The following is a 59,845-nucleotide window of genomic DNA, read 5'->3' on the forward strand; positions in this document are numbered from 1 at the left end:
AATACTTCTGTTGAAAATATAGCACTGTAACAACAAAACCAACTACAGTACATCTAAATGGAAGCCTACTGTGACAAAGTGGCCATATGTTGTGCAGGTTTTTCCCAATAAATTACTTGGAGACTTCAGTTAGTTTTCCAAAAGGGTGCATTTTATTTACAGTGCAGGGAGAAACCAAAACAAACAGCAAAAACAAAACAAAAGCCTAACTCCCTCAAGGAGTGCTAACTAAACACTTGGGTTCCCGGACTAAATGGTTGGGACGGTGTGGCAAAGTGGGTAAGTGTGTGCAGGTGAAGGTAATACAGCAGTTCAGAAGAAACAGACAGGCAACGATATCCAGGGGCAAGGGTGATTATTGATTATAATTGTCCAAAGCCTGGCGGCAAACAACTGGACTCTGCTCATTCTCAGGCTCACATAGGTGTTCTTTATTGCTTTCCCTTTTATTTTATCACACTACTTATTTTAAAACATAGTCCTTTCAGCTATGTATTTTTTACATTGTATCTTTTTTGTGTTCCCTGAAAAAATGGACAAGGATTGGAACTGGTCAAAATGAAATAATCAGATATGCATCACAGTCTCAAACTCATTTAACCATCACTGAAGTCAATATTCTATAGGGTTGGATATGCGAGTGCTGACTGTACTTCACTCACTGGCATTTGATGCACACAGAAAATAGTTCCCTGGCATTTAATATAAATAGTTCCCTTGCATTAATTATATATAGTTCCCTGGCATTTTATGCAGTTGGCTGAAATGTTATGGAGTTAGTTCTCTGGCACATCAGTTGTATATACCGATAGTTCTCCTCCCATAATTTAAAGATAATAAAAAAACACCCATTACATGAAAACAAAGCATGCAAAAGCAATGTGAGTGCAATATATACATGTCTCCTCATAGCGCCCCCATTTGAAAATGTTGACCACCATATAAGTTCACTTGGCCACCAGGTTTTCAATGCTAGTGGCCACCAGCATACAAAGTGATTTGTCTCACCCTGATTGCAATGCTGCGTAAATCAATACTTTTAAATAAATATTAAAATTAAATAAATATTAAAAGCAATGTATCACAGGATCTATCTATCTATCTATCTATCTGTCTATCTATCTATATATCTATCTATCTATCTATCTATATATATATATACACACATACATACACACACACTGTTGGTATTTGTCTACTTCACCACACAATATTGTAAAGGAGAAACAGACCCTGATAATTTTGCCTCTTCAACAAGCTTGCTATTTAAACCCCTAGTCAAGCCCCCTATCTTTTTCATGTGCACTTTCTGCCCCACCATTGCATCCCATCACCACCTCTGCAACTGCATGTCCCTCAGGTGAAGCTTAGAACCCTGCCACAAAGGCTCGGAGGCTCAGAAGCTCTCAGCAAGACAGAGGGGTACCCCCGAACAAATCCATGCTGACCGGTAAGTAGAAAACCACTCAAGCACAATCCTATCTGACTTTTTCTATTTTGTGATGTAACCCAAAGCCCAAAATATAACAGGTGTGTTATGTATTTCATTATTATGCAGTTTGTTATGGTTTGCTATACAACATCTGCTGAGCCACACAATTGTTTTGCTTTAAAAAATCACTTTATTTGTATCGGTATTCAGAAATATAGTGGGTCACAAAACATAAGAGGTTTTCTATGTATATCATTTGATTATATTTTATTATTACTATTATTATAAGAATTATTATTATGCAGTACAGTAATCATCTGCTATACAACCATACATCTGGGTTTGACTTGCATTTAAAGGTGATTTAATTTACTAGCATTTACAGGGAGTCATCATGATAGTTTTAAACAAAATTAGATGCATTACCAATAATAGGAGGCTGTGTGGTCCAGTGGTTAAAGAAAAAGGCCTGTACCCAGGAGGTCCCCGGTTCAAATCCCACCTCAGCCACTGACTCATTGTGTGACCCTGAGCAAGTCACTAAACCTCCTTGTGCTCCGTCTTTCGGTGAGACGTAATTGTAAGTGACTCTGCAGCTGATGCATAGTTCACACACCCTAGTCTCTGTAAGTTGCCTTGGATAAAGGCGTCTGCTAAAAATAACAATAATAACCATAGGCTAATTCGCAACGGCTCCCTATTGCGAATTAAGCTAATTTTGTGTATCACTGTCATAGGGACTTTTTACAATAACATATCTGGTAAACAGTATGCTTTGTCGAAATTACTGATACAGTGAGTATCATTGTTTTTCATCTCATGGGCATCAGGCCTCTCTCAGGGTTATTCTGTTGTCAAGAACAGCTAATAAAATAGAAAATCCACTGAATTTAAAACTGTGTGTTAAGCTGTAATCGAGAAAACAAAACGGGGTAAGTACTGTAGTTTGTTTTTAACTATACTTTATTCAGTTATTACATTTCTGGTGGAATGGTTAAACTGGATACACATCAGATTACAGGCACATTAACATTTGTTACATTATTTAGTACATGTCCTTATAATAAACTTATATGCTGAGAAATCTTTCTTAAATGAATGATGGCAATGTACATGGAGTTCCATCCTCAAATTACAGTGAGGATGCAACTCCATGTACAGTAACTACACTGTAAATACAGTGTGGTTAATGTACCTGCATTTTGAATCTGGTAAACTTACCTCAGGCCTCTTGTTTTGTACATCTGCTCTTTGACAAGTTTAAAATATATAAAAATGTTATAATGTTTGGGTACACAACGAAAACAGACTTCAAAATACCAAGCAGAGAACCGATAGCCTTATGAGTACTGAACAACAAGGAATGGGAGAATATTTTTAATATTATCCTTTAAGACTTTAAATCAATATGCTTTCAGAACTTTTTCTGACAAGGTGTAAGTTTCTACTAATGAGCTACAGGGGAAAGATAAGCAAGCACACATTACAGCAACAGTGGGGCAAACATGAACGGTTTTTCTAAAAGCCATGGGCCTTTTAGGCAGCTAGTGACAATTGAACCATGATAAACATCCACTCATCTTTAACAAGTACAGAACACTGCTAATAATATATGTTCATGATAATGGGCACTACTAAAGAATTTACTGTAACTTAATACAAATTCGAATGTATGTAGTACAGTGGACACTTTACTACACTATTTGCACACTTCAGCATTTATTCATAAACCTAGTCTATAGTCTGTCTTACAGATATTTGCAAACTGTTCTATGAAACATCACAGCTGTGCATTTTAACCTGTATATATGAACATATCTTTACCATACCACTCATATGTAACTTTATGACATGGCTCTGTGCCAAAGCTCAACTGCAATTTATACCACCACAGGAAGACTTACTTATTTTTATTTTGTTTTTAAAGATGTGTGATCTTTTTATTGGTTTAGTTTTTAATTCAAAGGTTTTATTGTGTGCTCAAACGTTATTTTGAAACTTTATGAACATTTTCAGAAAAATCTTTTTGAAAATTCTTAAATTTTGAAGTAGTGCTTTTAGATATTGTAAATTGGCTATGCAGTTTAGTAAAATACTATCAAACTGCCCTTCACAAATCCTTTACTTTAGTATTCTGCAGTATTCTACAGGGAATATTACAATTTACAGAAGCAGTTTGCTGTAAAACTGTATTATATTGTAGTTTGTGTTTGCCCATGCAGGAGTTATAGTAGTTGGCAGTACTTACTATATTTACTGAAATTTAATTTACTGAAAGTTTCGTAATACACTATGGTAAAATGCAGTTCTGTAAATACTGCAAAGTGGTTGTTTTTATGCATGGCTGTTTATTTCAATTTTCACTTCAGTATACCAGTTTACTGCTGTAATGTTTTTAATACTGTAAGTTTACTGGAAACATTTTAGTTTTGAGCATTTTAAGAGATCAAGTGCATTGGATTGGTGTATAGTTCTTATATGAAATGAAAGGCAAATCTCTCCTCCTTTTCCTTTTCAGTAAGACTGCCAAGAACACTAATTCTGGCAAAGGGATCAATGGAGAACCAGTCAGCCAACGTCACTTCAACATTAACACTGGGTGGCTTCAAGTTAATGCCCGCAGGCAGATATGCTGCATTTGTACTTGGAACGTTACTCTACTGCATTATTGTTTTTTGCAATCTAATGATCCTCATTGCAATAGCTCTAGAAAAACGACTACACGAGCCCATGTATGTGTTGCTTTTCAATCTACCAATCAATGACCTGATGGGAGCCACTGCTTTGCTTCCTAAATTATTGGCGGACACTTTGACAGATTCAGAAACTATAACACACCCAGGATGTGTCATGCAGGCTTTTTTCATACATTTTTATGCAGCAGGTTCATTGCTTATATTGACAGCCATGGCTTATGATAGATATGTTGCAATCTGTTGCCCTTTAAGATACAATGCGATCCTGACGAGCAGCAATGTAATCAAAATAATCATACTAGTTTGGGTTTTGGATTTCATTTTGATAGGTGTGTTAATTGTACTGGTTTTGAGGCTTCAAAGATGTAGATCCATTATTTCAAATGCTTACTGTGACAACCCATCGCTTATGAGACTGGTCTGTGCAGACACAAGTATAAATAATATATATGGCTTGTTTATAACAGGTTTAATTCAGGGATTATCTTTGCTGGCAATGATCTTTACATACTTTCAGATTCTTTTGACATGCTTAATGAACAAACAGTCTGATGCAAAGAGCAAAGCTATTCAAACCTGTGCTACACATTTAACTGTGTATATCATTCTATATACCTCTGCCCTTTTTCTAATACTTTCTTATCGATTTGAACAGATTTCTCCCTCTTTTAGGAAAGTAGTAGGAGTAGCTGTTATATTATATCCCCCAGTGTTTAACCCAATCATTTATGGACTGAAAACAAAAGAAATTAGGAATACAATAATAAAGATGTTCAAAAAGAAAACATCCTCCTTTTAGTAAACATAGAGGCATATAATCACAGCATTTACCCCAAAGTACAGGAAATGGAGCTAACGAAAAAACCTAATAGTCAATATAGATCTTTTCAGTCTCACATTTTCCTATTCACCATAAAAGAAGTAAACATTATGTCCAACATGTTTTGTATTTATCAAAGCTATTGATGTATCAAGTTTACTGATCCCTCCTTGCAGACATTTCAATACGCTTCCACTGCGTTCATGCATTCTACTTCAAAGGGTCCCACGAAGGAACTCAGTCACATTGATAAAATGTGAGTCATAGGAAACTCTTCAGTAACCAGTTGATGTGTTTTCATTGTCTGTGTGTTCCTTGTCACTTCTTAAAGTAGAATGCAGGGACTCATAATATCATTCAATAATCGAATACACATGTACCATAATGTGCCTTTTATATAGGAAAATGAGATCTACACACCTACTATAATAACATTTTTGAAGATTAATCTCCTTAGCAGTATAGACAGTGGAGCATATTCAAAAATAATTTGAACCAGGAAACCTTCGTGTCAGTCCATTTCAAATGACTACTTGTATAGCGGGGGGGGGGGGGGGGGGGGGTCTGAGAATATTATTATTATCCAGTACCAGTAGTAGCCCTTACTACTATTTTGAATCTGCCTCACGAACAGTGTAAAACAATAATAACCATTATATGATCTTGCTGTTGTATGACGATATTTTAGAAATATGGTACAGAAAAAAAGGAATAATGTGTTATACAAGCTTTTTTTATTTTCAATGAAACACCTGGTTGATCCAAGGGGGCCTACAGTGTATGTTACAGCTCTGTTTTTTGTGTTATTAAAAAAAAAAAAATATATATATATATATATTGCTACTGCTTGTCTTTCTTTTTAGCAAATGTCTTAACCTCTGCCCGACACCCATACATACAGAACACAATGCTGCTACTGTATACCATAACATACACTGTAAAATGGGTCTATTACAATTGGTCCCATGACAATTTCTCCCTGTTACTAGGTGGATGTATTTTAAGAGTCATAATACAAGAATAACTTGTGTATATGTAACAAAGGTATTTTGATTTGATTTGTTATTTGTACAGGGTGCTTGTACAAGAACATTGCTAGGTGATACAAGGCTAAACATGGGTGCTCTGTATAACTACTGGCAATCCCTGCATGTATGCAGTAGATAGAGCAGATTTTAAAGATCAGCAGAAAGAAAAGAATGTTTGGGAATCTATTGATGAATAAATCCATTCAAGCTGTGAGTATTTTACCCTCACAGCAAATGAAAGGATTCAAGATGGTGTCTCTTGACCGGTACATAATGTAATTGTGTGCAGTCTGGGATACTGGAGCTGCGCCGTTGTGGTCCCGTCTTGCCAGCAGCAACAGCCACCCTGCAGGGCATTGAGCTACTGTGTGCATGGAGCAGGGAGGTGGTGCAAGGTGGCTGCGGACAGGCCCCCACAGCCCAACACGGGTGCACCTCTGCACCAGCACCGACCCCTTGTCAAGGGATTTATGGTATTCAAGGGGTGCATCTGGACTAAAAGAAGGGACTGGGGGGCCGGGGTCTGCAAATTGTGACAGTCACACCCTTTTTTCCATCCTGACGGTGTAATTGTCTTCAAAATCCACAAAATCCAAAGCTTGAACAGTGGTTACCATTGCCTCAGTTTTGCCCCTTATTACATTCACTGCCTTACTTGATATTGTACTTAATTCACATTTATTGTTCCCAGATTGTTCATCTTGTCTCTTTATAAGTTTCTCAATGACATTGAATCCAAGCAGTGAACAATCTAAACTGGTCCAGCTCATGAGAACTGGCACTTCAACAGCTACACAGTTCTGTGTGCACACCATCAAATGGTATTAATGTAGCATTCTCAGCAATTACATTCAGTTGCCCGTCTAGTCTCAATAATTTCTCAAGAGTTTGGATCTGTACTGCAGGTAAGTTCTGTCCTTTCCAGCTACGGTCTGCAATCCTTACTTGAGCCCCTGTATGTCATAATATTTGGTGTAGTACGGCGATTGCCCTGCAGATGTGTAAATTAGTGTTGGTGTAATTTTATATGGGGAAATTGGCTTTTTGTGTGTCTTTTTGGAGTTGATTTGTGTGATTAAATTGTTGTTTACAGACGGGCGCTCTATTGAGACGTGCTGCCTGCCAGGCTTGGTTGAGGGGAAGGGCAGCAAGTGATTGGCTGTGCTGGTCCTCAATCAGCAGGGGGGCGGGTCTTGACCGAGTGTCCGTCAGTTTAAAAACATCCGGTGGAGATCGCTCTGGGTGACTGCAGCTAAAATTACTAAAAGATCATTAAAAGTCATTAAGCAAGTACATGCAACTGGTTTTGTATTATCTTCTGCTATGATTTTGTGGATTAACTTTGTCAGTAGGCACTTCTCTGAACCACCCTAACATTGTTTTCTCTGCTGTGCTACATCTTTTCTCTCTCTTGTCTGACACTTAGTTGTGAAACTTTAAAAAGCAATTCCACCCAGAGGCAAAGCAAAGAAATGTTTCACATTTGATGCACTTCACTTTTGTGAGTTTTAGGCAGCTAGCATTTTTGCATCTCCCAGCCTTGTGTTCATATGTAGGCCAATGATCAGTCTTGGCCTTCCCCTTCTTTTGGCTTTACACACAGAACATAGTGACTGTGCTATATCACACTCGAAATCAAACAGAGACAACTGCTGTTTGCTGTTGATGCCACAGTCGTCACCAGCGTGGCGGAACAAAAACCAGGCAACCACAAAACACAAATCCATCATGTGAAAGAAGAAACGCAAGTAATATTTCTTGGAGCGAAGTTATGTGCGATAGAGTGCAATGAGAGAATCCAACAAGTCCACTCCACCCATAAAATTGTTGTATACTTTGACAATAGATGGACACTTCACATCGATTCGCTTTTAGATTTTCTTGTCCCATCTTCTCATAGTTTCTTCTGGATATGCACCCAGAAATGTGCTCAACAAGTGTACAGATCTGTTGTCTTGCCATTTGGTCTTTAACACGACTGTGAAGGAGAGCAGGACTGTGCCACTGTTGCGGTATGAGGTTTAAAATAGATTAACTTTGGCCCTCCAATTAATAAATCTCACCTGTTATTCTTTACCACCAATCCCTGACCCACAACAACTTTGGGAACATTTGGAGCAAACTGTAAAACCTTAACACAGTGTAATCCTTTCCTCTTGTATATTAATTCACACACAGAGCTGACAGCAGCTGATTGCAGATAGATAAACTTTATTCCCCCATGGCTAATAGAAGACTGTAGGGAATGAGTCTAAACCCATGTCTGCTGAATATCTTAGTAAGTCAAGTCACTGTTAAAGTTACCCATTTAATGAGCCAACAAATCACCATCCTGAAAACAGGTATCCACACAGCATCCACCCTTTCCTTAAAGGATTGAATTACAGCAGGGGATATGGAGACAGAGCCCTCCCCCAGCACTACTCTTACAGTGACAGCATACATAGCCTTTCATACTGAATTTAGCATTGGATTACACCTGTGAGGAAGCGGTGGGAAACTGAGAAAAGTATATATTTCCACGTCAAATCAGACAAAATTTAGTGTACAACTATATATATATATATATATATATATATATATATATATATATATATATATATATATATATATATATATATATATACAGTACTGTGCAAAAGTTTTAGGCAGGTGTGAAAAAATGCTGTAAAGTAAGAATGCTTTCAAAAATAGACATGTTAATAGATTATATTTATCAATTAACTAAATGCAAAGTGAGTGAACAGAAGAAAAATCTAAATCAAATCCATATTTGGTGTGACCACCCTTTGCCTTCAAAACAGCATCTCAGCAACTGTAGGTTTTACTGAATTGCATTCATTTCATTTGTAAAGCTTTGTAATTTAGTATGCTTAATGTGATAGAATAGGTTACTATCTAAATATCCATAGGCACTTGTGTACCAAGTATAAATGAACCTGCTTTTTACATCATGATTGCTGTGCAGGCATAATTGGTGATATAAAGCGGGTCATGCTATAAACCATGTGACTATGATGGCACATTACAAGTGCCTGTTAGAGAGAACTAACAGTAAATTAGTGAAGTGTTAATACTGTATATTGTCATTCTTTACATTTAAACAAATGCATAGTTTACTACAGGACATTTGTTTGTATCATTAGTTGGAACTAAAGTGTCATTTTATAGAAGACATGAATTCTCAACTGCACCATCAATTAAGTGTTGCACTTTGTGTGTGTGTGCATTTGTGTAACTTGACGGATTTGGCGACATTAGTGTTTTGTAACTGAACTGTATCCGGCAGCATTTGACAGACTGCAGAAAATGTCATTTTTATCAGCCGAGATGATGATTTGTTGTAAGGTGTATTGGAAATGATGCACTCTTGAAGCATTTGACTGGCTGCACAAAATGTGACCGAAGCAGGTTTGTGAGTTGATATGAAGAGGTAACTTCTCAAAGAACACTGGTGTATGGCGAGTGGTGGGTTTAAATCCCGATAAGCGAGGTGATATGAAAAGGGTTCATCAATACTTGTGTATTAGCTTTATTCTATACATTAGTTACAGTAATTGTTAATACCTGTTTGATTATCCATACAAATAGATTATGCAAACTAGTATCGATCCCAATTAGCTTGGATAACTGGCTCTGTATTGTAAAGCAAATCTTCACAAACATAACCGTATTATCCCCTGTATCCTTCTCTCCAAGCAATACATTCAGCTCTTTAATCCCTCCCAGCGTTAAAAGCAATTTCACCTGCACTCGGACCTGTCGACTCCCCTTTTTACTGGGAGTCTCCCTTACTTTAGGCCCTTCTCCTTGGCTGATTTTTCTCCTGTATTTTAAACTTACATTTTTGCTAATGTTTCGGGTTCTAAAGTCTCAGTTACTGCAGCACAATTGCTGTCTGTCAATCTTTTAGGACCCGGGTTATGCCTGTGTGTGGCGGAGTGTCCCGTCCCTATGTATTATTATTTGTATTATTATTTGTATTTTTGTTTGCGGCGAGGATAAAAGCGCTGCATCTTTTATTACTTATATTTAAAAACCCTGTGAGGATGCATGACTGATCAGCTACTGATTATTTAACTAGCTGACAGTCATGCATCCTTACCAAACGCGTGCCAACTGTGGCCGAGGGGTAATAAGATAATTAACAGCTAGTTAACCCCTCGGCCAGAGTATAAGAACCTGCAGCTGCCCGTATTGCAGGGTGGAGTGTACAGAGGAGAGTACGGGGAGAGAGCAAGAGCGAGAGCGAGGAAAAATAACATTTTAAAAAACGACTGCTAAACAGTCTTTGTTTATTCATTTGGCCCTCATGCCCTTTGGTTTCTGTTTTGTTTGTTTAAATCTTTTGTTTTGTTTTGTTTATTAATAAATTCAGCTGAGTGCCATAGCATTCAGCTTCACCCGCCCATCCATTGTTTTGGTTTCAGTTACTTCCTGGTCCGTGACGTCACCACACCGCACCACTGCGAGCCAGCCTGCCACATATGGTGTCCTGCGTGGGATGCCTCCAACAGCCGGACCAGGAAAGGAAAGGACTTTTTTTGTTCTTTTTCAAATAGTGCTTTTTTTTTTTTTGAAAAAAAAAAAAAAAATGGATAAAGTTGATGCCTACATGAAGAGGTGGCATGCGCATCAGAGGGAGTTGAAGGAAGGAGGGGCTACGTGGTGCCTCGCCTGCCTGGAGTATGGGCACCTCCCTGAGGTGTGCCCATATGAAGACCCCCTCTTTGTGCAGGCCTTTGATTGAGGTGAGGTGGAGACTGCGGAGGAGTGGATCCACCTGAAGGCCATACTATCGCTGCAGGTGGATCAGGAAACCTGCCTCACCTGCCTCAAAGGGGAGGAGTGGTGCTTTGCCGTTGGCAAGGTCGGGCACAAACCACCTGACCAACCCCCTCCATGGCAGGAGGTGGAACTGCTGGTCCCGAAGAAGGGAAGGAGGGGCGGTGCCAAGAAGGCAAAGAAGCAGGCTCCAGCGCCTGAGGGGGAGTGCGAGCATCCAGCGCCCAGAAGGGGGGAGCGCGAGCATCCAGCGCCCAGAAGGGGGGAGCGCGTGCATCCAGTGCCCGGAGGGGGGGAGCGCGTGCATCCAACACCCGGAGGGGGGGAGCCCGTGCATCCAGCGACCAGAGGGGGGGAGCCCATGCATCCAGCGACCAGAGGGGGGGAGCCCGTGCATCCAGCGCCCGGAAGGGGGGAGCCTGTGCATCCTGCGCCCATGAAGGTAGAGCCTGAGCGTCAAGAGCCCAAGAGAGGGAAGCTCAAGAGTGCACGCTGGGATGACTACCTTCGCCTGGTCGAGGCCTCAAGTTGGTGCCCTTCCTGCGGGAAGGGGGGTCACTCCGTCGTCAACTGCCCCCGCCCTGGAGAGGAGGAGGAAGGACAACCGAAGGGCAGCTGGGAAGCATACCTCAGCACACTTGAGGCCATGAACTGGTGCACTGCCTGTGGGGAATGGGGCCACTTTGCCGTTGGTCGCTACCAGTCCTGCCATGCGGCAGGAAATACTGTGGCTGGAGCCCCATGAAGGGGAGCTGCCGACCACGGAAAAGGGGGGGGAGGTCAGGAGACCAGCTCCCCCAGCCGCACTTTCGCGGTAGGAAATATTGTGGCTGGAGCCCCATGAAGGGCAGCTGCCGGCCACGAAGAAGGGGGGGAGGTCAGAAGACCAGCTCCCCCAGCCGCACTTTCACGGCAGGAAATACTGTGGCTGGAGCCCCATGAAGGGCAGCTGCCAGCCATGAAGAAGGGGGGGAGGTCAGGAGACCAGCTCCCCCCGCAACAATTTCGCTGCAGGAGAGAGGGTGGCCGGAGCCCCACGGAGGGGAGCTGCTGGCCATGAAGAAGGGGGGGCAGGTCTGGAGACCACCCCCAAAAAATTTTTGGCCAGAGGAGCCGGCCTGTGCGTGGGCCATCGGAACAGCTACGGCTGTTTGGGTGAGAGGAGGACATCGCCACCTTTGGTCCGTTGCTGCCCCTGTTCCTGCGCCGGGACTTTGGGGACTAAGGGGGAGGTGGCCGAAAAGGCCATGTGTGCTGCGCACAAGGGGGGGCATGTGTGGCGGAGTGTCCCGCCTCTATGTATTATTATTTGTATTTTTGTTTGCGACGCCGATAAAAGCGCAGCGTCTTTTATTACTTATATTTAAAAACCCTGTGAGGATGCATGACTGATCAGCTACTGATTATTTAACTAGCTGACAGTCATGCATCCTTACCAAATGCGTGCAGACTGTGGCCGAGGGGTAATATGATAATAGCTAGTTAACCCCTCGGCCAGAGTATAAGAACCTGCAGCTGCCCGTGTTGCGGGGTGGAGTGTACAGAGGAGAGTACGGGGAGAGAGCGAGAGCGAGAGCGAGGAAAAATAACATTTAAAGAAACGACTGCTAAACATTCTTTATATATCAGTTTGGCCCTCGTGCCCTTTGGTTTCTGTTTTGTTTATTTAAATCTTTTGTTTTGTTTTGTTTATTAATACATTCAGCTGAGTGCCATAGCATTCAGCTTCACCTGCCCATCCATTGTTTTGGTTTCAGTTACTTCCTGGTCCGTGACGTCACCACACCTCACCACTGCGAGCCAGCCTGCCACACTGAGGCATGCATGCATTCAGGTTACCATATGACAGTGTTCACTGGGATAGTTTAACTCGTATCGCAATGCATTTTGATATGTTCACTGGTACCTTTCACAGCAAGACTACACTTGAAAGCATTGGAGTGAGAGTTGAAAAGCCTAAACTATCCCAGGGGTGCATATGTTCCATTATGGCACTAGAATGTAGTGCCAGGCTACCTAATCTGGCACCACAATTTAATGTTGCTGCCACTAAAGACATGTTTAAAATAAAGCGGGTAAGTATGAAAATAGGTGGGATTTATAGTGAGCATCAAAAGAAACTTATAACTATTTATACACATTTTTTGAAAAAAAAACGTACAAAAACAATATGCCACGTCTGGCAAGAGAGCAGCACCTTTGGCATGTTGGAGGCTGGGCTAGGGCAGCGTACTGTGGCTCACCGTCTTGGGTGCTCAAAACCAGCAATTTCAAACCTGCCAAGACGGTATAACTAAACACACTCTGTCAATGACAGGCCACGAACTCGGAGACCACCTGCCCAAGATCAACAGATCAAGATAATCAGCACAATAAAAAGTCACTGCACTGCATCATGTCTGACACTGTAGGGGGAGTCTTTATGGCAACTTTCCCTTTTCTTTGTAGATAAATCCAACCAGTGGGTAGCTGTCATTGATGCTCCCAAGTACTGCAACTACACCTCGTCTCAGGAAAGGGGAAGCAACTGCTTCATAACTCCATACATGGCCTGTGATGTCAGGATACTGGTAATCCTTTTGTCTAATTGTAGATGGTGAACCCTGTCCACCTTGTGTTTTTGCATGAAATGATAGACCATATGTCTTATGCCTTTGCATAGTTAATCAATTTGTTTTTCAAGACCCTGTCCATTCATCCATGAGATCACCTAGCTACTCAACACTGTTCTGTATGCTTTCTCTTCTCCCTCCCTCCAACCAATAAACTTCTGGGCTATGATGAAATGCCCCACTAGTGCTGGACAACCAACAAAAACCCCTACAACTATGACCACTACTTTGGAGCCAATGACTTGCATAATGCTCATTTGCAAATAGACATGCAACTTGCTTTTATTATTTAAGTTGTTTTGTCATATTTATTTTATAAATATATGTAAAACCATGAGACAAAACGTATGTGTTAATACTACAGTTTATTTTTTTTATTTTTTACATATCACGTAATTAATCTCAACTAGCACAGGGCATCTTAAATAGAGAAGCCAAATGCCAAACCAGTTGTCTACCTGTTCTGAGGATAAATAGCGAGGACCGCAGGTTTCAGTGCTGTCAAAAGAAAAAAAGAAAATGTATCTCCTTAGTCTATAGACATCCATATAAGGGATATATTGCCTGAGTCAATCGTGATGAATTTCCAAAATCTGTGAATATACTGCCCTCCGGTGGCAAACAACTGTGATGTGATATTAGCCTGCAGCTCAAACCAAACCCAATCCACTGCAGTCCCAGTATGTTTATGCCAGATAATGCTACACAGGGAAGAGATAGTTTGACAGGCGCTGGCTCACACACCCTAGTCTCTGTAAGTCGCCTTGGATAAAGGCGTCTGCTAAATAAACAAATAATTAATCTTGTGCACTAGTTTTTAAAAATGAACTGGTGTGTTTCACACATTTAAAAAAAAAAAGGAGAAAATGACTGAGGGGAAAGAATGCTATTTAACTTTAAATCCATATTTTAAGAATACAAATAATTACCATCTTTATTTGGGCGTTATTAAAAGTGTAGTGCATTCCTTTGTTCACATTATGTTAAACAAGCTATACATCTCTCTCTCTCTCTCTCTCTCTCTCTCTCTCTCTCTCTCTCTCTCTCTCTCTATATATATATATATATATATATAGTGCTTCAGCTAAAATGCTACTTCTTAGATTCTACAAAGGATAACATTCACCAAGTATGTTGGCAATATCACTGTTTAAATTTGTTTTTTCTTCAGTAGTACTACTTAAATTCAATTCCTAATTATACAACAGCTACTTAAGTAGGTAATGAATGATGACTACAGTATTGTCCAAGTTAGATAGGAAATAATATTTGTCTGTGTGTTTTTTGTAAATCTGTGTATATTTCAGTTGCCTGTTTGTTTTAAATCCTCAATCTACTCTTGCCTAAAGCCAAAATGTCAACAAGTATTTTTCATGGTTTCCTTAGCAATAGTATCCTTGGCGAACATGACAATTGGCCTCTATAGAAAGCAGAGCCAGATTTGCATTATGTTCAAAGCTGAATATAGAAAAATTATGCAGTGGCATACGTTTCAGGAACGTTATCCATAAACCAATACAAATGTATAATAAACAGCAGTATTCTTTAGAAGGGCCTTTAAACAAATGTAGCCATTTCAGTGTGATATGATTGATTTACAGCTAATAATTTCAAAGTAGGGATGTTACGTTTTCTAAACAGTTTTAGCTTGCTTTTTAAACATGTTTAATAACCAGTTACTATATTAACTAAAATGAACATTTGCTTGTAAGCTAGTTCATTAACTAAAAAATTACCTCTTTAGTGTCCCAAATTCACATACACACATTGCACACTGTTCTGCCAAAAAATGTTTTCAAGTAAAATATTGAACAAAACATCATAAGGTTATGAATAAATACAAAAAACAGTGTTTAAAAATACATAATTCGACTGTTTTTACATAATTACTGCCTAACATGTTATTGTGCTAAGAATATTTTAGGTCTTCCTTGCTTTTTTACATTCATTGAGGATATGCAAATATTCTGAATAGAAGGAATCCTGCTGTAGGTCAGGTGATTGCAGCAGGACCATTGGAGTGAGTTCCAGCTACTACACATGGAATGATTAGATACTAGGAAGCACAAACAGTATATAGGGTTGCCTTTGAAATATAAATTACAAGCAAAGACAAAAGACCTTCAAGACTGGTGATAATAATGCTAGTGCTAATACATGTTAATATTGGATTTGGTTAGCAACACTCTTTTAATTTAAGAATTAGCAGCATGCATGTGGTTCATTTACATGACCATTATTAACATATACACATTAATAATAGAATACATGTACATGCAATGTTAATATTACAGGTGTAGTTTGAGGTCCCTTTGTCCTGAGATTCTGACCATCTAAATCCTGGTTCGGGATTAATATCTGGCTGCTGGACAGACCCAGTCCTTGACTCCTCTAGTTCAATGGGGAAGAGCACTGTCAGCTTGATAGTACCCATCCCAGTCAGACACAGTGGCATCTGAAGTGATATGCAACACATGCACTTGAACATGTCCAATTGTAGACTTTAACCTACAAAACTACTCTGTTTGAGGCTTGGGTGGCAGACTCCAAGCTCGGCCTGGTCAAAATATATTGAAAGCAAGAAGACTTCAAGTACCTCAAATATAATATGATACCTTTCACACAGTAGAGCACACCGATTCAGAATATATATTAACATGTATATTTTAAACTAGGAAGTTATTCTACCTTTCTAACAAGAAAGAAATGTTCGTTCTTTTTGACAACACTAAAAATGATATCCAGAAAGATTCAACTTATTTATTTAATATGATTGCAGATGAAAAGATGTAGGCCCATATATTCAAAGCGATGCGCAGTCCCCTCGCAAAATTTGTGCAGTGCAAAAACTAATATTTTCCAACACGGCACAAAGTATTTGCGTGAAGTTGGAAAATAGCAGTTTTTTGCTCAATTCGCAAATGTGTTTGTGCCTCTCAAAACCACCTGTGCATTCATTACCAATATAGCAGAAGTGCACAACAGCTATCCGTGAATGTGCAGAATTGGAATACTACACGACAATGGACTGTTAACAATACCCTGCCAAGCAGCTATAACAGGTGTACAGTACATACCAATATTCCTCAGACGAATCTGCACTAAAATGTAACCTAAACATAGAAAGTAGAATCAAAGCTCACAGCGATAGCATTGGCACTCCCGAAGTTGCATGCCCACCCCCACAAATATATAAATAAGCTACTAAGGAGAAATGAAACAATGGACCAGATGATAGTGTAGGCTATTCAACATATAACTTAAATAAAAATATATTGTAGCGACTTGCTAACTGGATAAGTGTCAACATGAAGGAGACGGACAAAATATCTCTGTAGCATCAAACTCCACTCTTCATTTTACAAACACGCGCTTGTCAGTCGGTGTTCTGAGTACCTCCGACCCATGCTCCTTACACTATACAGTACGTAAGCATATTTACAGAAGTGTGGACTGTAAAACAAACCCACAATGCTGAAAACACTACTCTATTCGGAAGCCCCGAAGACGGGAATCACAGCATGGAGCAGGCCAAGAATGCTGCCTGTGGATGTAGTCTGCACATATGTATCCCTTACTCATACTCCTGCTGAAAGCCTCTTCCAACTGCCCCCCCCAACTCACCACGCACCCTGCTCCTAACACATCTGTATAGCATAGTCAATAGCATGGAATGCAGATCGTGAGTGTCAAAGTATGCTTCGGATATCAATGAGAAATAAATAACAATACAATAAATAAAAGTCAGTTGTGTCCTTATACCTGAGTGTGGAATTACTGGGTGAGTGGCATGAAAAGGAAAGGGAGCCTTGAGAATGCAACTACAGGGATATTTTACGGATTGAGCCCTTGGGCACTGCAGCCCTTTGCCAATGTTGCTGAGGATAGGGCACTTAGCTAAACGCATGTAATGGAAACATTCTGCGCATTGCAAGTCTGTCACGCTTATCGCAAAACGTAGCCATTTTCATTCAAATTTGGCCTTCAGAGCAATTCAAATAATTTTGTTCTCAAGAATATGAAATTTGCGCACATGCATACATTTGTATATAATGTTTATCGTTTTATATGAGTACATGTTACCTATTCTAAAAAAAAAGAAAGAAAGAAAAAAAACCTGTAGATTTTTACATTTTATGCTGGATAGTTTTTTTTTTTTTTATGAAAACAATTAATGTGATGCATATTTGCCATATTCCTTTAAGGTGCATTTCCAGCTCATACCACAAGGTGCATACTTTTAACACTTTCCATGTGTTCAAAGCATCGCCTGTTTGCATGAAATGTATAACTGTCTTCAGCATATTGTTTTTCCTTCCATTAATCCTGAAGGACCTGGCGTGTTGGGCGTGGACAATAATAAAGCATAAATAGGTATTTACTGGTTTCATAAACTGCTCGACTAAACGGAGGGAATATTGCATTGCCAAAGTGTAAGGGTAAGTACAGTGCAGCTAAGAAAAATCATATGAATAATACAGAGTCATTGTGTATCTACTTTTGGGATAGAGGTTTATCTGTGTTTCAACAGTACAACTTTATCTACAAATAACTATCTTGTGTGTTTTTTAAATTGTGTTATTTTGTTGTGGGAAATATGCATTTATTCATCCATTTGTTTGCATTACAGTACTCCCCATTCACAACACTTTTGGGAGCCATAGGTAAGAGACTGCAATTTATATTCCACATTATACATTAACAAGAACACAAGTGCGACTGTAAAGGCAATATGGGGCAAATGGGTATAAAGGGCCACCTTAAAGGAGGGACCATTGTATTTATTTATTTTTAATGATATTAGGTTCTACAAGACAGGTTTTATTTACTGCCTTGAAGACAGTTCTATCTCTGCCGGCTGGTTTTTACAGACCCAGTTCAGCATTAACCTTGCCTTAGGTTAGGTTACAGTATATACTTCAAGGCGCTAATTAGAGCCTGTGAAACCAGACATACCTGTATTTCTGGGTGAGGTTGTCTGTTAATCTGTATGAGGCGTTTTTCCATACAAAAAATCCTGTTGCTCTCACCTTAAAAGGAAACCACGACCGCCTGACAATTGTGAGTCTGTAGCTTTGACAGATTCAAAAATGCTAGTGCTATATTTAATATCCCCAGTGTGGAACTAACTGCGGCGTTCCTTTATGTATACAGTACCTGCCAGGCAAGATTCAAAGTTCAAAATTAAGGCAAAGGATCACATAAAATGTTTCTCACACAGTACATAATATAGTAAAGACCTTTGTTTTATTTTATTTTTTTTTGCTTGGTAAAAGCAAAGCATACTTATACTTGTGGAATTTATGAACAATTGTAAATCTAAGTAAAGTGTTTTTTTTTGTCATCTGTTTATATTGTATAAACATATATTAGTGTACACATTAAAGAATACAATATTGCACTTCTGTAAGGTACAAACAACAGTTCAGCTGACTATTCCTTTTATAAAGCACATACCAACTCAGTTACAGGGAAGCCACCTTTAACAGTAATTTGGATGAAATACATCAGGAGCAATTTTGTAACGCAAACGTTATTAAAAGCAAGGTTGCTACCACAGAAGAGAAATTCATCCCACTAACTTTTCTTCCTTTTTTATCTTTTATAGGTAAATTGGACTGTTTGGGCGGAATGGACAACACATTATTAAATAGCAGTTTTGTTTTAACTATGCAAGTCTTTGATATACCATCCGTTGGAAAGTATCCTGCTTTTTTACTTGGAATTGCTATATACTTTTTTTCTGTTCTCTGTAACCTGGCTGTTTTAGTTGTAATTGTTGTAGAACGTCGTCTACACACCCCCATGTATATCATACTCTTCAGTCTACCTCTCAATGACTTGATAGGAATCACATCTGTGGTGCCACAGGCAGTGTTAAGCATTCTGACTGAAAGAAACATGACTTATTACCCTTTATGTGTCTTTCAGGCATTCCTGACCCTGGGGGTGCAGGGCTGCTTATATTGACAGCCATGGCTTTTGATAGGTACATTGCAATTTGCAACCCTTTAAGATACAACACAATCATGACAACCCACACTGTAATAAAACTCATTGCATTAGTTTGGGGGTTTGATTTCATTTTGATCGGCACACTTTTTGTCCTACTGTTAAGGCTGCCTACGTGCCGAAACAATATCTCAAATGTGTTTTGTGACAATCCGTCCCTTCTTAAACTGACCTGTGCAGCCACCGTCGTAAATAACATTTATGGGTTGTTCATTACAGCTGTTCTGCAAGTAATAAGCATATCTGCAGTGATATACACATACACTAAAATCCTTCTCACGTGCTTAGTAAAGAGACAAGCTGATGCCAGGAGTAAAGCAATCAACACATGTGTATCACATTTACTTGTGTTTGTTCTTTTTCAATTTGTGTCTGCTTTTACTTTCATACCGATTTGAGAACATTTCTTCAAATTTACGAAAAATCACGTTCATGTCTTTAATGCTCTTTCCTCCACTCCTGAATCCACTAATATATGGCTTGAAAACAAAAGAAATCAGGAATACATTAATGAAGGTTTTTAAAACCAGGGTGTCGATGAAATAATTCAGCCTGTCAAATATTGCAAAAACTAAAAACACTATACAATGTTTCAATGTTTTGTACAATAAAAAAAAAAAAAAAAAAAAAATATATATATATATATATATATATATATATATATATATATATATGTATATATATATATATATATATATATATATATATATATATATATATAGTGCCTTGCGAAAGTATTCGGCCCCATTGAACTTTGCGACCTTTTGCCACATTTCAGGCTTCAAACATAAAGATATGAAACTGTAATGTTTTGTGAAGAATCAACAACAAGTGGGACACAATCATGAAGTGGAACGAAATTTATTGGATATTTCAAACTTTTTTAACAAATAAAAAACTGAAAAATTGGGCGTGCAAAATTATTCAGCCCCCTTAAGTTAATACTTTGTAGCGCCACCTTTTGCTGCGATTACAGCTGTAAGTCGCTTGGGGTATGTCTCTTCAGTTTTGCACATCGAGAGACTGACATTTTTGCCCATTCCTCCTTGCAAAACAGCTCGAGCTCAGTGAGGTTGGATGGAGAGCATTTGTGAACAGCAGTTTTCAGTTCTTTCCACAGATTCTCGATTGGATTCAGGTCCGGACTTTGACTTGGCCATTCTAACACCTGGATATGTTTATTTGTGAACCATTCCATTGTAGATTTTGCTTTATGTTTTGGATCATTGTCTTGTTGGAAGACAAATCTCCGTCCCAGTCTCAGGTCTTTTGCAGACTCCATCAGGTTGTCTTCCAGAATGGTCCTGTATTTGGCTCCATCCATCTTCCCATCAATTTTAACCATCTTCCCTGTCCCTGCTGAAGAAAAGCAGGCCCAAACCATGATGCTGCCACCACCATGTTTGACAGTGGGGATGGTGTGTTCAGGGTGATGAGCTGTGTTGCTTTTACGCCAAACATAACGTTTTGCATTGTTGCCAAAAAGTTCGATTTTGGTTTCATCTGACCAGAGCACCTTCTTCCACATGTTTGGTGTGTCTCCCAAGTGGCTTGTGGCAAACTGTAAACAACACTTTTTATGGATATCTTTAAGAAATGGCTTTCTTCTTGCCACTCTTCCATAAAGGCCAGATTTGTGCAGTATACGACTGATTGTTGTCCTATGGGCAGAGTCTCCCACCTCAGCTGTAGATCTCTGCAGTTCATCCAGAGTGATCATGGGCCTCTTGGCTGCATCTCTGATCAGTCTTCTCCTTGTATGAGCTGAAAGTTTAGAGGGACGGCCAGGTCTTGGTAGATTTGCAGTGGTCTGATACTCCTTCCATTTCAATATTATCGCTTGCACAGTGCTCCTTGGGATGTTTAAAGCTTGGGAAATCTTTTTGTATCCAAATCCGGCTTTAAACTTCTCCACAACAGTATCTCGGACCTGCCTGGTGTGTTCCTTGTTCTTCATGATGCTCTCTGCGCTTTAAACGGACCTCTGAGACTATCACAGTGCAGGTGCATTTATACGGAGACTTGATTACACACAGGTGGATTCTATTTATCATCATTAGTCGTTTAGGTCAACATTGGATCATTCAGAGATCCTCACTGAACTTCTGGAGAGAGTTTGCTGCACTGAAAGTAAAGGGGCTGAATAATTTTGCACGCCCAATTTTTCAGTTTTTTATTTGTTAAAAAAGTTTGAAATATCCAATAAATTTCGTTCCACTTCATGATTGTGTCCCACTTGTTGTTGATTCTTCACAAAAAATTACAGTTTCATATCTTTATGTTTGAAGCCTGAAATGTGGCAAAAGGTCGCAAAGTTCAAGGGGGCCGAATACTTTCGCAAGGCACTGTATATATAGACATACATCATGATGTACTGGCACCTGTATTTTCAGTTGGCTGCCAAACAACCTTTTCGTCTCTGACTTTAGGATCAACAGCATTCATTTAGGGGTGTTGCACAGTCCTGGACATGTAGTTTACAAGATCTTAAATTATTTGCTTTTTAGAGATAATAAAAAGTATTCATAACACTAAAAAGTGTAAACGAGGTTTGAAGAGTTTTCATTGGATCTTTTGCTCAGTGGAGTTTCATTCAGCTTCAAGTCACATATTGTCTCTAACTGAACAGTAGAGCCGGACTGTACCATTGGTGTATATATGATAAAACAGATTCACTGTAAATATGCATACTCTAGCTTCAGAGAGGTCTCTACTATGGCTTTCTTTTTACCATCACTGAAATATGATTTGTGGGTGGGCGCAAAGCAGCTTTCTAACCCCTGAAGCGTACCACATATTTGGACATTTGGAGGAAACTTCAGGACTTTTTGATGTTTTTCACACACAGGACTGACAGCAGGTTGTGGCAGCAGATACACTTTGCTGTAAATCAATTCTGTTGTAATAAAAAGCTAAGCCAGTTGAAATTTAGCAGTCCCCAAATTGCTCTGTATGTCATGGAACAACCTTCAAGAACACTTAAAACTATCTGATTACATCTCATTTTATTTCTGATAAATGTACTTTTTTAAAATTAATTTTAAAGTTGCAAATAATCCAATGAAATGTACTGATTAATTACTTTTTAATGGTATTATTATTTTTGAAATGTTCATGTTAATCTATGTAGTTCTATGTGTGTGATTGTTTCTGTATTGCTGCTTTCTTGGCCAGGTCTCTCTTGAAAAAGAGATTTTGAATGGCAATGTGACTTCCTGGTTAAATAAAGGTAAAATAAAAAAATCATATAATTTCCTTGCATTCTCCTGTCTGTCATTCAGTTTTTCACCTGCCATTGTTATATAAAAACACTACCAGTCGGAGCATGACTGTCTGGAACCCTACGCATCTCATGTTCATCTGATAAATCGGCCCACCATTGGGATTGCTCAGACCTGAAGAGCACGTCAATACATACTGGAGAAAGGTTGGCATGCAGCCACCAACATCTACAGCAAGGCATGAAACCCCGACCCACAAGCCGATGAGAACATCAAGCATATGTGGAAGCTACTGTAAATGATGCTAAATACATTCGGTTTTAAAATTAAGGAAGAAGGATAGCATTTTTGTTTATAGGCTTAATGTACTGAATAATGAATGATGAAAAAAAGCTGGACAAATGGATTGCAAAAAAAAGATAATACGAAGAGTGAGAGGATGGCTATTTAAATAACCATAAAACAGCCTATATTTAAATGGTTTAATTAATCTTATCAATTATTTAACAATGTGTCCTGGTTTTGAGCTTGAAAATCTGGTCACCCTACATGAGCTGTATATATCCAGACAGCATGATTGCAGTACAAATAATTTATTCAGCCCCCCAATAACAGAGTCACTTTATTGGCTGCTTGCCCTAGTTTATAACAGATTGCCCTCTACACACACAAAAGTCAACATCAAATCCTCAGAAATGGTTTCCCATAATCTAATTAACTGATAACAAATATAAAATCCCCTAAATATTTGTTAAACATTTACCAAGTTTCCAGAACCAATACCACGTTTTATCAATAATCCCATTGTCTTCTACAATGGTAATGCTACAAAGTTTTCCTTGTAATTATTATCAATATAACAAATACCTTTTACTGCATGTGAATTATATCAAATATATCTTCCCCTAGGCAAATGAGTATCTTGGTTTCAGCTTGCCAACTGTAAAAAAGCATACCTGATGGTTTGCAACTAATTTAAAACTACACCTTTGGCTGATTTTTTACATAACCTTATTGCTGCTTATTATATGCTGTTTTTATTGCCTGTTTTGTCTCTGTTGCTTAGATCAATTCTGTGACTGACTGTAGCCTCCTTGACCTCAAAACAAACCTGCAAACAGGCCTGGTGATCAAATTAAAAAGTAAAAATGCATGTACATATAGAGTAGTAGAGTAGTGGAGTAGTGGTTAGGGCTCTGGGTTCTATCCCAGGTTGGGGACACTGCTGCTGTACCCTTGAGCAAGGTACTTTACCTAGATTGTTCCAGTAAAAACACAACTATATAAATTGGTAATTGTATGTAAAAATACAGTCATGTATAAAAAATAATATCTTGTAACAATAGTAAGTCGCCCTGGATAAGGGCGTCTGCTAAGCAATACATAATATATATATATATATATATATATATATATATATATATATATATATATATATATATATATATATATATATATATATATATATATATATATATATATATGCAGTGCTCCTTCGCTATAAGGCTCTTGGTTACAACACGCCTCAGATATAACGCTCCTGCAGCATGTCCCCCAATTCCCTATGCTCGTGATTCATGCACTATTTCTACAATAAATACAGTACCAGTGTTGTTCAAACTGTAAACAACTTCTCAGTCTGTCTCTCCCGAGTTTTGATACAGTATTTGAACTGAAGAAAAGCTGCGCTGGCACTTTATAACATCTTATTCAGCATTCGTGTTATAACTAAATAAATATTAGCCCTATTACCTGGTTATCTTTCCTAATGTATTTACTTTTTGCTGCGAGAGGAGCTGCGGTTTTCTCCGGGAGACGAGACGCTTCAGCTTCGCTTCAGCCCCACTCTGGCAGCTGAACCTGGGACGAGCCCATTCCCTCTTCCCCTCGCCCGACCCGCCCTCCTTCTCGCACTTGGTTTGCTTTTGTGATGCTTCGAACTGAACTCCCGACCGCCAGGCTTTTATAGTTTCAAAACTGCTAATGTAAATGATCCACGAGTGGGAATGTTCCGTTTTTTTGTTTTTTTTTGTAGAAAATATAGCATTGATAGTTACATTTTTGCTTATCTGTATGTGCATTATAGGGAGGGAGCTATTTTATTTTGTATTTGAGTAAGATGTTGTTGTTATGTGTCCCGCGGCACCCCCCACGCTCTACCCCGTTTATAACGCTCTTTGTTTATAACGCTCATATTGTGTGTATTCCGAGACCCGCATTATAGCGAGGGAGCACTGTATATATATACTGTGAGAAAGACAAGCTGTTCTTTCAACACATCTGGGGCCATCTTGTGGATACAAGTCAAACACTTTGAGTGTTTTTGCTCACTGTGGTTTTAAAACACTACCAGTATTAATGTATTAGACTATGCTGACACCTGTTGGTATAACAAGTTAAAACAAGATTTAAATGACAAATGATTCAGAGGATTCTAGTGAGAGTCTGAATCAAAGAATGTATTTAATTATTAAAATAAGCAAAGCAACAAAACAATGTCTGCCCTACAAATGAATCTCTCTCTCTCTCTCTCTCTCTCTCTTGGAATAGACTCCGCAAGGTGCTGGAGGTTGCCTCAAGGAGAGGTAAAGGCAGATTGCGATGTCAAGTGCTCAGGTTCATCCAAAATATGCTCAAAAGGATTGAGATTTGGGGATTTGCGGAGGCCATGGAAGATTCCTCGACTGTGTGGTCCAGTGGTTAAAGAAAAGGACTTGTAACCAAGAGGTCCCTGCCTCAAATCCTGGCTCAAATTGAACCTCCTTGTGCGCCGTCCTTCCGGTGAGATGTTATTTTAAGTGACTCTGCAGCTGATGCATAGTTCACACACCCCAGTCTTTGTAAGTCACCTTGGATAAAGGCATCTGCTAAATAAACAAATAATAATAATGCCTGAAGTCTCTGTCATGCCCCTCAAAGCAATCATGCCCAATTTTGCCACAGTGGACGGTTGCATTATCGTCTTGAAAGCTGCCCTCATCAAGTGCAGGAGCACTGTTAGATAAACTTGCCTTCCTGAGTTATCAAGGGACTATAGGTTATACCAGGAGAGTATGGTTTAAGACATGCTGTCCCTCCACTTCCATGTGTGGGTCAAGTTATGTTTAATATCCTGTAACTGGTTAAAGTTGCTTAACTAATTACATGTGCAGAATTCTTGAATCTAGCAAATGGAACACAAAAATAATGAATGGCAGATGGCAAAACCACGAGGGAAGAAATTGCCTATTGAAACTTCGGTTGACTGGCTAGTGTTTTTGATTTATTTATTTTTTCATCACTAGGAACCCATCTAATACTGGAAATAATTTTTCTTTGTAACGCCCACATGCGTGAGATAAAGAACCGGTGTAGCATTCAAAGCTTTCAATGGGGAGTTTACAGAATGCAGCTCCTGTAGGTTTCCTAGCTGTTGAAAAACCTGCTTTATGTGTGAAAGGTTAAAAAGTTACTGTTGCACGCTATTCTCAACGTAGTGAGCAGAGAAGGTGGGGGCAGCTGCATGACAGAACATTATCTCTATGGGGAAGGAAGGGTCTGTTGGACTTACCCTGCAGGCGAATATAAAAGCATTTCAGACCTTTACATGTTTACATAACAACTCTCTGCCTTTAATTTACTACTCACTCAGAATCAATCAAGTGTCACAGCAAGGGCCACAACTTTTTAAGCATTTGAAAGATGAAATTGAAAGTAGTTAGAAATAAAAAATGAATTAGAAAGAAAGAAAGAAAGAAAGAAAGAAAGAAAGAAAGAAAAAAAGAAAGAAAAACTTTGACGACATTAATGATTAATCTTGAACTGTTTTGCTGCTGCATATTCATTTGTGAAACCCAAAACTTGTGTGACAAATGCAGCTGACTTCTAGCATTTAAATAATACATTTAATGGCTGTCTTCCCTAAGTTGTTGCCCTTGTTTTGATGTAGTCTCCCTTCTGTTTTTTTTTTTTTTGTTGAGATAGATAACAAAATTCAAAGGGGATTTTGCAGGGTCATTTTAACATGGTAGAAGCCAACATTGGCCCAACCTTACTTGTTACGCTGGCCCAACATTATTGTGTTATCTGGATCTTGGCTCTTTCATGTAGTGCTTGTGGTCATCGATTGTTTAGATAAATTGTCAAGTAACTTTAATGAAGCAAATGTTCAAAGCTTAAAGATAAATAAAGAAAGAAAAACAGGCCATTCAAAATGTTCAGCAAGATTTTAAAATAAAATAATGGTTGATATAATTAGTAAGACTTTCAAAATAATTTCATAGAAGTAACATCAAAATACCTTGGGCCAGATTTTTCAAAGTGTAGTTTTGTAACATTAGCAGATTTCATTTTCGTTCTCATAAAAAGGTCCATAAAGCATTTTGGTGTAAATCTGTCCTCCAAGGTTTTTTTGTTATTTTCTACAGAGTTGAGACAATCATTCCTGTATGACATTGTGAACTCATGCCCCAAAGAGGGCTCCCCAATGGTTGACCTAGAATCAGTTTACTTAACATGTGCAGAAATCACAGTTCCACTTTACCTTTCTCTAAAGAATCAAAAAATATAAATATTTATCTTTCTTTAGTCCAGAGACTGAACAATAAAACCCTAGAAAAATTCACAACAAATCCTAATGTACACCAAAGAGTGGCCTATGAGCAGTTTAGATAAAATTAATGTAAATACATTTAAAACAATCTTAATAAAAATATATTAATTAAAAAAAAAATTGAGTGAGACAATTGGAAGCAACTTTCTAGAATGCTGGTAAGTGCCCATGACTGGATTTCCATCTAATCAGACTGGATTTCCAGTTGAACACAGCGGTATGAACAGCTATAGATATTGTGCAATTCTGGCACTGAAGCAAACATCTCAAGCAGTCTGTAAAAGTACTTAGACTGCCTGTATTTGTAAAAGCTCTGGGTATTGTGTAATGTTGCAGGGGAACATTACACAAAAATAATTGTTAAATTACTGAAGCATTCTGGTTTTCAAATGATAAAATACCATAGATTTTGTTTAAATTTTGCCAGCATACAAGTGGTTAATACTAGGCACGCCCATTTCCTGTCATAAAAACAACTGTTTCAGCGTGATTTCACTTACAGGACTTTCAGACTGAAAACGACATTGACTGAAAACCACACTCTTCTGTAAGTGTTATTTCCTTCAATAGTGTATACCTTAACAGTGCTGTTTGCCGGAATGTAATTTGCTACAAACAACTTTAATTCCATATTAATGACACAAGTTAACTATCCAATTTTGTATGCAGCAATTATTATCAATAGTTTTATTTAATATGTGTTTGTCTATTTAAAACGGATAGTTACTAATGTTAATTTGTTTTCCTGTAATGTGCTAACCTCTCTAAGACTGTGCTTTTACTTGGTACCGTTAATCAAGTTCAATCTAGTACATTTTCATTACTTTATAGTTATGATGAACACTTACTATGCAAGTATACTATGAAGTATACATTTAGACAATCTTAAATATATATATATATATATATATATATATATATATATATATATATATATATATATATATATATATGGTAAGTTAAGTAGAGAGAATGTCTACAGTTTTTGTCCAAAATATTTTCTTATCATATGTGACTTCTTAGTGCTGAGATAATCATGTTTGCTTTAAAATGCATTATTTGGTTTCCAAATAGCAGCAATTTAATTAAAGTACTTGAAAAGACTGTCATGTAAAGCTTTGTAGAAAATATGTGTCTACTGATCATTTGATGACCCTATGCACTCCTTTAACTCAAGTTAAGTGAACTCATTAGTTATTTAAATAATGCTTTTACAAAAGGCTATTTAGATGGACTGAATAAACTTAAAAAAAAAACAACTTTTCACTGCCACCTTTGTGTTCACATGTCACTTTGACATTGTTCTGTTACAATCTTTGATTCAAATTTTTACAAACAAATCAAAATGTTAATACAGTGGTGGAGTGATATCATATAGGTTTGGACAAGAAATCAGAAATCTGCTGCAACTGGGGAGAGTGTGTGTTGTCATTGTAAGAAACAGCCCTGTCAAATCCTAATAACTTACACATAATGGACAGATAAGTAATTTGATTTATAAAGCTTGTACTGTATTTAAGCATTAATGACTGCTCTGTTGGTCCTTAGGTGTCAGATAATGTCCTGTGGGGGTGGTTGGGCACAAAGCCCAAAGGTCTGAGGTCCCTCAACAAACCACAGATCATTATCTGACATTTAGGGACCAACACGGAGGTCATTAACACTGTTAGAATATTTGGTGAACATTTTTTTTTCTGTATTGTTTTAAAAGAGGTTCTAAACTGTTTAATCATCCGTGCTTTATTAGAATGTTGCAGAACAACAGAACAATGCATAAGATGACAGCGAGTTACACATATCTGAAGCAACTTAAAGACTTTGCACATTTGTGTTTTTGCTATGTTAAATACAGTTAAATACAAACCTTAAATACAATTTTGCTTTCACTTAAGAATGTGCAAAGTAAACAAACACTGATAGCTGTGTTATGATTGCCAGCCCCTTGTATTCAGGAAAAGCCCTCACACTGGACGCGTGGACATTTGATTTTAAACAAACATTTTCAAATACATTTAAGCTACAGTATCAGATTCCAAATCATTGGAATTTAATCAAAGTGACACCGCATAGCCAGATACAGGTAAGTTTCACACTCTTTTAAATGCTTATGTTTAACAATATATTATTGGAGTGACTTCTCAACGTTAGCACATGAGTGGACCTGAAAAGATGTCATAGGCACTGAAAAAGCTAACAAAAAAAAAAAAAAGCTTTCTGAATTATGCCTGTATAAGTTAAAAAGCACAGATGTTTGAAAGTAATCAAAGAAAACTTCAAAGTAAAAGTGAAACTTGGCTTATCCCTATCTTTTATGTTCTGACACATCTTTAGGTATTGTATAAATAACTTTTAACTGTAAAAGTGAAACTCTGTGCTCCTCAATACTTTATCTATCACATTTTGAAACATTTAAGGGAGGATTTGATTGACCAAACTGGCATATACAACAGCTAGTTTGTAAACAGCCCTAGGGAATCCAGCTGGATTGCATTGCACATTTGAATGTGGTTGGTACAAACTACAGTGATTCCACAGAGTTAGAAAATGCTCTAAAAATTCCAGCTGTGATTTATCCCAGAAGGGTATAGGTTGATCAAATAATCCCCTAAAACATTTTGATTACATTTGTGGGGTCAGTTTAGCAATAGCTTGGCCGTTCCTTTTGTTGTGGTTCAGTTATCATATTTTGACTGGCTTCCAGCCCGTTTTATGGCACAATATAATGTGTCTTTGTTTGTTTCTTCTACATTATGTGGGTGGTAGTCTACTTTATACATTGCTGTTTGTTCTGAGGTACAGTCACACTGCATAGAGGCATGCAACAAATAAATAAATAAATACATCAGATTGTTAAACTGATATGCATTAACATCCACATGTGGTCATTATGTTTTCAGTTTAAAATGCGTGACTGATAAATACTGTTGATACCACAGAGTTGGGCATTTAACATTAAGTTAACTTGAACAAAAGAATTGATTTTAGAAGAAAATCTAAAAGAAATGAATACATTACAGGGCCCTCATTGAAAGGACAATTTAGGTAGTTTATGCTTTTAAAAGCTACACAGGTACTAAAAAAGAGACTTATACATCATGTAAAGTTTTAGTCCAGCTTATTCACCTGAACGTATTCTTAGGGCAATGGTCAGTGGCAATGATTGTCACTACATTTTGCATTGAAAACTGTCATGTTGTGAAAAGTGGTAGAAACAGATTCTAGTGTACTGATTTGAATACTTTCCAGAGTAATATATACCATTGTAGTTTTTTTTTTAACATAGGAACGGGATGGGTTATTCAAGAAACGTGACCAAATATTGGCCGTAATATATATGCTGGTTGTTTATCTAGGATAATTTTCACACTGTTTTGGAATGTTCCCATCAATAATGTAATGCAATTTAAATAGCATTTAATACAAGCAGAATTTTTTCTTAAATCCATGTTTTGCTTAAAAAATCCAGTTTTAAACATTACAGCCTATTGCATACATTAGTAGTCTGGTCAATCAACAACCTCATTTTAAAAAATACTCTATAAGTATTATTAGTTGAAGAGTTTGTTAATACAGTATTCAACAAGTCTAGCAAGTTATGTAATGATTCCTAATTAAAAAAAAAAAAAAAACTAAAGAAAAACAAATTAAAAAAAGTGGTACTGCAGAGATGATCTTGTGAATACACCAAGGTATTCAGCTCAGTGGTGAATCTGTAAAAGCTTTCTGGTACACTGTGCTGAAAAAAGAAAGTTTTAATTTTAGACTCAAAGTTGCACCACAAATTGCCTTGAGTTACCATGCCAGGCTTTGCCACTTAGGGGTAGATGTAAGTATAGGCACAGTGCAAATAATTACGGATGCAAAATTCAAATTGCATTGTGGCCAGGCAATTATTTTGCACTGCTCCCTATGTAAGCTTAAGAGCAGTGCAACTTACTCAACACGGGTCTCAATGAGCGCTTCGGTCTATTTAGCGGACGCACTTGCAGCCCAGAGGTGCCGGAGTTAGGAGTACAGGCGCTGTATGACATTTGCGGAGCACGAAAATACAAACTAAAAAAATATATATATTTCAAAATAAGGGCAGCAAAGTCCTCTTGGCGCATGGAAAAGAAAATACAAGTTTTCTGAGAAGGAGCTGAGAGTCCTTACAGCTGAGGTCACTCAGCATGAGTCGTCTGGAAAAGCCTCAGCCAACATCAGTTATGCTAGTATCCTTAGGCAATTATATGTATTGGCCTGCCCTTTTCAGCATGACATACAGAAATTTGCCTAGCACTGGAAAATGTGGATTGGGCTATCCCTTCAGACATTCCAACTGTGGTTTGAAAGGAACCAGAGGCTAAGTAGTGCAGAGAACACAGCACTTTCACATGTGCAGGGATAGAGGCCCCTAGATTGACGCTGGGGTCTAGCTCATCTCTCAATTCAGCTATTAGGTCTAGGATGACCTGCAGAGTGAGACGATAATGATTTAGCACCGCATCCTCCGGCATCCCAAACAAAGTGACTCTGGGATTGAATATGCAGGGTCTTCTATGACTTGCCCTTCTCCTCTGAACATGTTCCTGCCTGTCCTCAACAAGAGTCAAGTGTCTTCGCATCAGGAAGTGTACCACAGCAGCCACCCTGAAGCCAGTGACAGGTCTCTGCAGGTGTGTGGTTTTATACAGCTCTTAATTACTCACTTCTACAATGGTTTGCACCTTGTAAGAAGGTGTAAACTTTTTGGTGGGTCAGCAATGCCTAAGTGCAAGGCAAAATCCTTACATAGTATCCAGATCCCACCCAATTCCATGCTCTTTTCTTCATTTGAATGCATTTCAATATAATTTTAATGGATTAATGATGGCAAAGTTCAAATTCTGATAGCGGGTGCAGAACGCCAGGTGAACACCATTCTTTACATACGCCGCATTTTTAGTGGCAGCTAAAATCAGACTTTATGGCTGCTAAACCCGATTTATGGCTGCATTATTGGGGTTTTGCACCCGCATCCTTACATCTACCCCTTAATGTGATAATTTTCCATTTACATTAGATCAGCTGCATTATACAGTGCCTGATCAAGTTGGCAGAGGTAAACAATGATCAAGTTGGAAGTTAATCATATTTAAAAGCCCACCTTATGGACATTTCCCCAATACCTAAAGGGTTCATATCAAACCGGTTTATTATATTGAATCAGAAGGACCTGTACTGATGCTGTCCTTTAAGTCTTTCTTATTCACCTTTAAACATCCAGGTCCTTATGGGATAATTATTCCGTTAAGGTGGATCATAACATATGATCGCCATCCCACCTTTCAGCTTTGTTTGTCTCTGTCTATTCTTTCTGGCTGTGTTTAATCAAAGCCTTCAGGATATGGCACAGTGTGTGGGTTCAAAGTGCAGCGGTAAGTAAATAGTACACTAAGTGCACAGTCCATTCCCTTTTGTTGTTCTGGACAGGTAAATCAAAGGCCCAGAAGACACAATGACTGCTACGAGTGACCTAAAGGAGAGTTCTGGTGAGGAAAATACCACAAGAAGATGCAGAAAGAACCCGTTTTACAGTATAAAGGTAGGACAAGATGCATAATGTACAGTACGTGTTTGTACGTGTACAGTGATAACTGTAAATATTTTATGCTTTGCATATCAAGGCAGGGATTTGGGTAAAATTTGGTTTAGTTCCCTTCTAACAGGCAGGGTAGTCACCCATGCGGGATTGTTGCTGGACCTGACTGGTTGCCAGTTTAGCTTGGGCACATTTGGATAAAAGGTGATCAGAGAGAAAGCTCCTCAGTTTACAATGGAACTTGAGAGTAGTTGCCTGTGTTTTAAACCATTCGCCTGTTCTCTTCTTTCCACAATTCCATTGCCCTTTCATGTCCCAATCTTGCTGACTTACGCCAAATGTAACGGGGGCAAGGGGGGAACGAAGCCAAACCAGTATAGGAGCGTGCACAGCTACCGCAGGGGAAACTACGCTCAGGCTAACTGTATGTTTTTTTTGTGTATATCAACTGAACATATGCCATTACGACAATGCTACAATAATAAGTGTTTGATTTATAATTCGGGAATGCTGAGGATTGCTCTTTGATGCTATGCTCTACGACATCGATTAAATGGGTGTTTGATTATTGATAAACTAGTGACATTTGTATACACTTATTGCACCTTGAGATTTTGCTTGCGCTTTGCACTTTTGTTTGATACAAATCTAGTTGGTGTTTTAAAAGATTAATCATTGGATACTATTTGTGGTACTGTGATATTTTGCCATACTATTACACCAGCCCAGTTGGTGTTTTCTTTACTATTGAATGTTATCAATTGTGTACGATTATCTGATATTGAATACTATCAATTGTATACAATTGCTGTGCCGTGCTAGGTTGTCTTAGTACTATATCGATCTGATCAGTGATCTGGATTGTTACTGTTTGCTTACTTTGCTTGAATTGCATAATATACATTTGGAACTTTTCTATCTATAGTTTTATTGTATAATAATAAATAGCTCCATTGAGGCAATTTGAACTGCATTCATGTCTATGTATTTAATTTAATTTAATTGAAGGGAATCTGTGTTGGGGTTTAATATTTAATGGGGTAAAAATCTGATGTCCCTTGTATAATTATAACATCTAGTAAGGGTAGAGTAGCCTGGTATTTTTTATGTTGACAATCCTGAAAACTTTTGTATAATGCCAGCCAGCAAACTAGGTGAAATGGATTCCCAATTTAAACCAACTAGAACATGGAAACAAACGGATTTGAAATGATTTGAACTGTTCTTCTACTTTTAAGTCTGTCTACGTTTAGTTACAATTAAATATTGGCTGTAGTTGTAGACGTTACAAAATCTTCCAGTAAATAGTCTCAAAAACCATTTTAATGTGTTTGTTTTACCTTTCCTTAACTTTCAAAGATATTTGCAGTTACTCCAACTCATAAAGCAAATAGACATGCTTCAGGGTTCTCTGGTGAGGCCATGAGGGTGCTTTAAGCTTCTGAGTTTTAAAAGGAGATGATGTGAAAAAAGCTATCTGCAAAGAATATGTTAGTTAAGGTAACTCAGATATTTGATAGTCATCCTTAGTTGCTCTTTAGGGATGGGCAAATAGATAGAATCTGCTTGGATTTATTTCTGTATTACGAAATTTTTTGCAGAGACAAGTCTGCACAAGGAGAGAAGCGGCCTTGAGAAAAAGCTTCCCTAAAAAAAACTTAGTTATGCTGGTTTGGCATAAAATGTGTTTATTTTACTACAGTTATATGTTTGCCAGAGTCCAAACTGAACCCTCAAATCTGTTATTTTAGAGCAATGTATTCAGAACAACCTTCAGTTAGAACAGAAAAGCCTTTATTAGACTTTATTGTGAGGAAGGGTGTGAGAATTTAACACACCAGTGCATAGTTTATCGGATAGTGCTATCTGACTCAAACCAAGTGACGTTTGCAATCATTTTGAAAGGTTTGGGGATATGTTGCTCCAACTTCGAGCTGCTTTGAGCTTGTCTGGAATATCCTCAGTGCTAGGGCTGAGCAGCCTTCCTCGTTCAATTCGAATTATGAGACAAATGTTGAAAGGTCACAATGTTACATGCTTTGTACAGAATAAAGAAGGCTCTTCAGTCAGCACTTAGGATTCTTAAGCTCAAAGCCAGGCACATTTAGAGAATGGTAAGAACTTCATGTTGGAGCAACATGACCCAGAACCTAAGCCTAAAGCCTAAAGTTTCATCAAAAAATCCCATTTACAATATTTGCTTTTTACAGGTAAGCCATTCGGGAACCCATCTCAGTTATATGTGTAACTCTCTGCAATAGTTAAGCTATTAAACTCAAAAACTGGCATTGCTTGGATAACATAGTCTATTGAGGTTTGAAATGTGAGAACAATAGACGCTCTAGTTATTGGGTGCCTGCTGTGTGTGCCGAGTAACGAGTATGAACGAGCATCTGTAAGAAGTCTGCCCCCCCTCCCCAAAAAATATATGCATTTCATTGCCAAATTACATTAAAGCACAGATCACTTTCTGAGAGCCAGATATGCATTTTTATGGCACTTTTGTTTTTTTTAAGCAGGAACAAGTATGAGTATGAGTAAATAAACAAATACATTATCAATAAGAAAGGTGAGGGGGTGTGGGGCTACACAATTTATCATAATGTATTGTATGTTGTATTGTAAGACATAAGTTAATTTTTTAATAACATTCTTTAAGAGGTTAATGGGGACCATTTACTGAGACATAACATGATACATGGTCTTAACTAACAAAGCAAATCACTACTAAAAGGGTGTTTGCCTAACACAGCAAATCATGCTCTGTGCACGCACATTAATTATTACTAGCCGGTGGGTGTTTCCAGTGTTTTAGGACAAGCTTTGTTATAGCTTTGTTATACAGACATATACACATTTGTACAACAATACAACAAGTTGTTCACAAATTCACAAGCTTTCATATTATTATTATTATTATTATTATTATTATTATTATTATTATTATTATTATTATTATTATTTATTTCTTAGCAGACGCCCTTATCCAGAAACAGAGAAACATAAAACAGGAAGACACATGGAAACAGTGTGTGTGCAGCAAGCTCATGCACAGACATCTGCACCTCCTCCACACTGCAGCGACACTCATAGAAACATTATTATTCATATGTTTTTAAGTACATTAATAATTAATTATAGACATTACTAACATCCACTAATCTGATACTTGTAGCTACATCTTGTATGATATAAAACCAACTGTGGACTGTAATTAACTGTAGAAAGCAAGCCAGGACCCATTACATTTGCATTACTGTACATATAGCATTTTTTTGGAAAAAACATCAACATTTTCAAGTGAGTTTGATTGATGAAAACCATTTCAGCAACGCAATAATAATGTCAGTTGTTTACATAGCTCACCATACAATTTGGGTTTGTTGGTCATTGTATACAGTGAATCTGCCTGATGATGTCAGAATGAAATGCACTCTTTTAAAAAACAGTTGCACCTTTATGCATCTACAAATAACTTTTTTTAAGCTGTCAAGGACTTCCTACCTTACAGTAACTAATAACATTTGTTTGTGATTAATCATGTTCAATATTCTAGGTGTTCATACTTAACCACCTAATATAAATGTGACAGTTTCTTCAAAAATGAAGAACAGGATTAACAGTTTCAAACATGAGGTGTCTTATTGAAAGGAAACAGACTGTGTCAGCAGTGCCTGTCACCCTTTCTTAAAAAGAAGAATCATGACATCTTCCAACTTCCCATTTTTTCTGTTCTTTATCACATTAGAATTTGTGTTTGAAAGACAATTTTAAAAGGGAACAGAGTAAGAATACAGTAATAAACCTCATAACCTCATTCTTATCATCCGTTTCTAGATATGTTTTAAAACACATGATGGCTTTCATCACCATTATGCACACTGGAGTAAAATTTAAAGGATATCTTATATTATAATTTAGGTTTTAGTGAGAGGTTATATTAATACACTTCACAGAATCTATAAAGTTTTCATTTCACTTGTTTTTTCATAAAGTTGTGAGTTGTATGGAGGATGGAAGTGAAGCTGTGGATTGAGACTAAACCACCATTTTTTATAATTACTTGAAATTCTATCCAATGAAAGGTGAACTAATGTGTTTTGAAAAGTGATCTGCAATTAGCAGAGGTTCAATCAGAAACCCAGCATCAAATAGGAGGTAATCAACAATAAACACACTGAGAACTTTAGAAGCAAAAAAAAAAGTAGACTCCACAAAAACCATCAAATAGAACTGGCAAGATGCATTTGCTGGTAATATAATATATACTTGAGGTGTGAGGCTCCAAATAGGGTGCCAGGGCTATTCATTGATCAATGCATGTTTAATTGAGACTCACTAGAAAGTAGCTAAAGATTAATATTCAAAGTGTTTATAGACCTAGGTCCTAATGTTATTCTTTTCATTTTACAGTTTTTCTTGTTCTGTCATGGGCTACTTCAGCTTGCTCAGCTACTGGTCTCGGGATATCTCAAAAGCACCATTTCAACTATTGAGAAAAGATATGGACTCTCCAGCCAAACCTCAGGGATGCTGACTTCTTTTAATGAGGTATTGCAATATTATTATTATTATTATTATTATTATTATTATTATTATTATTATTATTATTATTATTATACATGGTTAACTTTTATTTTCCTATGAACTTGTAATTGATCCAAGTGGCTGATTAATTAATAATACTGACATCAGCATAAAACAGCTACTTGCCTCTCAACTCTGCTCTTTAGTTGAATGGTCATTTTTTTCCGGTTCACGTTCAGCCCTTTCCCCTCCATTCATTTCAATGGGCTGAGATGCCAAGTCATTACAAACTTCAAAGTAAGGTCAAAACATTATGATATAATCGCTTTCTGCTACAACATTGGGTTCATTTTCCTCTTACACCTAAATTACTATTAATTTCCATTTGCATGGCTATTAAACTGGGATATTTAAACTGACATTTTGTACACCTCAGTAAAGAAAGTGGAAAATCCAGATCGATGACAAGATTGGTCAATGCCTTTGACCAATCAGGAGAGATTCGTTGAGCAGGTGAATCAATGATTAGGTGGCAATGCATGTTGACATTTTTTATCAATATGTGTGCAGACAGATCATGTCTTTTGGATAGCCTACAGTAATGTTTTTTTGGTAGTTTAGTAAGCATTCTGTATTATTCTTAAAATAATACAATTTCATCCGTCATTAACATGCACATACAAAGCCCTGTATCTCAGAAACCATTTGAGGTGCAAATTTCATCTTTGCAGGATTATATCAACCTAAATGTGTTGCTGACCATGAAATTGACCACTGACCTGAAATGGCTCAGCTGCATAGAAACAATGTTCTTATTTCCTTCAGGTTGGCAACACTGTACTGATAGTGTTTGTCAGTTTCTTTGGCAGCAGAGTACACAGACCTCGCTTCATTGGAATAGGAGCATTGATTGCCAGCTTGGCTGGATTCCTGATGGCCTCAGCACACCTAATAACTAGCCCCTATGAATATGATCACTCTATTGCAAGTGAGTTCATGAGTATGGTTTGTCTCAAACTTTCTTTGATATAGATTTTGTTTTTGGGAGTCAGGATATGTGAACACAATACAAAATGAAATCCCTTTCATAGAAATGTTTATTTTTGCAAACTGACATTGTTGCTGATGTTGATTTAGGCTATACAGCAGATGGTCAAATACTGTGATCATGACAATATATGTAGTCAGTTTTCTCAATAAGATTGCAATGATAAACAGGGAATGTTTTGCAAAATAAATTATCCTTAAAGCAAGAGGAGACTTGTAAGGTTTTCCTGAGATTGTTTTGATTGGCCCACAGCTCATCCCTTCTCAAAACAGTCCTAATCTGATGGTCACAGATGTACATTTTGAGAATGTTTTTATTAGACGTATTTACATGCATTTATTGTCTATGCATTTTCAATGTTAGGGTTTATGAAGAGCTGTATTTTGAGTAAAAGGGACTGAATATGAATAATTCTCTACTGTTGTGATATTTTCATAGAAAAGATTTTATTTGGGGTAAAATAAACCGGTACAGTAACAACCAGTTACACTGTGGCTGAGCTAAATTATCTCAGGAACAGACATCATTGCTTTTGGGAATTTTGACTCCCCTAGAGCTTTCAATACATGAGAAATCGAGGAATCCTGTTTCTCCACAGATCATCAGGATAACAACACTGATATATGCCAGTTGAGTCCATTGACCTCACAGTTCAGTATGAAGCCTTCGGAAGACAATGCCCATGAGCACAAGAGCATCCTGGCCCTCATGTTTATCGGTCAGCTCCTGTTAGGAATTGGTGGAGTGCCTATCCAACCGTTTGGAATCTCCTACATTGATGACTATGCCAGTGAAAGGAATTCTCCACTGTATATTGGTAAGCAAAGATCATTATTCCGTTTAATAAAAGTTCAACATTGTAATTTAAATCTCACATTGATGTTTTAAATACAGTCTATTAAAGGTATAGTGTTTTGCTATGTAATTTTGACTATTCTTTTTGTCATTTTGCCCAAAGACGTTTTTATATGGGTGGTTTGGGTGTTTTTATTCAAGGGCAGTAAATAACGGGTTAATATTCGAGATATGTCTCACCAGTAATCTCCACTTTTATATTTAAACATCATGCGTATGTACAGTAAAATTATGAAGGAACATAATACTTAGTATATATTATCTTAATCAGTTATATAGCAACAGGTTGTATTAGTAATGCTTAAATGAAATCAGTCATTATCCTGTACTTTTTTTAAGGTCTGTTGTTTGCCATAACCACCACTGGACCAGCTCTGGCATTTATGTTGGGATCTGCCATGTTGCGCTTCTATGTAGATATAGACAAGGTTTCTCGTGGTGAGTGTCGTATGATTTAAATAAGGGAAATGTAAAAAAGCAAATGACATTGGAAGCTCGCCATACTCTTTGCATTGCCCTGAGTTAGAGCAATGGAAAGTGGTTGTCAATACATTATTATTATTATTATTATTATTATTATTATTATTTATTTCTTAGCAGACGCCCTTATCCAGGGCGACTTACAATCGTAAGCAAATACATTTCAAGTGTTACAATACAAGTAGTACAATACATGAGGTGGCCAACTAGCCATCATGAAATAAGATACACCTTTCCACATTATGAATGCAGTAGCCTCATTGGTTGCATTGTTAATACATATCTTTACACATACGCACCAATTAGTATTTAAGTTAACTCTTATTATTCATTCTTTATGGTTGTGTGGTGGCAGCCCAATTATAATACTTGCTCAATTGTTTCTCTGTTCCCTTGGGCTAAGTAAACAAAGTAGCATAACAGTTTCCCATTAATATAATGGTATACCATATTGTTGGTAATTTAATATCTTGTTTTGGGGAGGAAATTCTGTCTGGGTGTTATTGAAATTGGTAATATAACAGGAATTATTTGATTTTATGTCTGTGATCAATTAGTGTGTGTTTTTCCCCCCTTCTTTTTACAGACAGCATTGACATAACTACTAGTGATCCCCGTTGGGTGGGAGCTTGGTGGCTTGGTTTCCTAGTTTCTGCCAGTTTTCTTGCAGTTACTTGCATTCCTTATTTCTTCTTCCCAAGAGAGATGCCAAAAGAGGTGAGGAATATCCAGAGCATATTTTATTTGTAAATCACTCCCCATTGGGTATTAATACAGAATGATAACTTTACACAACAAGGACAATTCACATGTATCCTGTGTATAAAATCCTCTCCTAACAATGGCAATTTTCAGTACAAACGTCCATTTATTTTAATTTCTGTCACCCCCTATACCAACAATGGTAGGGGGTAAAACGGCGGGTTTTCAGTCCCCAACAAAAAGGTTAACTAAATAATAAACAAGTCCTTTAATCCACCCGTGCATGGCAAAGTGCTCCAGGACAGGTGGCGTTCCTGTGGTGCTGTGCTGTGCTGTGCTGTGCTGTGCAGTGGTAGTGTTGCTCTGGGGTTTGTGCTAGCTCCATGGCTGAAGCTCCCTAGCCTCTACTGGTCTGCGAACACAAAAAAACAAATCAAAACAACAGCACTCCAGCGCTTTAGTATTTTCAGCCTAAGGGGCCATACTCACATAGCTGCATCTCCTTTGTACTGCCAAACTCCTCCCTGTGACCAGCCCAGTGCCACGCTCTATCCAATCGTTGTGTGCCTGTGGTAAGGATGACTGGTGCAGTGCAAAAAGAGTATAATGTCCAGGCTGCCGTTTCCCAATAATAACAATATTTATTACAATCCAACAGAAAGTTCAAAAAGTAATACAAAAATGAAATAATAATAAGCCCCGCTACCAATCGATGATATTGGGGCAAAATAACAAAAAGGTTAAAAGTCCAAAAAGTAAACAAAAAGACACGCCGTTAGCCACAATCCTCCGTGCACGAAAACTGTGCTCTTTTCCTGGATCGTGGTGCGTGCGCTGTGCGGTGTTGTGCTGTGTGGTGAGGGGCGTGCTCTGGGGTAAATGCTGGCTCTCTGGCTACAGCCTCCCGTCCTCCTGCTCCTCTACTAAAACACAAACAGACACGTAACACAAAGGTAAACAAAACACTAGCTCCGGCTGCAGTCAACGCGTCGCCCTGGTTTCTCCAATAGAGGGCTGCCCCTCAGCTGACTGCAATGGAATCATCCTGAGTACTTGCAGCTACGCGCCCCTCCTAATATGGTCACCTTCCGGTTTCCACCTACCACCGAGGTGGTGGATCTAGGAGGCAGCGTACCTTCCCCGTTACACAGCACCCTTTCTAATGGGGAGGGAGATTTACAGCATCGATCCTTTCTCTCTCTATCACAGTGCCCCACAGCTGATCACAATGGATTTGTTTAGCAGTCCTGCAACTACACTCTTTCTCCAAAATGGCCGACTTCCGGTTTCGTCCTACCATCAAGTCGGGCCCTCTCTATGAAAGCGTACCACCAACCTTACCTAGTGCCCTCCCTGGTCAGGAGGTAGACTTGCAGCTCAGTTTCCTTCTCTCCTAGTCACAGTATTCAATATTTTTTCCTTCTTTTATTCAACCATTTCTTTTGCAGTGCTAAAAACAAACCTATGTGGAACATAGTCTGGGTTAAAGAAAGGAAAAGTATAGCTAACAAATAAAGCTGAAAGCATTCTCTGTTTCAGCAGTTTCATATCTATGAACCGAATAATTTGGCATTAAGTTTCAAAAAGCGAAACTGTTTGAGTAACATAACCATATTATGTCACTCAGTGTTTGGATTCAAGGAGCTAAGACTGTCAGAACTTGCCTTTTTAATCTATACCATCATTAGTGGTGTGATTCAGAGGAAACTGGGCCCCCTCCTTAGAAGAAGTGTACAACAGGAGCTCTTAATGCATATACCTTTAACGTGCCTCATATGGTTGATTGATTTTTTTACAGATTTAAAAAAGATTAAGTCTGTGTTGCAAGGGCTTCTTGTAAAATGTTTTAAGTATAAATAAGGCAGTTCGCTTCTTCATTTCTATTTTTCTTCCCACTTTATAATAGAGCCTGGATATGCCATCTATAATTGCCAATGCTACAGGTAGTGCAGGTTCTAACAGGTTTCAATAGGGGAGGAAGCTTGTTAACGGCGGGTCACAAAGGTCTGCTTTCTTACGCAATTAGAATTCACAGAAGGGTAAAATATATATAAAAAAAAGACAACAAGGTAATTATTTTAATGTCAAATTGAGGAACAAGTGGCCGTGTTTACATTGACATTAAAGTTGGGCAGAATGGTATGCATTGAACTTCTGACAAGAAAAAACAACAACTATTTTGGCAAAACATTTTCTATTCAATCAGTTTCCTACAAAAGCTTGTTTCTCAAGCTTTCCCTTTTCCCCCCCATGGGGTCCCTCACTTACTGGAAAACACAGAGGCTTCATTTTCAAAGAAATGAAAAGCAAAGACAAATTTTAATACAATCATTAAAGTATGATACTGGTAATCACAAAGCTACTCTCAGCCAGAACTCAAATTATGCAATGTTGTACGCAAGAGCCCTATTGATATATATTAGCATTGGCTGGATGCCTATGTGTTTGTGCACAGTATAGGACACAGTAAAACAGTCAAAAGTGTCTCTTTTACCACTCACTGTAACAAACAGAGTAATAAACTCCACTTTAGAATAATGTACAGTATGCTATCCGGCCGTCCTTGCTTAATGTTAATAAACACAATACTCAATGAATGTTTGTAGAGTTCTTTATTTATTTAGGCAGCAAGTTTAATTGAAAGCAGTATTGAAACAAGCCAGGGATAATTACTTCAGGAAGAAGTGAGCAACAATTTAGATGTAGAGGCATAATATGAGAAACACTTACCTCAACAACATAATATAGTTGGCCCTTGGGAGACGAGCTATTTAGAATATTGATGTCTAAATATAATAAAAGGTAGTTGAATTTTTAGGTTACAGTATGTTTTCTGGGTAAGACGGAAGCTGAGCTGTTACACAGAATGCATCCTGTTGGATTCTTGGTTATTGTTAACTACTGTTAACTCCCTGTCTCTGGTGACTGTTGTTTCCTTCCTTATTGGGACCCTGCTTTGTGTTCTCTTTGTTTGAAAAAGTTCCAAATGGTTTATTTTTGGTGCAACTGGCTGCCTGTGTGTGTGAAAAAAGCAGTGAAATCAAAATGCTTAATAGATCATTTATTTAAGGTTTCTCTTTCTCTCCATTTACAACAGTATCATTTACTGTAGTCTTTGAAATTTACAAACAAGCAGCTTTCTTTTATATAGAAATATATAAAGTGTTAAATATAAGTGGGGAAGTAAGTATAGATTATGATTCCAGTGGCTCACTGTGATATAGGGAATTGCTTGACAAGCAAGCTACATCACAGATTCAAAGGGAAATGGACTCTCATGGGAAATCCATCACAAAGAAGAGGTTCCAGGGTATTACCATGTCTTGTGCAATTTCAGTCCTAAAGTAAAAAAACAGCATGTACAACTGGGCTCCTGGCCCTTTAAGGCAAAATCCTATCTCCATCTGGAAGCAATACATTCAACTTTTGAGGAGGTACTTTTCTCCTCAGAACTGCCATATTTTAAACTCTGGGGGAAGGCTAATTCCTTTTACTGCTACCAAATGACAGAACTTCCTTGATTCAGTTGTTTGAAATCAGAATGATGTTTTTTTTTGCAATGTACACGGATGTACTTTTTCTTTTTCTTTTTTTAATTAATTTTATTCATTCACAACACTCACTTTTTCTGGCTCATCTAATATTGTATTTTCCTATTAATTTAAGCCACTGTTTTCTTTTTCTACCTTCCATCTATACAATTACCATATTAGTAGCCAGTTGAACACTGACCAAAAATAATGAGGAGGGGGTCTTAGTAGACTTCCCACTTTTTAAGGGAGTGCACGAGAGCTTTAGGGGCATTTTGTGTGATGACACAGTCATAGTGCAGATATATTTTCTTACAGGTCCTGTACTAGGGGACAATGGCAGCAGAAGGATAGCTACAACAGTGTGAAACATTGGTAGAGTGTTACTATATTACATGTTCATATCTGACACTTTCATGGTAATACAGTAATATGCAATATACACGGATACTCTACTGCAGGTCCGTCTTCTAGTGTGTTTATAGGGTAATTGTATTTTTAAAGTTCTTGTAAGGGTACTGTTCATGCACTTTGTAATTATTTAACCTACTTTTTATGTGTAAAGTTTTGTTATTATTAGGTCATGATTTGGAATGGTAGAGTGTGTTTATTTTGAAGCTGTTTCAGTAAAAGATGTCAGTTCCAGGTTGGAGTGGCTTCTTAAATGCTTTTTGAAAGAGATGCTGCTTGAATCTAAAACTAAAACAAAGCACATGGATATTATTATTATTATTATAGTTTTTTTTGTAATTTATCTTACTTATTCTTTCAGGGAAGTGAATTGAGAACATCTGAAAATAAAACAAAGAAAGGACTAATGAAAGATGGGAAAACTAAGGCAGATTTACTAAAAGACCTCACTCTGTTGGAATTCATCAAAAGTAAGTTACTTAGCAAAAATCATATTTGACTTGGTGTGAAGAAATCTAAACCAGTATGTGGATGATTCCAATAAGGTTCTTTAAGTAGAATGAATGACTTTTAATAGATGTAAGACTATTATGGTATACAGTAGACTTTTTGGTATACAGTAATTATATTGAATATGGGTGCTCTTAAGACATGTCATCACTTTGAGCACTATTGGCCTGGATTAAAACCAAAACTAGGGCACAGTCATACACAATTAAGTATAAATATGGAATTGCCATAAACTTTGATTTTTCAGGCCATTCTCATTGTCCTTTATTTCAAAGCAACTTTTAAAAAAGAGAAAAAAAAACATAAAGCTAACTACTGTCATGTAAAGGATAATGATTCTGATGTTAATGTAAAGATAAGGATTATGATCTCTACAGTATGTTGTTTTTATGTTCAGGACGGAGCTACTCCACTTTGGCACCAGGATCAGTATTCTAACTTTTGGTCTGGTTTTATTGCTTTGATGATTCCGGTTTAAGTTACTATATTTAAGAGAAATTGAAGCAAAATCTATAACTGGACAGAACACTCTGGTGTTTGACTCATCAATCCCTTGACGTAAATTAGTCTAAAAAAATATCCGACCTATATAAGGCAGTTAGTCACCTTGCATTTGATCTTTATCTACAGGTTTCCCTAGAATTTTGCTGAGGACCTTGAGGAGCCCCATTTTTCTACTGGTGGTATTGGCTGAAGTTAATTTGTCTGCTATGGTTGCTGGACTAGCTACATTCATGGCCAAGTTTCTGGAAAGGCAATTTACTGTCACAGCATCTTTTGCAAACTTATTGATTGGTAAGCAGCTGGGCCGAATTAACCTATACGTAAATTATACTATAGCGAAGGGTCCCCAACAGAATTGGGGCCCACGCAAGGTCATCAGTTTTGGGACATTTTACAAAAACTGCATGTGGTCGGCCAGGCCCAAAATCACAGGAAGAGAGGTGCACAGAAGCTTGCTTTCGGTTCATTTTTTTCTTTTATGATGGCTAGGCATTCCTTCTCAATTACAGCATACCTGCTCTGAGTCTCTCACGCAAGCAGCTCCGTGCTAATGTATAATACCAAAAAAACACCTCCACTCCCTTCCTTCTGAAATGGGCTGGGCTTTTGGGCTTCTTTTGAAAGGCAGTGCCGTTTTTTGTTTTGCTTGTGAGATTTAGCAACACTGAATCTAGGTGGGAAATTAAAATACTACACACTGTAAACAAGAAAATGGATGTCTCTAAAAAGTCTAAAAATGTGTCTGCAGTGCAGATCTTTTGTACATCCAGGGTTGCCAGAAATTAAAATTCATTTGTAACCCAAAGTCAACCAAATACCAGCCCAAAAGTAGCCCAATGTTATGTTGCCTAAACAAGCTCTAAAAGTAATCCAATAAACATGGTATTTTTCAGTTTCTTGCTACATTTTTATCTTAAGGTATTAAAATGATCAGAACTCATCAGTGCACAAACACACACACACACACACACACACACACTGTGTAGCTACTCAGTGCATTTGGAACTGCATAAGCAAAGGTCTTCAAAGAAAAAAACAAAAAAGTTTTGTAACCAGGGTTAAGCGACTAGTAAAGCTACACAGATATTATAAATTAAAAAAATACAATTACTTTCACTATTATAATTCATCTTATACACCAATAATTTAAAACATAAAAAAATCTAACCTACTTGAAATCTCATTACTGGTCTGTGTGAGGAGATACTGTATATCTAAGAATGTATGTACAAACAATTTAAAGAAAAGGTCCTTTATGAACTGAAATGTTTAAGTCTTTTAAACTTCAGTTAAACTATGTACACGTGCAGTCACCTTGAAATGGTTTGCATTAGCTGTTACACATCAAACTTTGCCAGCAGCTGTGGAGGAGGCCTGCTATAAATTAGGCTAAAGTTCGGTTGTTTCTTTGCAGTCTAAATCAAATGTGGAGTATGTGTTTGACAGCAGTTTTAGTCCCATTCTATTTCAACTGTCATTGTTAAGAAATGACATCTGAGAGAACTCTCGCTACGTTTACTTCACCATCAGACTTCCACTCTTTCCTATATATTTTGTATCAGTATATCTTTTGTTACCGGGCATGAGCGAAACATAAGTTACCCATAATGCAATGTCTGTCATAGCCGCAGATATTGATGCGTGTTATTGTTAAAATGTTTAGCAACAGTGATGTAAACACTAAGGTATAGCTTAGTATTTTGCTTAAAAATGTTGTTAAGACTTTAAAACAATGCAAAATATATCCAAATGTAATACCTGCACAAATGCCCAAAAGTTGATTTTGATGATGTCAGTGCATTCTTCTATTTGCTGTTTTAAAATTATCTCTACACATAATTTATAAAATAGTGCACATTCTGCGAATAACAAATCTTTACACCGTGACACTGCTGTGAATGAAAAAACAAAACAAAAAAAAAAACTGCGATTTTTACAGGGCCTTAATAATAGATGCTGGACTTTCTGGTAAACTAACAAAACCACTGACCCATTAACCCCAGTGGATGTTATATTATGCACTTGCTAATGCTGTTGTACTTTACTGCCTGAGACTGAAGCTTTTTTTATGTCTGTGATCCATATTGCATTATTTTGTGTTCTATGTATGCCAATAACACCATTCACCATGCACAGGGCCCCCAAAATATAGGTTATCGTAGGGCCCCTGCATTCTTTAATCCGGCCCTGGTAAGCAGTGATAAAAAAAGTATTTCCTTTTTAAACTACACCAAGCAATTTCTTTTTTTGCATCTCAAAAACCCATCATTATGTGTACTTGTATGATCACAAATGAAGAACAAAAGAAAGTTAGTACAGAAGTAAAGAACGTAACTACATGCAAATATATACTTACAGGGGCTTCTGAAATTTGTATTTTGAGACATTTTATTTCCACTTATTTTGAGCAATAGCAGGTGTTGCACATGTTAATTATCAAGGAGGTGTCAATTGAAAAAACGTGGAATGTGCAGAAGAGATTCTTTTGAAGCAGTCTGTGTTCACTGCCACCACCACTTCACTTCTCCTGCACCCAATCTACAAACCAGTGATAGTGGAGGACTGTATGCTTGTATAGAACAGTGACAGTCCATTACTGTCACTGTTCTATTTGCAGACCAGCGTCAAAAACAAAAGTGAAATCTGAAATTTTTATGTGATGACTCATACTATAAACAGTGCACTTCAGTTATAAGTACACCTATCTCTTTTTTTCTCCCTTTTGTCAGGAGGTGTAAATATCCCCATAGCTGTTGTAGGAATTGTCACTGGTGGTGCAATCATGAAGAGGCTGCATTTGTCGCTGAAGCGCGCAGCTTTGATGAGTACAGTTTCACTTTTTATCTGCGTTTTGTTGGCCACCCCTTTGCTCTTCATTGGATGCTCCACTCAGAAAGTTGCTGGACTCAATACTGAATATTCAAATGGGTAAAATATGTTACTGCAATTTAATCAAGTCAAGCACTGTTTTATTAGCATAGAACTCATAGAACACTGTTTTATTAATTAGAACCCAAGCATGCATTCCACAACTGGTTGCTAATTTTATACTTTAGTATTTTGCTATCTGGTAAAGTTTCATTGCCTTATCTGGATCCAGCCATACTGTATAGTTATTCAAAACTGTCAGTGTCACAATTTCTAATACAGTATTACTATTGCTGTTTTAATTCAGTGGTCTGCTTTAATTTCTTCAGTCAAGAGTTTGTTTTCATTTTACTTAAGTTATAGACTGGGACTTAATAAGCTGTTTAGCAGCATTTGGGAGTAATCACCCTTAATATGGATGCCAGTTTCCTTATTTCCCCATTGTTCATTTAAAGGAACATACAATTCCTATCTGCAAATCAAGTGGAAACTAGAATCTTAAGAATCGGTTTTGCCTAAATCCAGTTGAAAGATCACAATTAAACAGGCATAGAGAGAACATGTTATTAATAGAAAGATATTCAAAAAAGTTGAAATATTATTTTCTTCATTATGTCTGTTTCAGGTATCTTGATAATAATACACCAGAATGCATCAGTAGTTGTTCTTGCCGGGCGGAGGCTTTCAATCCTGTGTGTGGTTCAGACGGAGTTGAGTACAGTTCTCCATGTCATGCTGGCTGTAGAAACGTTACCCTTGAAACTATGGAGAAGACCAAGGAACCAAAAGTCTTGGTAAGTTCAGCTGTTTCTGATACTCTTGTCTGTTTATCAATACTTGAATTGGGCCCCAATTATTTTGACTGTGCATCTTGCTCAAAGGGGTAATAACCAAAAGAATAACAACTTGCTTCCATTTTACAATCAGCAAAGTGAATTTGTAAACATATATTGTTAAGTATTTGCCTGCAAATGACAATAGATATACTGTCATTATCATTTATGTAAATATATTTCCCCCCACTTAGTGTTCTACAGGAATGTACTAAAAGGTTTACAATGTAGGTTTGACCGTTTTAGTTTTACCAGCTCGCTTTATACACGAAAAAGTATTAAATAAAAGAAAATAAACAGATCAAGCACACGTCCATGAAAGAGTAAGACGTTTTCTTCCTTGATAACCTTTAGAGTTTAAAAAGCAGTATGACTGCATTCTTAAGAAAGTTTAAAGTTTAAATTAAACCTTGCGTAATGTTCATGTTGTAAATAAACTTCAATGAACTCATAATAATATAGCACAGTAAAGAAAATAGCTGTGAAGAAGGATGATAATGAACAATGAATCCCTGTCTATATGTATTCCCCATGTTAAGTATCTTGTATATAAAGACCAAGGGCCCTATACACAAAGCATTTACCACCATGCTGAGATTGCAACCTTTTTTTGTAAACTGCTAATGTTACATAACTATCAAGCAACAGCAAAGGTGTGAGTAGGGGCTCTTAAATTAACCTCTATAGTTATTTTATTTTTTTTTACAGCCAAGTTTTGTTTTATTTTTAGAACTTAGCATAAATGTTTTGTGACTATATGGCCCCACCTGTTTATAAAGACCACAATAAAGTTGCCATTTGACAAGCCAATTCAATTATAGCAGTGAAAAAGCATTTCAGTAAAATTTAAGCAATAGTGGCGCAGAGGAATCGGTACAAGACTGACGACCTGAGGTGTAAATGAGGAAGTGCATATACCAGGTCTTAACAGCTCTCACCAGTAAGCCTGACCTGAACAGTGGTTCAGAAATGTAGCTTGAGAATCCATTAAAAAAATAAACTGTATGGCATTTCTAAACGTTTCAGAGACCTAGTTTAAAGCACTATAAGCTGTAATGACACATGACTAGAAAGTATAGCACCCTGTGCAAAAGTTGCCAATGTCCCAGCTTTTCCTAATATATAGCAGAATATTCAGTAGCATGTGCAATATCATCAAAGCAGGGAGAATGAACAATAGCATATAAAATTGTTACAGGTCAGAAAAAACCCAAACATTTTACACAGAAATGATGCACAGTGATATCTAGAACCAGTAGTTGTATACTGTGATTACAGAATTGTTTTGCATAATAATATTTGATTTATTTATTGTATTCCTACAACAGACCTACACAGACTGCAGTTGCATCTCTACAGATCCTTCCAACGCCACTGCTGCTCCAGGCCAATGTGGCAGCAGCTGCTCCCACCTTCTCTTACCCTTTATGGTGTTATCAGCCTTGGCAGGCTTCGTTGCGTCTTTCTCACACACTCCCTCCTTTATAATGGTATTACGGTACGGTACTTTTAATCCAGTTCAATCAAGGAATATATTTACATGGGACTATCAGAAATCAAACCGCAAATTGACAAGCTATGTGTTGGGAAAGAAGCACAAACACTCTTGTAGTGGGTGTTTAGAAGAACATTTAAAATGATTCTGTACAGGCACCAGTGTGACAGTGATCCTACTGTATGTGCCTGGCTTTGTATGCTGGTTTTGCAACTTAATGTAAAGTAATTTAACCATGCACTTGTACACAAAGGCTAGCCATTTTGTCAAGCAGCTACACGTGTATTTTTCACTGGCAGGTGGCTTCAAGGCAAGTGCTTCGACAAAATAGTACAAAATAAGTAATTCCTTCAAATATATTGTTGCTTTGCCAAAACCAAGCAGTAGATTCCAACAGAGGGTATCTGAAAGCATTTTTTTGGCACCTGCCAATTCCTGCCTGTACCTGCAAAACATGATTTAATGTAATCCTGGTTTTATAAACTACAGTGTTGAAATGTATTTGGATGGAAGCCCAATGCCACTAGCTGTTTAAATGGCCACTATTTTTTGTTTAAATGAACCAGCAAACCTTGTTTTATTGGTTTTTAGAGTTTTCTAAGATATTTGTGTTTGTAGTGTTGCTGTGTTAAAGTTGGCTCCATCTTTTCATAAGCAAGTCTAGAAATAACCAAGGGTTTCTATACACACCAGCTTGTTATTTCCAAGTACTTAACCATTTCACCAGTGCACTGAAGCAAAAGCCCTAATATATACACCTGTGTCTTATTATATGATAACCAAGACCTTTTTTTTAACAAGATTACACCTTCCTTATTCTACAGGTCAGTTCCCCCAGAAGACAAATCCCTCGCACTGGGAATTCAGTTCATGATACTGAGAGTTCTTGGTAAGTTATTTAAAAACTACAGTAACAAAAATCACATTTCATGCCAAAACAAATTCATGCACAAATAAAACATTTTAATGTCAGAAAGACAGATTGGTAAAACAGTCAGCTGTGTCTGGGGTGTGTGAAATTATCATTTCTGCCAAAGTCAGGCCCAAAAGTGGAGGGCGAAAAGCCACCCATGGATAAGTGATGAGTGGCATTTAGGATAAGAATCTACTGAGTGCAGTTTGAGATAATATCACATGCTTTCCTATGTTATTTTCTGAATGGATATCATTTATTATCGTTTTTTACCAGTTTTCATAAAAATAAGTCAGGTTTTAAAAGATTAGGTCTCACTCAAGAATGTGACAATTCTGATCTATAACAAGAAAATCTGTACCTTCACATTGTGTAGATGCATCTATGTAAAAACAAATTATTTTAGTGCAATAGAAGGCAAATAGTGATTGTACCCTCAATACATGTTGCATGGAATCTCGTTCAGGGAATAGGCCAAAACAAGATATTTGTAGTCTTAAAGCTGCAGATGTTGACAAATTAGCTGGAAGAGAAGACACTTATGTTTGAACAAATATATAAATATATTTTTGTAATTCTTTTTTTTACTATTATTTTTGCATTTTGTTAGACAAAATACCCAAGAGTATTTGCTACATTTGTTTCAAACTTAAATGAGTTTTTTTCCCATGTGTTTACTGCCAAGCAAATTGGTCTAAGATAATGTGACATGCTACTCGTCAATTTTTTTGTTTTGCCAGGCAAGTTTGAGAGTGTTATTTCTTGTTCAGTTTGTAATATAATCTGTTTGTTATTCCCTTTAGAAAATGGCGTAAATGCTGCTCTATAGCAAATGCTTAGGGTTAGATTTTAAATGGACGAGGGAGGTATTTTGTCAGCACAATGCTTATGCAATCCTTTTGGCTTTGCTTTTTTTTTTTTTTTTTAAATCTTGTATCTTGTCAAGTGTGTTGTGCCTTGCAGTAATCCATTCAATGTCCAATACTTCGGGCTACACTGTGTTGCAATTTGTTACTGAGTTCTACAATCACAAGCACTCATTAACTAAACCATGATCGATTCCACAAAACACGTTTTTTTCTCAGTCTTTAAATAAGTAAACCTTGTTGAAATATTAAAATACCTGGTTATTTTATGATTTAAAAGATCATGTGTACCGAAGACGCATTGCAATTTTGCAGAACAGCTTGAATCCACATGCCAAGCTTATGGTACTTCCTTGGTTCCCTGCGTCTCAATGGTCAATTGTGAATATACTGCATGCAGTAGCTAGAATGTTGGAACAGCTAATTGCAGCCTGCCTTGGAATTGCCAGAAACGTGTGACCAATAAGCCCATGTTTTTAATAAAAAAAATTAAAAAAAAACAATACAACATATGGATGAATGCACTGCACTCACTTGCGATGTGTGTTTGTGACTGGTGAATAAGTGACTGCATTCTTAATTTGGGATTCTGGATTTCTCTGTGTCGTCTTCATCCCCCTCAACCTGCACCACCAATTTACCTATCTGTCAACCACATTTTTGGAAGGTAAATCTATACAATAACTATAATATGCTGTGTTTGGAGAGAGTCGGGATGGTTTATATTGCTATTACAAGGCGATCAATAAGGAATACAATATTATTGTTTCTTTATAAATATATAGTATATGCATTCAGGGCTTTTAAGTATATTCCATCTGGAGTGTTGGAAGTGTTGTTTTTTTGTTTTTATTGTAAGTTTTTTTTGTACAGTAGTAAAATTGCAGTTAACATGTAAAGCTGTAGTTAATGCATGCCCCATAAGTTAAAGTATGCTCATCATTGTAACCAGAGGTGGCATTCTACCGAGGTCAAACTTGGGTCTCAAGCTCCCGCTGGCAGTATTTATATGACTGCTTGGTATTTACTATTCAACCTCCAAATCTATGTTACACAGCAAACCAACAGAGAAAATTAAGGAGTCTTTTGTACTTTACCAGAATCTGTACATGAGCATCAGCATTGATGATGCAAAAAAACAACCGAAGACATGACCTCGGTGTCCTCATAGCTAGTTACAGCCATGAGTATGCACAGTATTTATTGGAAGTACTCATGACTTCAAGGTAATGTTGACTTTTACTCACCCAAAATACATTTTATTCACATAGGAGTAGATGTACTAAGATGGGCCAGTCGCGGTGCAAACATACCGCAATTTGCATTTTCGTTGCGGCAATTCGCAAAGTATACATTTTGTCGTATGTACTAAGAGAAAATATGTTAATGAAAAGAGCCACAATATAGTAATTTAAATATCTGTTGAGTCTTCTTAGCGAGATCTCGTGCGACATTGTTCATATAAATAGCGGGAGTTGAGTTGTGGTTTGCTGCAGCAGAGGGTGCCCGAAGGATAACGTCTATACATGCAAGGGTGCAAGAATCAAAATAACATTGTTTTTGTTAAATGTAAACGTCATCTGTACAATGCATTCGGTTCCGTCTTCATTTTACCTATTTGAATACTGTTATATATTTATAGGCAGTTCAATCCCATCAGATTCTATAGTGGGGCCCCCACCTTCACCCCCAAAAAGCTTTTAATAATTATACAGTAGCCCCTCGCTAAACCGGACATGTTTGTCCAACATAAGGAGGTGTCGGGTTTAAAAACAATACAATAAAATCGCACACATACATTTATAGTACTCAACACTATAATTGTGTTTTGGGTAGGCTACACATTACATTATGTAAAAATATACATCTGTACAGTAGGCCTATACAGTATACAGTACAGTCGAAAAATCAGGTGAATACCTAGCACACTGTCTTTTTGCTTTAGCCTACCGGTAACACAAAATAAATCATGCTGCTGCATTGTACACAATGGTGTACAATGTGAATAAAAGATTATTTTAAATTGAAACTAAATGATTTTAGTGTTTTATTATTATTATTATTATTATTATTTTTTTTAACTTGGCCTAATTAGTAGCCTAGACAATTAACACACAATAGATCATGGTCCTATACAGATGCTCAGAATGAGCTGGAGGGGTTAGTGGCACATGTGTGCAGTCTATTGCTCCTATCATGCTGGGGAAACCAGAAATGTCATAGAAATTTGTTTTCAAGGCTTGTAAGTACACCCTGACTTTAATGAAAATTAGGTACTAGGTGTTCGCCTCAAAAATGCATTGAGCACAACTGGCAACCCACGAGAAAAAGAGGACTGGGAAATGCCAGCGACAATTGCGACTGTTTAAAACATGTTTTCAAAAGTTCTTACAAATTGATGCCATTGTAAGTGTCACAATTGACGGGAGCTTTAGTACATCTCATTATAATATCTGAGAACCCTCATCTCCACCCACTTTTTTGAAAATTTATGCAGGAACACCCATGATTACATATTCATCGAAGGTTGAACCGCAAAGAAAAACTGCTGCCGCAAAGCATTCCCTAAAAAGTTGCTAATAGCATTGTGCTTGTTTAGTATATTTCACCCTAGACTTCCAACTCGTTTGCAACTGGTTTGCAACTATTGCGACAGGCGCAACACTTTAGTACATCTATCCCATAGTGTCTAAATTGGAGAGTAAATTACACAATGACCCAAAACCTTATCTGGTGCACTGGTCGTACTTCATTGCAAACTCTTCAACTCAACCCCTTAGTGAATCCAGAGCACTTTATTTATATACAGTATTACGTTGTAACTTGGTTTGTATTTTTCATTTTAGCTTGGATGCCAGGGCCGGTTCTGTTTGGCAGCGCTATTGACACGGCATGTATTTCCTGGGAGACCAAATATAACAAGAAGGCTTCCTGCAGATATTATGACAATGATCTTTTCAGACAAAGGTACTGTACAACTATTTTTTGGAAATACTAAAAGTTAATTGGAGATGGTGATTTATTTATTTATTTATTTATTTATTAATGAATAAAGAAAATGTATCAAAGATTTCCTTTCACCTGATTGGTCAGCAGCAAGAACTTGAATTTTACCTTTCTGAAGCAATACATGTGGAAATAATTTTTGTAATGGACCTTTACGTACTTGATGACCAATCAGGTTGAAAATAAAAGTTCACGTTGTAATGTTTCCATTTTCTAAAAGCAATTGAAACCTTACCTTCTGATAGGGCCAGGTCCTATTGCTTAAATATCCTTAAACACGGTCAACTGAAAACATGATGAAGAAAACTTAATTTTCAGACCCTTTCCATTTTACACTCTCACAAAAAACCGACCCAGCAGTGGACAAATAACACAAAACTGAGAAAGTGTCAATACAGTTAAATCCTCTTTTGCCTGTAAATTAATGCTTATCTTGCTCTTATTGTATTACTTGTATTGTAACACTTGAAATGTATTTGCTTACGATTGTAAGTCGCCCTGGATAAGGGCGTCTGCTAAGAAATAAATAATAATAATAATAATAATAATAATAATAATAATAATAATAATAATAATAATAATAATAATAATAATAATAATAATAATCTGAGGAACCTACAAAATCCATTTGTCTTGCAGATACCTCGGCCTGCAGCTCCTGTTCGAATGTGGTGCCTTCTTCTGTTTTCTGATGGTTTTCATAATCCTGTCAAAGCTGGAGACAGAACGAGAGGGGAAGAAAAATCCTGAAATGTGTAAAGTCACTGAGCAGCTGGTTCTGGACAAATCCAGTAACTCCTCTGTGTGATGAAATCTTACAGCAGAAAACAGTTGGTATTTAAGAATGATTTAATTTCTCTGAAGCCAACCAGCCCCAAATAATAGAACAGAAAAAATTGTTTTGGATGGCTGTGTATCTTGTTGAACTATTGGATCATTGTGTCTGAACCAGGACTTGCAACCCTGAAGAATTGCCTATGAACAACTTAAGCAAGTGCATTTAAAAAGGCATTTAGGGAGAGCATGAAATTAGGTCATATTTTTATGCTTCACAATTATGTTTAAAAATAACTAAAAACTGGTAAGGCTATGTGGTCCAGTGGTTAAAGAAAAGGGTTTGTAACCAGGAGGTCCCCAGTTCAAATCCCATCTCAGCCACTTAACCTCCTTGTGCTCCGTCTTTCGGGTGAGATGTAATTGTAAGTGACTCTGCAGCTGATGCATTGTTTACACACCTTAGTCTCTGTAAGTCGCCTTGGATAAAGGCATCTGCTAAATAAAATAATAACAATAAAGCAGTAGCTTTGGCACCATATTCAAGTGCAATGCTTTTTGAGGTTCAAATGTATTAAAAAATCTACTTTCTAATTGAAACAAGTCAGGTAACTACGTGACATGAACAGGATAAGCAAATATGGTGTTTATTCCAGTTTTAACTCCTGTTTTTTGAAAGGAGAAATGTATTTTTTTCTACAGCCTTACTTATATAAAGTATAGTGGAATTAATAGACGCTTTGGCATTTTTTAAATTTTAATCTAAATCATGGCTGCTCTTGGTTCAGCAATCAAGATACAGACAGCATATATCTCTCTTTGCTGGTATGTAGCTCTAATGGGATGCTCTCTGCATTGCAGACGTTTCTGAAATGGAATGTTGCTGGTGATATTCTTCCACAAATATATCAGCTGTGCTTCAATAAGACTGGGGAATGAGACGGATATATCAACAAATACTGTGCATGTTTTGCCTGTTTACACATTGGGCTGTATATGTGTCTGCATAGATGAATGAAAGTTAAATATGAATGAACTATAATTAAGCACACCTAAATGTAGAGTATATTTTTATTAGTATATTTTTTGCAATTTATTTGCTTTTTATACACTGTGACATAAATTAACTCTTTATTACTGTAGCACATGGTTTTATGTTTTAGGATGACATTGATTTAATGGAAAATTGTCTGTCATCATATGGTCAAATGGTGTGTACTAGGACCTCATCATTTGGCGAGTTATTGATTAGCATCAGGCCAGTGTCACTACAAGAAGAGTGCTGCTAATGCTGTGAAACATATATTAACCTGAGCATTTAAGGGCACTATCTATCAAGACTTGCTGAGCCAGCTGACCCTGATGAAGATATCGTATCTATGCACCTTTAAAGCTGAATTTTATATGCTTTAAGATGAATACCTGAGTTTCTAAACAATTAGTTTCAACTGATGTGTATCAGAACCCAGGTTCTCATTGATATAATCTGAAGTTTACAATCCCTTCCATATATATTCCTTTTCATTGATATTATTGATATAGTCTCGAGTTGATCGTCGTCTGTTTTAGTAGATGCCTGCTACAGTGGTCCCCTACAAGCTATGACGTGTGGTGGTTGTGCTAGCCAGGTTTCATTACTTATGGTTAATAGTCTTTCTGCAGCATGAAGTGATTTATACCTGTCACATAGTTTCAAAACAAAATTATTTTAAGTGCTTTTCCATGTATCCCTCAGGCATACAAGGTTCAGCTTAGTGGACAGACGTAGATACTTCGTTAAGGATATATGCTGTACAATATTTTACAAATATATTTGAATGCTTTCAGATTTAAGCAAATTCCAGTTAGGGAATTAAATCAGGGCACAACACATTTTTAACATCTGAAACGTTTTCAGAATGTCTGTATTCAATTCTGTGGTGGCTCTTATCATGTTAGGTAACAACCAAAGATTTTGGACTAAAAGCTATACCTGCCTTTTATAGTTTTTTTTTCTTTCTTTTTGTTTCTAGTCATTATGACTAGTTCTGAGTTCTGTTGCTCTAATTTCGGGATTTATATTGTTCTCTCTTGTTCAATCTGACAGCCATCTTGCTTGCAGGCCTTTTTTGGCAAGTATTTGTTGCTTCCAGGTCCTTCATAAATGATGTGATATTGTGGCTTTTCAACTCTGTGTCTATGATATACCACACAGTGGTATTCACTGGGGGCTTTCTGTATTTCTAGGGAAGAGGTTTAGTCCACTATGTTAACCCTTTTGGCTAAACAGTACTTTATAGACCAAGCCCACCTTTCACAAAATATTCTCAAAGTCTTTCTTCTGCTCCTCCCCACCACCTCCTTTGCAAATGTATCTCCTTTCTGGGGGTCACCTGGCATTGTTTGACCTCAATTGAGGGAATCTCTGTCAGATAGTGAGGTTCTGGTCCAAATAGTCTAATCATCCCGCAATACGTTTTATACCGCATCTAGCAATGCTGTTTCTTTCATTTCATTTGTTTTGTACATTAAAAATATGGTGGCCAGTATTTACATACTAAAATTTAAATGAGAAAGTAAAAATGAGAAGAATGCCACATCAAGAAAATATTTTAAAACTTCGAGAAACAGTAAAGGTTAAAAAATACACACATATATGGAAATCATTCAGGGTACCACAATAAGTATTTTCAAAACTAACTAGACTAATGTTAGTAGTACTTTTCGAATAAGCTTTTTTCCAAATGTAATGCTGAGAGTTTAGATTGTGTTTGGTATGTATTATTAATGTAAACAGACAAAGGAAATGTCCCTCTAAATCACTACTCCCTTATTCGGATATCTTTTTTCATCCTCAGACTCAAGCTACATATCTACCGGAATCTATGCTGATTGGTCAAAGCTTTGTCTACTGTAACTGAATCATACAGCTGTAAATACTTTTAGTATTAATAGTTATAAAACAACCTAGAAATTGTTTAGTATGAAAGTAAAGAAATAGCATTAAACATTGAACTGTTTATTTGGGTATAACAGTAGGAACACATTAAGCTGTACTTACTGTATATATTGTATGTTGTATTTGCTTTTGTAATAACCCTAGAAAAATGTGTTTTGTCATTCTCTTTTGAATTTCAAACACTGATCTGTAAGATGTTAGTTCTTTGCATGAAATGAATCACAGTTCCCAACTACCCCTGTGAGGATGTAAGAACAATTACTGGCAGTTAATCACTGGAAGGATAATCCACTTCTGGAAAATGAATGTGAAGTGTATTTTTTTTACCTATTGTTTGAGCCATTGTATATTTTTCACTGTTTTCTTGTTGCATAATAAAGAAGTGCACACATATATTAACAGTCATAAAAGTAATAATACTAATAATAAAAAGATAAGAAATATTATTTGTGTATCTTGTTTTTCGATTTCTTTAAACCTTATTTTGAAAAAACCTTTCCCTTTCTCTTGAGTTATATTATGCATTTTGGTATTTTAGTTTTAGTTTTGCTATTTCATTTTGTATTTATCTATTACCCACCTCTTGTTAAACTACTACTGCATAAGCCTTTAGTACACCATTATCAACCCATGCAACCACTAGCAAAGTGCTACAGTGCCACTGGTGCTCACCAGGGTTCACTGTTCCAGGAGAGCTAGTGTGTAACAAATAACATAAACACAGACTTTGTCCATTAAAACGTTTACATTTCTCCACTCCACATCAATGAAATGTGTAAAGAAAGGCTATCCCTATGATAATCAAATTACAATATATATCAATTTAGC

General features: G+C 37.2%; 2 protein-coding genes and 1 pseudogene across 6 annotated transcripts; all 3 read left to right on the forward strand.

Annotated features, from left to right (window-relative positions):
• The first annotated feature begins 3,964 nt into the window (after positions 1–3,964).
• LOC131737819 (olfactory receptor 52Z1P-like) lies at positions 3,965–5,472 on the forward strand. The gene has a single exon (XM_059029543.1). The coding sequence runs from the start codon at positions 3,989–3,991 to the stop codon at positions 4,925–4,927; it is 939 nt and encodes a 312-aa protein (XP_058885526.1). The 5' UTR covers positions 3,965–3,988; the 3' UTR covers positions 4,928–5,472.
• A 5,725-nt stretch (positions 5,473–11,197) lies between these two features.
• On the forward strand, positions 11,198–19,848 carry LOC117406258 (olfactory receptor 8G17-like; annotated as a pseudogene).
• A 7,768-nt stretch (positions 19,849–27,616) lies between these two features.
• On the forward strand, positions 27,617–59,463 carry LOC117405645 (solute carrier organic anion transporter family member 2B1). 5 transcript variants are annotated; one of them, XM_034008854.3, is made up of 16 exons: positions 27,726–27,744; positions 29,136–29,277; positions 32,649–32,760; positions 37,171–37,308; positions 38,110–38,272; positions 38,931–39,149; positions 39,527–39,625; positions 40,254–40,384; positions 44,672–44,780; positions 45,451–45,615; positions 48,054–48,252; positions 48,818–48,986; positions 50,354–50,523; positions 51,345–51,409; positions 55,146–55,266; positions 55,945–59,463. In XM_034008854.3, the coding sequence occupies exons 3-16, from the start codon at positions 32,674–32,676 to the stop codon at positions 56,111–56,113; spliced, it is 2,004 nt and encodes a 667-aa protein (XP_033864745.3). In that variant the 5' UTR covers positions 27,726–27,744; positions 29,136–29,277; positions 32,649–32,673; the 3' UTR covers positions 56,114–59,463. The 5 variants fall into 5 exon arrangements, with proteins under 5 accessions (XP_033864744.3, XP_033864745.3, XP_034778383.2 ...); XM_034008853.3 differs by lacking the exon at positions 29,136–29,277 and having other exon boundaries at positions 27,617–27,744; XM_034922492.2 differs by lacking the exon at positions 27,726–27,744 and having other exon boundaries at positions 28,202–29,277.
• Positions 59,464–59,845: the final 382 nt, after the last annotated feature.

The sequence above is a fragment of the Acipenser ruthenus genome, chromosome 8 (genome assembly GCF_902713425.1).
Source record: "Acipenser ruthenus chromosome 8, fAciRut3.2 maternal haplotype, whole genome shotgun sequence".
Lineage (NCBI taxonomy): Eukaryota > Metazoa > Chordata > Actinopteri > Acipenseriformes > Acipenseridae > Acipenser > Acipenser ruthenus.

Bases quoted from the DNA above. Each gene is read 5' to 3' on its own strand.
- LOC117405645 (XM_034008853.3), top strand. From the start codon at position 32,674: ATGACTGCTACGAGTGACCTAAAGGAGAGTTCTGGTGAGGAAAATACC. The intron at 37,309-38,109 runs GTATTGCAATAT...TATTTCCTTCAG, and splicing joins TGCTGACTTCTTTTAATGAG to GTTGGCAACACTGTACTGAT. The intron at 38,273-38,930 runs GTGAGTTCATGA...GTTTCTCCACAG, and splicing joins ATATGATCACTCTATTGCAA to ATCATCAGGATAACAACACT.
- LOC131737819 (XM_059029543.1), top strand. From the start codon at position 3,989: ATGGAGAACCAGTCAGCCAACGTCACTTCAACATTAACACTGGGTGGC.